The sequence below is a fragment of the Lepidochelys kempii genome, chromosome 3, assembly GCF_965140285.1.
Source record: "Lepidochelys kempii isolate rLepKem1 chromosome 3, rLepKem1.hap1, whole genome shotgun sequence".
In the NCBI taxonomy this organism is placed as follows: Eukaryota; Metazoa; Chordata; order Testudines; family Cheloniidae; genus Lepidochelys; species Lepidochelys kempii.
Window position 1 is genome coordinate 85,751,344 of NC_136382.1, and position 72,089 is coordinate 85,823,432.

General features: G+C 44.4%; 2 protein-coding genes and 1 long non-coding RNA gene across 8 annotated transcripts in view; all 3 read right to left on the reverse strand.

The window, feature by feature from the left end:
- Positions 1-1,237: 1,237 nt before the first annotated feature.
- On the reverse strand, positions 1,238-32,838 carry DDO (D-aspartate oxidase). Of its 4 annotated transcripts, none has more exons than XM_073337038.2 (5): positions 32,768-32,838; positions 13,034-13,208; positions 10,642-10,750; positions 6,865-7,041; positions 1,238-2,643 (listed from the first exon to the last, which is right to left on the reverse strand). In XM_073337038.2, the coding sequence occupies exons 2-5, from the start codon at positions 13,203-13,205 to the stop codon at positions 2,076-2,078; spliced, it is 1,026 nt and encodes a 341-aa protein (XP_073193139.1). In that variant the 5' UTR covers positions 13,206-13,208; positions 32,768-32,838; the 3' UTR covers positions 1,238-2,075. The 4 variants fall into 4 exon arrangements, with proteins under 4 accessions (XP_073193139.1, XP_073193138.1, XP_073193141.1 ...); XM_073337037.2 differs by lacking the exon at positions 32,768-32,838 and adding an exon at positions 32,370-32,497; XM_073337040.2 differs by lacking the exons at positions 10,642-10,750; positions 13,034-13,208 and having other exon boundaries at positions 32,768-32,824.
- A 6,630-nt stretch (positions 32,839-39,468) lies between these two features.
- LOC140908927 (uncharacterized) lies at positions 39,469-59,101 on the reverse strand. The gene is made up of 5 exons (XR_012158019.2): positions 52,662-59,101; positions 51,998-52,071; positions 48,103-48,259; positions 40,722-40,867; positions 39,469-40,051 (listed from the first exon to the last, which is right to left on the reverse strand). It is a non-coding gene; the product is annotated as an uncharacterized LOC140908927 (long non-coding RNA).
- A 110-nt stretch (positions 59,102-59,211) lies between these two features.
- The window catches only part of SLC22A16 (solute carrier family 22 member 16), a 67,921-nt gene continuing 55,043 nt past the window's right edge, over positions 59,212-72,089 (reverse strand). For all 3 annotated transcript variants that reach the window (XM_073337041.2, XM_073337044.2, XM_073337042.2), the window contains exon 8: positions 59,212-67,566. In XM_073337041.2, coding sequence (XP_073193142.1) covers positions 67,384-67,566 — 183 coding nt within the window. In that variant the 3' untranslated portion in view covers positions 59,212-67,383. The remainder of the gene's footprint in view (positions 67,567-72,089) is intronic.

Consider the following 72,089-nt stretch of genomic DNA (forward strand, 5'->3'; position numbering starts at 1 on the left):
TGACAGACTGGTGACTCCCCACCCCTTATATACCTGTGTGGGCATGGCTGACAACATTCTAGGAGGTTCAAGGAAAATGTAATCCTCAGAAAATCTGGAAAGTTCCACGTGATTCTATAAAGGGACCACCACAGCCATCTAGCCTGAATCCCTGTACACACAGGCTGTGGAATTTCTCCCACAAACTGGATTCAAGCATATCATAATTAGAAAGTTATCTAATCTTACTTCACAGATTTAAAGCGATGCTGAGTCCACTGTACTGCTTGCTGCCCGTGCTGAAGTGTTCTATAAAGGTAAAGAGAGGACTTTACTATCTAGGCTTAGGCTTGTCAATCTGGCACTTTTCATGAGAACATTTTTGTGCATGCAGGTTTCAGCCCCAAAGAGGAAACAGATTTCAGAGTAGCAGCTGTGTTAGTCTGTATCCATAAAAAGAAAAGGAGTACTTGTGGCACCTTAGAGACTAACAAATGTATTAGATCATAAGCTTTCGTGAGCTACAGCTCACTTCATCGGATGCATGGAAATGGAGACAGCCATTTGCAAATGTAATTCAAACCCACTGAACATTGTTTTATTTCCAATATCAAAATCTAGAGCCTGCTGATGTACAGTGTCCTTCTGCTGTTTACAGTACAGAAACCCTGTCAATTAACATAGTGCCAGCTACCCAGTGATGGGCATAATATTAACCCTAGGTATATTACATAGAAGTAATCACAGCTGTAGGATTTTCTGTAAAATATTTCTCCCTTAGGGATTTTCTGTGCTGCTCATGCTGGGTACCTGCATGTCTGAATCCAACTGCAGTGACTATCACAGACTGCAGTAATATGCTGGTAAAAGGAAGGATGTTTTGCAATAAAAGAAAGTGAATAGAGAAGACAGTGAAAAGGAAGAGAGTTTGGAACAGCAAATTTATCAGTAGGTGTTTTGTCATCATGTACATGGCGTAGTGAAGGGTCGTTGTGCTTTGGCCAACCTCTGGATATGATCTATGAGAGAGAAGGTACCTTTCAGCTGACCATATGAAATCACCCATTGTTGTTTTCCAGTGTTGTTATAGCCCTGTTGGTCCCAGGATATGAGAGAGACAAGGTGTGTGAGAAGATTGTTGCGGTTCAGTGATGAGACAGAACACAGCTTTATGCAAGCAAACAGGCTGGTCAGCGGAGATGGGCTGTTCTGCCCCCCCTGCCTTCCACCTTCTCCTTTTATTATATTTCTCCCCCTAAGCATTACACACTGCTACACAAAGGAATGTATGACGTTGATTCATATGCTTAGTTACCATCCTCTATCTACTACAATCCTGGTTCTCAGGCCTTGAGCCCAGGCTAAAGAAACCTCCCACAGTTGCTGTCCAAACAATCAAGTTCTCAGGGTTCATATCTAGCCCTTGTCCTTGGATAGAGCAATGTGTGCATTGCTTCTAGGAAACAGTCAGGGTGTGCCCCGCCTGCTTCCAGGTGGAATAGCTAGACATTAACCCTTCAGAAGATAATCTTTTATTGGACCACCTTCTGTTGGTGGAAGACACAGAGACAAGCTTTCAAGCTACATAGAGGTTTTCTTCAGGTCTGTAAAAGGTAATCAGAGTGTCACAAGGTGGAACAGATTGTTAAGCACAGCAGTTCATGCATGTTGCAAGGGACCATTCAAAATGAAATGGCCCATTAACACCTCTACAGTCATAGGACAAAGGAGGATTTTTGGGGTTACAGATGGTTGTAAACAGACATAAAACTAGTGTCTCTATCGAATCTATACCTCCCACAGCACACCTTTCAAGATCCTTGGTTCTTATATGTGTTGTACATCAACCAGTGCATCAAATGCCCCAACAACGGCTATGTGGGTGAAACCAGACAATCATTATGCTCTCCAGTGAACTGACACAGAAAAATGGTGAAAGACAAAAACACCCTATCACCTGTGGGCAAACACTTTTCACAAAACAAGCACTTGGCTGCAGTTCAGAATGTGGCATGCAGCTTATAGAATAACATTCCAAAGGTATTACTAGTAGATTTATTATAGCCTACCAATAACTGAAAAGGAGGCCCCAGTGATTATAACTTTGCCTTTGAAGAGGCGCCTTCCAGAGCAGCAATGCATTCTCCCACCAGTCGAGCAGCCTCTTTGGCAGTGCCCCTGTGCACTGAAAAGCCACCCGAACCATGTCCATAGTTGTGGACCACGGGCAGTTTTTTCCCATCATGGACTAGTATCTCTTTCTGCAGTCTCACAGCTAACCTGGTTGGCCTCACACCCACCCTCTCCTTTATGTCCTGGGCTCTTTGAAGTGAGGGTTCAAGAGCACAACATCTGTCAAATATGTCTTTGCTACTTCTAGGATCTGGGGACAAGCTCCAGTTATCCTTCTGCCTTGTCCCACCTAATGTTACATTGTGTATTCCTGGATAGATATAGGTTAAACCATCCCCATCCCGGATGAAGTGATTCACCCAAGGAGCATTGACCTTGAGTACTTGACCTCTGACAGGGTATATCTCCAAGTCACCCATGAGTTCTCTGGATCCAATGCCTGAACAGTTGACAACGATGTCATATTTGCTATGTAGTTCCCACAGATCTTTGATTCGTCTTGCATACACCTGGCTGCCATTTCCTTTCAACCTAAAAAGAAACACAGGAGGTAAAGCAAGACAATTAACTATTAATAAATTACCTTGATAATTTTTATGCAAGTCAAGTAAATAAGAGACTCTTTAAGACACAGAAGAATAGAAAATTGAAGAAAAATCAGAGATAGATAGCACAGGGCTTTTGTTTATGACTTGTCTGATTTGGCTGTTGGAATTAAGACATTGCGAACAAAAGGCTCTTCGTTTGTTTATAAGATTGGACAGGGCAAAATATATCAGGTGTACAAATATTACAGAGATGCTGTGGCAAAAAAGATGTGATAGAGATCTCATGAATTCATTCTCATGACAGCTCCAAAACTGAGCAGTTCATGCAGCCTAAGGATGGGCAAAATATGACTTTTACATCATACAAGTATTTATTATATTATTAGTAGTATTTTACTACATACATTTCTAAGGTACCTGTTACTTGAGCCAAATTCATCACTTATGTCACTCTGTCTTCAGGGTTGCTATCAAATATGACACTATTTATAACTGCATAAGGAAGAAAGGAATCAGGCCTCATTTATAGAGAGTGAGATACAGCAGGTATTAACTTCAATTTACTCTGGGTGTTTTAAAGTGGCGATCTCATGTAGGATGGGATGACTTGGTTTAATATCTGTAAAGAGATCTGTTTGACTGCACGTTAGGCATGCATGCCATTCTTTCATCAAAAACTCATCCTCTTCCTAGGGTTTACATTTATTGTTATTTAAATCTCAACCTAAGCTTCATTTTGAGCATGGCTTAAATGTAGGGTTCTCCCTGCAGGACCAGCTCCTAATCTGTCTAATAGGTAGAGATTAACTCTCTCCAGTGGGATCTCACCCATAGCATTTGAGATTCTGTCATCTTTTTTGCAAAAATATGTTTGTACAAAAACTACTAAACATTCTGCAGAATTCAGACAAGGTAGAGGGACAAAGTTCCTGAACTGTGACATTAAAGCTAACCTAGAAAGAGGGTATAGTAAATGCTTTTGTGCTGCCAAGGCAAGGTACCATAAATATTGTTCAGATCACTTAGGTTTGCAAAATAGTACATATTTACTATGCTCTCTTTCCTGGTACTCACCGGGTGGCGGGAGGGGGATGAGGGGGGGGACTTGATCATCTTATTAGACTACATCCTTTGGGAAATGAGAAGAGTCTGAAACAGGAATAAGGAAACAGCAGAAGCCTTTGTGGTGAAGCAGCCTGACAGATACTAAATGGAGTCAGTGATTTAGTTGTGCCTTAGTACAATTTTCAGTATCAGTTAAGCAATGAAACATGACAAGGCGTGTGTTCCTGTGAGACACTACAGAAGTCGGCTAGAGTACTCCCACTCATGCTTGCTGCTAAAAAACAAGAAATGTTATTTTATGTGGTTCAGTGGCATGGAACATAATCAAACAAGCCTATTATCTAGCAATTTGTTCCAAGATGTAGACACACATTTTACTACCTAACATCAAATCACCTCGTATCCAGTCACTATGCCTATGAAATGTCAAACATTATTTGCTCTTTTTAAGCGTATTTAAATGGATTATACGTACACATTATAGGATCGGTTTTCTGACTCTGCTAAAATTCTTTGAAATTGATGTGGTTTGAGGAGAATTGGTCTTCAGAAGGAAAAATATGAACTGTAAGACTTTTTTCTCACAGGCATACATTTTAAAGCCTTCATTTGTGCCAAGCATTTTGCACATGCAAATATTTCTGTAAGGTTTTCTACAAGATGATAATACAGAAAGATAGTACCTGGATTTTTTTTACTCCTTTCTGCTCCTGATTCCAGAATAGTTTGTGAGGTGAGTTGGGCAGAAGAGAGGTTTTTGACCAAATCAGAGATGAATTGGCCCAGCCAATTCCAGAGGTTGGAACAAGAGGCATTTTCCAAGATTTTCAAATTCTCCTGACAGGTTTTGTCATTTCATAGCTCAAAACCAGTGAGGCTAGAGGCTTCAAAACATCACCTTTGGTTTGTGGCAAAGGCTTGCAAAGCATTAGCATCTTTTACCATTTTCAAGAGCTGGTGGGATGTATTTTGGAAGTTACACACTGGCAAATGAGGAACATCTGAATGCTCATTTGACTTATGGCAGAGAAAAGACAGAAGATAACACTTTTTCTACTCCACTAGTATCTCTGGAGGATCTTAAACAGAAGCTACTAAAGTTAGACATTTTTAACTTTCATTTCAGCAGGTCCTGATGGCTTGCATCCAAGAATTTTAAAAGAACTGGCTAAGGAGCTTGATGGGCCATTAATGCTGATTTTCAATAAGTGTTGGAGCACTAGGGAAGTTCCAAAAGACTGGAAAAAAGCTAACTTTGTGCAGTTTTTAAAAAGGGCAAGTGGGATGATTTGGGTACTTATAGGCTGTAAGCCTGACTGTGATCCTGGACAAGATAATGGAGTGGCTGATACCAGACCTAATTATAATGAACTAAAGGAGGTTAATGTAATTAATGAAAATCAACATGGGTTCATAGAAAACATCCTGTAAAACTAACCTGATATCTTTTTTTGATGAGATTACAAATTTGATGAGATTACAAGATTACATAGATGCCTCTAAGGTGTTTGTCCTGGTGTCACATAACATTTTGATTAAAACACTAGAATTAACCTGGCACACATTAAATGGATTAAAAGCTGGCTAAGTGATAGGTGTCAAAATGTAATTGTAAATGGGGAATTATCATTGAACAGGTCTGTTCACAGTGGGGTCCTGCAAGAATTGATTCTTGGCCCTACACTATTTAACATCTTTATCAATACTGGAAGAAAACATAAAATAATCATTAATAAAGTTTGCAGATGACACAAACATTGTGGGAGTGCTAAATAATGAAGAGAACAGGTCATTGATTCAAAGCAATTGAGATTGTTTGGTAAACTGAGCGCAAACAAACAATATGCATTTTAATATGGCTAAATGTACACACCTATGAACAAAGAATGTAGGTTATACTTCCAGGATGGGGGACTGTATTCTGGGAAGCAGTGACTCTGAAAAAGATTTGGGGGTCGTTGTGGATAATCAGCTGAATATGAGCTCCCAATGTGATGCTGTAGCCACAAGAGCTAATGCAATCCTAGGATGCATAAACAGGGGAATCTTCAGTACAAGTAGAGAGATTATTTTGCCTCTATATTAGGCTCTGGTGCAACCACTGCTGGAATACTTTGTCCAGTTTTGGTGCCCACAATTCAAGAAGGGTGTTGATAAATTGGAGAGGGTTCAGAGAAGAGCTATGAGAAATTATTAAAGAATTAGAAAACATGCTTTAAAGTGATAGACTCAAGGAACTCAATCTATTTAGCTTAACAAAGAAAAAACTAAAGGGTGACTTGATTACAGTCTGTAAGTACCTATATGACAAACAAATATTGAATAATGGGCTCTTGAATCTTGGAGAGAAAGGTTTAACATGATCCAATGGCTGGAAGTTGAAGCTAGACAAATTCAGACTGGAAATAGGGCACAAAAATTTAACAGTGAAAGTAATTAACCATTAGAACAATTTACCAAGGCTTGTAGTGGATTCTTCATTGCTGACAATGTTTAAATCAAGAGCGGATGTATTTCCAAAAGATCTGCTGTAGGCATTATCTGGGGGCAGTTCTATGGCCTGTACTACTTAGGAGATCAGAGAGGAGATGATCACAACGGTCCTGTCTGGCCTTAGAATCTATGAATCTATGAAAGGACAGGACCAGGAATATGGCTGCTCTCAAGAAATCCGCTTTCCACATCCAAATCCTGCACGATTCCCCATGTAAATGTATGTGGATCAGGTCATGCATAAGATAGTTCCCACAATGCTCAGTGAATGTCTCCCTTGAAGAAATTGATTGAGCCATTAAGACACAGTCCTTCATTGAGGATGGTGCTGAATTGCCCCAGCAAGAGCTCCAGAATGTATCATCATCTACCTGTGTGCATTATCTGCAGGGGGACTGCAGCTGCAGTACCTGAGTCAGCCTGGTACAAGGTATATAGGCTCCCTGGTGTACTTAGCCAGCTCTGTTTCACTGACTAAGAGAAGGATCATGGTTCCTTGCCTACTTGGCAACACAGGGGTAACTCACAGAAGATCAGTCTCCATTTGTCCCAGAAAGGAAGGAAAGATTTTAAAATCCATTAAATCAAAGGAATATTCCCAAGCCTTTCCTTTCAGGAAATATCAGCTATACCCATCAAAACCAACCTTTTCTCCAACCATAGCAGATAGGATGGGCAGTCACATTTCAGTGTAGTAAAAGCCTGACCAAATCTGTGCTGTGGAAATTTCTTCAGCTCCTCTTCAGTCATTGAACGAAATCCCAGGACAACATCAGACCAGAATGGTAACACTTCATCAGGAATGGTTTTAAAGATCTGCCAGCTAAAGGACATGGAAGAGAACAGGGTAGACTTAGACACGCTTGGGTTCATGTGACACAATTCATTTTGATCTTAATTTAAAAATATTAGCAATCTTCTTCCATTGGTCAGCAGGATCTCTAGAGTTTAAACAGATAGAAAGTAACAAAGTAAAAGACCTCGTGAGTCACAGATGATAATTATTTAATTGGCCATAAGATTTAGGGGAGTCTTAGTAGGACTTGGACGTAGGGGTGAGGGCAGAGTGAGGCTTGAGGTAATGGAGCCAAGCTAAAAATCACTAAATGGGGTGGGGAGAGAGGGGGCACCAGGGAGAATAACAGGTTAACACAGGGTTAAATACATTAAATGCAGTGAGTGGAGGGATGGAGGAAATAGCAGTCCAGTGTGTCCTGTGTCTTCTTATTTTCATGGTTCTCATTTAAAACTAAAACTGTACTGGAGAATGACAACATGGGCCATTAAAACCACATCCTTTCTGTGCTCCATTTACTCTCCAGTCTGGAATCTTGTTGCAGAGATTCTAGGTTAATCTGCATGAATTCACTAACTAAATTCCACACCAAGTTAAATTTAGAGATGGGCTCAAATCCAGATCTGCATCACAATGCCACTGCTTGGGCTCATCTCCAGGTAAGGTACAAAGTTTGCTCCCCTTCAGAGTTTAAACTCTGGAATTCCTGCCTGTAGGGAGGAGGTGCAGCCTTCCTCAGATGCAGACATGGAGGGAACACCGCACACCGCCTGGTGGGAGGAGCCAGAAGTGCCACGCCCACACACTGGAAGCAGAGGGACGGGACAGGAAGGGGAGCTATAAAAGGTTGGCCCAGCTGCTCAGTTGGGAGGAAGCTGCTGGAGGAGATAGATGCTTCTTCCCTGATGCCAGAGGCGAGCACCAAAAACTGCTTTTGCCCAAGGGACTAGCATGAGCCTCCACAGAGCCCTGACGCTCCTGGTGCAGAGATGCTGCTACCGCTACCCTTGGCAGAGTACCCAGAGGAGATTGAGGCTGACCCCTGGATCCAGGTACGCCCGAGGGGGAGAGACGGAAGCAGCCCAGGGAAACCAGGCAGTAGTCTGGTGGAGGGTGAGCCTGAAACCAGATCAGCATGTTCCAGGCGGATCCCTGCTGACCCAGTGGTGGACTACTCCACCACTGTTAGGGCCCTGGTTTGGGACACAGTGGAGCTGGGTGGACCCATGTCACCCCACCCCTGGGGTGGCAATACTCCCCCTCTGTAGGCCAGGAGACCTATGGTCCTCTGCTCACTTCAAACAGAGCCCCCTTGACTGAGTGTGGTGCTCACCCCAAACTGGAGCCCCATAGCCTGGACTGGAGCTACAGCTCTGCCTGGCTGCAGGCCAGAGCCCTGACTGTTTGTTGACTCAGCCTGTTCAAAGGCAGGGTGCATAGAGTCATAGGTGCTGACTCCGTGGGTGCTCTGGGGCTGGAGCACCCATGGGGAAAATTGGTGGGTGCTCTGCACCCACAGGCAGGCAAGCTCCCCTCCCCCCCCCCCGCCTCGCCTCGCCTCCCCTCCCCTCCCCTCCGCCTCCTCCCCTGAGCGTGCCGTGTCCTCACTTCTCCCCCTAGCTCCCAGCACTTGCTGCTCTGAACAAGCTGTTTCGCAGCGTCACAAGCTCCAGGAGAGAGGGGGGAGGAGCGGAAATGTGGCTTGCTCAGGGGAGAAGTCGGTGAAGAGGCAGGGCTGGGCTGGGGATTTGGGGAAGGAGTCCAATAGGGTCAGGGAGGGGGTGGAGTTGGGGTGGGGACTTTGGGGAAGGGGTTGGAATGGGGGCGGGGCAGGAGAGTTGTGGTGGGGCTGGGGGCAGAGGCGGGTTGAGCATCCACCAGCAGAAGTTGGCACTTATGCATAGATGCTGTAGTTCTGCTTGATTGCTGGCCAGAGCCCTGGCTGGTTGCTGCCCCAGCCTGCTTAAAGGCTGAGCAAGTGAGCTACAACAGCTCTACCTGATTGTAGGTCAGAGCCTTGGCTGTTTTCTGCCCCACCTTGCCTAGCGACAGGGTGAATAAACTGCTGCTGCTCTGGCCCTTTGCAGACCACACCCTTGACAATTGACTACCCTGCCCTGTTTAACAACTAGGCGGATAGACTGCTGCAGCTCTCCCTGGTAACAGGCCAGAGCCCAGCCTGTGTGGCCCACCCCTGCTTGAAGGACGGGCCCCTTGAGAATGGCTGATTCCCTCCTTTTTCCTCTTTGGAGAAGGCTTTAGCAGACCCAAACTGCGAGGAGGTGAGGCCTCCCTCAGACGCGGAGGGGTGGCTCCGCTAGTTTACACTACCCCATTTAACATCGATAGCTAACACCTTTTCTCCCCCCCACCTTTAAAATCCAAACTTTTCCCCAGCTTTCTACACAACACTCCTAGGAAAGTGCTAATTCTACTTCCACTGAGTAGCTACTAAGGGCATGTCTATATTACAAACTTAAGTTGACCTATTTTAGGTCAACTTAGAACCACCATGGTAATTACTCAGGGTCCACACTACCCTCCTTCTGTTGGTCGCACATGTCCATACCAGGAGCACTTCCACCCTCTTAAGGGGGTGGGGAGCTGAGAGTCTGGGCTCTCGGCTCCATGCACAACTCCACACCAGGAGCCCAGCTACCCCACTCCTCCCAGGCTCTCAGCTTCCTGTTCTCCCATGGGAGCCTGGCTGCCCCTAGGGCGCTCAGCTCCCTGCTGGGAGCTGGAGCAGCTGCTGGGCTCCTGGGGACAATGGGGAGCCTGGGCGGCAGCCTGGCTCAAAGCGGGAAGCCCAGAGGCAGCTGGGGTGACAGCCCAAGCTATGAGCCATGTTTTCTTCTCAAGTTCACGGCTCTAGCACAGAGTTGTGAAATTGACATGAATGACAGCCAATGTATGTAACCTGCAGTGTCTACACAGACACTGCGTTGCTCTAACTACACTGACGTAAGCCCTACGTCTCTTGTGGAGTGGAGTTATTCTGTCAATGTAGTAGGGCACTTACATCGGCAGGAGCAAAGCTGTAGTGTAGACACTGATATAATTTGGTCGATGTAAGCTGCCTTACGTCAATCAAACTCTGGCCTGTCGTGTAGACCAGGCTTGACTCAGGCTCTCTTTCTAAAGGCTACAAGCTTCTTGGCTTCATCTTCATGCAGTGCCTGATCATACTTTCTTCCAGGTGCCAGCAAAGTCACAAACTGAGTAGACAAATCTTTGTAGGTATGGTGGGCAGCAAACCTACTGTGTTTTATATTTAGTTACCATAACTGAAAGATCCTACAATGTTCCATCTTCCATTACTAGGATGACCACGTACATTTCAAGCAACTAAAGGAGGAGGAATGTAGGGAAGATATGGGCTACAACTTATATTTAAGAGACACCAGCTCAGAGTGTTTTGTTTGTATGAGCCTTTGAATGATTTTTTGCTTGAAAACTCGCTTCATGTAATCAAATGCATCTTAACACTGTAGCTCCTTTTAAATATGGGTCACAAGAGAGACTCCAGAGAAAGAATGTCCCTTAAGTATTGGATGGAGTGTCACCCTGCCTATTACAGTATATAGCATAAAAATACTAAAAACCTATTTTGAGTTCCTTTCTTACCCAGACACCAGATGAATGCCAGCATCTGAAGCCTCCGATGAATTATTGATTTCAAAAAGATAGTCAAAGGTCTCCCTAATCCACTGCTTCTGCTGATGAATTGGTATGCCTGTGCATATGAAATAAAGCAAAAAACTAAAATGGAGGGAGACGGTAGATCAGGAAAAGACTCCCAAACCCACATCAGCTGAGAAAGGTAGGCATCAGAGAAACCAGGAATAGTAAAGTTTCTACATTAGTAAAACTTTGTATATGACCAGGTAAAAGTATACACTGTCCTGAACACACAAAATACATGGGAACTAAACCTCTATTTTAGTATTTATAAAGTCCAGCGCTATAAGGTAATGCATGCCTCCTATAAGGTGCTAATTGCCCTCAACTCTCCAGGACTGCATTGGTCTTCAAAGAGAGATGACAGTGCTTAGCAGCTTGCAGTGTTGCGGCCTTCATATTTACCCACTTAATGTTGTCGTTACACATTACAAGACTGAACTATATCCCAAAAAATCAATGCATACCCTGCTGATTGAACTATATATTAGTGGAAAATATATCCTACTGCAACATCAAGGCCCCAATCCTGCACTGGGATCCACTAGCACATAATCCTACCCTACTGAAGTCATCAGGGCCTGAGGATGGACACTAAGATTAAATTTTAAAAGTAAGAAAATGAAAGTTATATTTCCTAGAACAACATAAACTCAGCCTCTTTCCCATAGGCAGTACTTCTGCCTATGGGACATTGGTTACATGCGTAGGTCAATATATTGTTCATGTCATAAAATGCATATGGTAAAACATACAAGGTGTGCCAGTCAGGTTAAAGTTGCTGGAGGAGCCTTTAATTTAGTGATTCCTGCCTTTTTTCTTTTTCTTCCCTTTCTTCCCTCCCATCCCTGAGACACAATCTCTCCTAAGTTTCCTTGTAAACCCTTTCCCAGTGCAGGCCAGGGTATTCTATGTAATTATATCTAACCTCTCAGCAAACATCAGACTACAGTAATTACTGAAACAGGAGTACTTTCATTAACACGAACGTCTGCACACTGACCCGCTTCCTGGGGGTGCCCAGAGTTGAAAGTCACCTTGCTATCATCTGCCCTTAGCATGAGGAAGCCTTGTCTGTGCCTGCCGGGGATCAGCTCCCTGCTACAGGCAACACAAGCATTTCTTTCTAGGCCTCGCAGGCCCTGCTGTTTCTCTACAGGTTAACGACAGGCACACTCCAAACCTCAGCTCTCTGAGCATCCGCCTGGAGGGTCCAGCTCTTGCTGCCCTAAAGAATCAGTGCACCTTGGCTTATCAGTTCCACCTCAGATCACTAATCCATTTAACTCACAGCACTTAACACACAGCACAGACATGTGTATAGTGAAATCAAGTATACAGTTATTTAACAAAGCACAAAGATTCAAGTAGCAGCAAGAAGTAGTACTGGAAACAAATGGTTATATATAAAACAAAAGCATAACATGCATTCTAGAGCCTAGACTTAATTAACAAGATACACTCATGTCTTGTAGAATATTGCTCATCCAAAATCCCTGTAGCATTTTACAGCCAGGTTTGGCCTTAACCTTCCTCTCATGAGACAGACAAGCTGTCTACTTGTCTGTTTCCTTGTACTCGCAGATATACACTAATAATCCTTTGTCTTTAATCTGAAGCAGACACCTCTGCTGTTTATTCCATCCTATGAATTTTGTCTCTTGTAGATTTCACAATCTCTTCCTTTGCGCATGGCTCAACATGCAAATAGGGCTACATGGTGAGGCATACACTACACAAATAACCAGACAGCGAGATCGGTGTCTGCTGCCTCCTTCCTGAAAGGAACATTTCCGGTATGAAACTTCCTGGTGACCTGCCTTAACTCCAAGACCTTGAGAATATAACTTTTTTAGTATATATACATCTTAAATTTTATCCATACATACATTTCAAAATGACTTTGACAACCAGTGGGCTACAGATTCTTGGTATACACCTCACATGTCACTCTTCGGTGAACTATTATGCATATATCCATATGTGCTCTCTGCTGATTGGCATGAAGAGATCCCTGGGTCGGTGTCACACACACACACACACACACACACACACTATGTAGAGCATTAAAGAGCTGAAAATATCTCCAAACACCTTAGGACTGAAAATGGAACAAGAACAGGTGATTAAGCATCAAAACACTGGGGGTTTCCTTGGCATAATTTATGATTGGTCATAAAATAAAGACTGCAGACATATTCTAAACTAATCAGATTCGAATACTATCAAGTGGAATAATTTCTTTTTGGTATCATCTGAAGAAAGTTTAAACTTAAAAAACCTTTAATCCATATCGTTCTGAAGTTTGAGCTATGAGCTGAGCAGAGGTTTCACTCACCTAGATAAGTGTGTGGAATAAGCATTCCGGCTGCTACATCGCTCGTTGTGTTGGGAGTAAATTTGTCCGAAATTACAGTCACAGAGCACTTGGAGATAGATTCTGAAATGTACACTGCTGTTGAGAGGCCAATCAACCCAGCACCAACAACTGCGATCTTTCGCTTAGCCATATGCTAGGAGGAGAAGGAGGGAAGAAAAGAATTCCAACAGGTTATTTAAGGTGTCACATCCAATGCAATTTTTTAAAAGTCCTTTCGTCTTAGTTCTGCAATCTATTGTAAACAAGAGTCAGAAAATACAATAGGGTTGGATCCCACAAACCTTTACGTGTGTGAGTAGTCCTACTAAAGACCACAGGACTTTTTGGGCACATAAGGTCTATTCCTGGGCATGGGTCTTTCCAGGCTTAGGGAAAATGGAATTAAAATATTTACAATTCTCAGTATTGAGAGAGAGCAGGCAAGTTAAGGACTAAACAATGAAGCAAAACACAATATAGATAAACAAATACTGAGAGTGGGGGTTCAGATATAAGATGGAAAATGTCTTTGTCTAGCATACGTTCTAGTTGATTCTTTGTCTTAGAGAATAGTTTACTTGCTGATTTTTGTCCCAGAAAATAGACTTTACATTTTCAGGGTATAGAATAACTGCTTCTATACTTCCATCCAAAAATTGTTTGCAGGGAGATGTTGGTCCCTGTTGTCTTGATTATGCCTTGGGAGGGGGCGTGGGGAGGGAGAGGAGGACATAAAATCCTTCTGTGCTCTGACATTGTTAAGAATACATTTCCAGCCCTAGGGTTAGAGTGACAACAATGGCTCTAGTCCAGTGCCTCCCTCCAAATAGGGTATGCATAAATATTCTGTTAGCTAGGTCACAGATTAATGGGTCCTCCTCTGTACATGAGGGTACAATCCTGAGCACCCACTGCTCCCATTGACCTCAGTAAGAATTGCAGGTGTTCAGGACTCTGCATAAACCAGGAAACGGTAAGTCCATCAAGCCAAGAAGACCTGATGCCCCTTGGGCAGTCTAAGCATATGCCCATTCCTTGCTCTGACTGTATTTTTACGCTGTTTAGTGTCTTCGAAGCACTTACATTTACTTAATATTTAATCACTCCAACCCTAAATTTGGAACAATTCTGAGATGGACAGAAGCTTTGCAACTCAGGACCATCTGCACATAGAAACTGCCAGGTTACCGGACCTGTATGAACCAGAGACGTTTGCAAAAGAGGAAAACGATTTAGTGAAAAATTGAACTTACATTTCACTCTTGCCATTTTTCAGGGTTTGAAATGGGTCCATTTTATGTAACAATTTTTACTGAAATATTATCTAACCTTTTCTGAAAGTTTTCATTGACCAAAATCCCAGTTTTCAGTAAGAACACGGGTTTGAGTAAATAAAGCATTTTGATAACTACTTCAAAAAGGATTTCAGTAACAAAGTTACTGAATGTTAACAATTTTTTTTGCGCAAAGCAAGTGGTTTTGGAAAAAAAAGTCATTTTTTAAATTAAATTTTTAATGCAAAAGGAGAAATCCCAGCTCTAGTGGAAACATTGTTCTGCTCTCAGCAGGTTCAAAGAGCATCTTGGGTCTCTGCAAAACATTTGGCCTTACAGGATCCTGCTCCTCCATTGTATGTACACATCATCCACCAGCCAGAGAACTAACCCAGATTCCTCCTCCATTGTCCTGTCTGACACTCACTGATTCTAATGAGCCATAGCAGAGGTTGAATTTCTGAACTGACCTCCTCGTAGCCAGGACAGAAAGATGAGAGAACCAGGCCAGGAAAGGCTCAGATTTGACCATAATTTATCCTCTCCAGACAGGGTTTTATCACAAAGGAGCTGGTCTTACCTAAATTGACACCAGCTTGCAGCCCCCTGCTGGGCAGTCTCTGCTAACTGGGCTCCAGTGGACTGCTTTAAAGCTGCCCTCCACTGATGGAAACAGCAGGGAGGGCAACAGGGCAAAAACTATCTGCCCTGCCTGGGAGGGAATGCCCCTTAGGCCACAGCTGTCCCTGCTGGTGAGGATTGATATATGCATCTTCCACACATCTACTGTCCTCCACCAGTGCAGATGAATCAAGCTGAAACGTGTTCATTAACAAACATTTCTGTCGCACTTGCCACTACAGTTCATGAAAGCCGAGAGTCAGTCCTCCAACACACACAAAACTAAGGGCACATCTTCACGAGCAATGTTAAAGTGCTATAAAAAACCCACCTCCCTGAGGGGAATAGCTCCCAGCGCTGGTGCACTGTCTACACTGATACTTTACAGCACTGAAATTTGCACCGCTCTGGGGGGTGTGGGGGTTTCACACCCCCTCAGGGAGAAAGTTGCTGTGCAGTAAAGTGCCAGTGTAGACAAGCCCTAACTTGGTGCAAAGTTACGGCTAAAGCCCACACAACTTAATTACTTCAGTGAGAATGGCTCATGCGCCTCAAAAATAAAATATGCGATCAGAGCAAGAATGAAACACACACACTTTAACATGCAGGAGAATTCTGAGTTCTGCAGCAGATTTGCATAGATTGACATATGGAGGGATTTGCAGAAACTGACAATGGCAAGGGCACCATTGGGGGGGGTGCTCCTGCCCCCCCTGAATTTCATACAGGAAGTGTGCTCCCAGGTGGAGCTCTTAACTGCACAGGATTAGTGTGGAATGTGAGTTCTCCAGAAGAAAGATGGGGCTCCCAGATTGTGCAGACTGAGGCTGGGAGTCAGTATGTGGTTTAAAAATAGAGGCAGGGTGATTAAGATAAGAAAGGGCTGGTAATTAAATTAAGGAACTGGAAGTCCTTATATGAGTTTGTAAAACAGGAATCCCTCTGGGGCGGGAGCGGTGGGGTGCTGGAGAACACAGGGAACTCAGAAGAAATACAGCCACGCCCTCAGAGCCAAGTTTACATTCAGAAAAGAGAGAGATTTGAGGGGTGTAGATGAAAAGAAGGGGCCAAAATCCAGCAAAGGGATAGCAGTGGTACAGAGAAGTTCCACTCTACCCATGGTGTTTATGTGGCCTCATCACCACAGCATCTGAGCGCCTCACAGTGTCTAACCTATTTCTCCTCGCAGCCCCTCTGTGATGCAGAACTTTGTTGTTATTCCCATTGTACAGATTCAGCACTCAGGCAGAAAAAGACTAAAGGCCAGATTTTCAAAGGTATTTAGGCCCCTAGCGGGATTTTCAAAAGTGCCTAGAAGGTTAGGTGGGTTGTAAACCCCACTAGATGCCTAGCTGCATCTTTGGATGCCTAAAACCCTTTGAAACTCTGTCCCTAAAGCACTGGCCTGAGGTCATACAGTAAGTCCATGGGGTACTCTTTCAGGGCTAGCTCCCTATTCACTGGACCATCCTCTCTCTCTCTGCTGTGAGCTGCAAAAAAAAGAGGACTCTGATAGATGGGAGAAAACTGATTGGCCAGTTCTCTGAGACTCCAGCAATTGGTCCCAGCCAATGGGGAAGGATGTCATGTTTGACAGCATGAAAAACATCACAGAGATCAGGAAAGATGAAGAGAGGAAGAATGAGAGTCAGATGAGAGAAGATCACTTAACTCCCAAGGGGTGGCAGGTTCTGCCCCAGGCTGAGTTGGAGAGCAATGGCTGCTCTGCAATTTTAGATTTTTAACTGAAAATCGTTTGTCATTTTTTGTCATTTGTCATTTTTTTGTTGAGAGTTCAAGAAAACGAAGGATTGAGAAAGTGTTATATGAGTACCAGATGTGCTTATGCCTCAAATTCTTAGGGTTTCAGCTCTATCCAGGCCAATTCCAGAAAAAAGAATAGAAATGGCATCCAAAAGTCCATAAAGTCATGATTTGTATTATTCACTAGGCACCATGTGTGTGCTCAGCACCGTCAGAATATGCCAGAAAATGTAGTCCCTGGGCCAATGCATATAAGATAGCTCAGATATTCAACAATGAAGTGTATAGTTATTGAGCATGTTATCCCATGTTCACTGTGATGATAATATATAATGCGTGGAGGCACTGATGTCAATAGAAGTTTTACTTGATTAAGGACTAGAACAGAGGTGGGCAAACTACGGCCCGCGGGACCGTCCTGCCCAGCCTTTGAGCTCCTGGCCGGAGAGGCTAGCCCCCGGGCTCTCTGCCCTCCCCCGCAGCCATGCCACCATGCAGGCAGCACTGTGGCCCGCCACTCCTGTTGGGCAGCGTGGCGGCATGGCTGGCTCCAGCATGGTAAGGGGGCGGTGAGCAGGAGGGGTTGGATAAGGGGCAGGGGATCCCGAGGGGCAGTCAGGGGACAGAGAGCACTGGGCAGTTGGATGGGGCGGAGGTTCAGGGGGGTGGGGGCGGTCAGGGGATGGGGAGCAGGGGGAGTTGGATAGGGGGTGGGGTCCCAGGGGGGGCGGTTAGGGACAGACATTCTGGGGGGGCGTCAGGGAGCGGGGGAGTTGGATAGGGCGTGGGGTCCCGGTGGGCAGTTAGGGACAGGGGTGTGGATAGGTGTCGGGGCAGCAGGGGACAGGGAGCAGTGGGAGGTTGGATGGGGTGGAGGTTTCGGGGGTGATAGTCAGGGGATGGGGAATAGAGGAGGTTGGATAGGCATGGGAATCCTGGGGGGGCCTGTCAGGGGGCGGGGGTGTGGATAGGGGTCCTGGCAGTCAGGGGACAAGGAGGGGTTGGATAGTGGATTGGGTCCCGGGGGGCAGTTAGGGGTGGGGGGTCCTGAGAGGGGGCAGTCAGGGGTCAAGGAGCAGGGAGGGTTGGATGGGTCGGGGATTCTGAGGGGGGGGCGGGAATTGGGAGGGGGTGGATAGGGGGCAGGGGCCAGGCTGTTTGGGGAGGCACAGCCTCCCCTATCCGGCCCTCCATACAGTTGCGCAACCTCAATGTGGCCCTCGGGACAAAAAGTTTGCCCACCCCTGGACTAGAAGATTTGACACTTCAACTTTCTTTCAAGGGGAAAAGCTGCCCAGAGTTCCTGTGCCCATTTATTTTCCTATCCTGCCTGTAGAGGCTCTGATATACCTCAGAAATCTCATTTTTTTGTCTCAGCTTTAAAATGTGGACCTTTCTTGATGTTTGTTTTAAATATTCTCCTGTGAGAACTGCACCCCAGTCGCTGTAGTGTTGTGTTTAAGAGCCTTCTGGAAAGTAACTAACCTTTAAACAGAAGTGAAGCAGTGTTGCCAATTCTTATGATTTTGTCATGAGTTTCATGATAATTATTGTTTTCCTTAAAGCCCCAGCTCCTTGAGCCAAGTGGAGATGTGATGATTTAAGCCTTTATTCTTAAAGAAAAATGAAGTTGCAAGCCCTTGTGCTATGAAGAAAGCTTCGAAATTTGACTCCAGTGCACCCTAATGTCTCAAAAAGGAGAAGGCAAATAAAAAGAACCCTAAATCTACTATTTTACATAATCTCATGATTTTAAAGCCAATCTCATGATTTCTGGTGAGCCTGATTCCTGGTTTTTGAACATTTGGGGTTGGATATGCCATGAAAATGTCAGTTTCACTTCTGTTCAAAGTCAGTTTCTAGTCTAGTATTTGTAGTGGGGTAAGAGCCCTACAACCCCAGGCAGATGAAGTATAAACTCACAAGGCCTTGCCCTAGTGAGATGTTTCCAAAAGTTAAATGATCTATTCGAAGCCCGGTAAACTGGAAAAAAAAGTGATAGAAAATAATCTAGATTTTTCTACAATTGTTTCAGTTGTTTTATACAAGAGTTAGTAACAAAGTAAGAATATACATTAAATTTTACACCTCACCAATGTCCCTTAAGTGATTTGACACAAGATGTCAGAACATGTTAGTATTAGATCTGAGTGGGTCTAATATTTATTTAGTTTCCTTTCTTTGTATAGGAATTAGATACAATGCCTTTGTCAGCTAATTTCTTAGTTATCTGGAAAAAAACTAGAGTTTTCAGCAGCCTAAGTAACCCCTAGAATCACTGTTAAAGTTGCGCCTTCCCCCCGCCCAAATCTGAAATGGCGCCATTGGACAATGGATGTCTGAGCTGTAATAACTTGTTATTTCTGGATCATATCCTATTTAGCAGGTCTTTCCTTGTTGGCAAAGGAAAGAGGGTAGAACCCTGACATCAGGGACAAAGCACAGTTAATTACTTATACTTATGTAACTCTCGTCAAATGGGAAGAGTCTTTGTAAAGCTTGCTTCCTGGTCCCCACCCCAGGTTGGATGGAATGCATGAAGTGCCTAACAGCAGCCCAGTTTGGCAGATTAATAAGCAGTTTTCAGATGAGACATATGAAAGACCTAGTGTGACAACTCTTGCGTCATGTGATCTTTGCTGACTTTCTTATAGCCTCAGATGCCAGAATAAAGAGATTTCATGAGAATCTCAGCTTTCATTTTTATAAAGAGTAAGTTTCAGCCTTCACGGTTGGTGTGAAAAGCTTGTAAACAGGAAATGAGCGCCCCAAAAAGGCTCAGAAACCAGAAATAAATTTTAAAAAATACAAATGTATGTTTTAAAACTCTCATGTTTTTAGCCAATATCCTGATCTCTTGGGGCATGATTCATGATTTTTGGCTACGGAGGCTGACAATGTGGCAGGGGTCCTTATCCCTTGTGATCTGATAGGATCTCATGGCAGTCTTGGTCTTGGTAAAAGCGCTTTGTAGAATTCCATTTTGGCTAACTGAACACGGCTGACCTAAATTCCAGCCTTTAAACCGAATACATAATTTTTTGTTTCTAGCCTTAAACAGTTGTGTAGCATAGCTGTGTGCTGCTAAATGGCTGCTGAGTTCCAGGACAGAGGTGACTATCTCAGTAATAGGTGACATTATTAGTGTGTAGATGCACGTATACTGTATACATATATACAAGGACTGAATTGGGTTGGCTTGCTGTGGTTTGGCAATCTAGTGTGTTTTGGAGGCTGTTGTCTGGTGCTCAGCGTGAGATTAACAGTTCAAGACTAGCCATGAATGCTGTCTTTGGCCACAGATCCCCCCAGGAAATAGGTATCCCTAAGCTTTTCTTGAACTAGCTCTGATTCCTTTGTTTTGACAGACATGCTCCCAATGTCCTTTTTGCTGATGGTGCATTTCCTGGACATGCTTTCACTGACTGGGCTGACTTTGCCTGTGGTGTGTAATCCCTTGCCAAACTTGTCACACTTCTGCCCAGGGAACTCAGTGCTCTTCAGATGCCTCTTTATGGCACTTCCTTTTACTCCGTGGGAATTTTTTTCTTGTCTTTTGCTTCTACATCTCTCCTGCTGGGTAACTTGCATTTTCACTAGCTCAGATCCAGTTACCCTGCCTGTTTCAGAGGTAGCTTAGATATTAACTGTAACATTCTTTTACAACCCTTGTTAGACATGCCAATGACTATGTTCTCCTCTTCACCAATACACAGCACTGCCAGCTCCATAGGCACCAGCTTTGTGGGTGCTCCAGGGCTGGAGTACCCACACAAAAAAGGTGGGTGCTCAGCACCAACCTGCCAATCAGCTGTTCAGCAGCAGGTGCTTGAGGAGGGGGCAGAGTAGGGGCAGGAAGAGGCAGGGCAAGAGGCGGAATGGAGGTGGGATTTCAGGGCAGAGTGGGGGTGGAGCACCCACCTGGGAAAATGAAAGTCAGTGCCAGTGGCCAGCTCTCACACTATTACCATGAGCCTTGCAATAGTTGGTATTTTTCTTAAAGCTCCAGCTGCTGGAGGTTATTTGTTCTTAAAATAAGATTCCAGTCCTTGTAATTTCAGAGAAGAGTATGAAAAATGTGACCGGATCATAACCAAAAGGCTCAGAGACCAGAAGACAAATAAAAAGAACACCACTCTGACATGCTTTTTCTCTCTCATTATTTTTAAAGCAACTCTCATATTTGGGGGCTTGACTCATGCTTTGTGAATGCTTGGCATTGGTGTGACACTTCCCAGCGGTACCCAGGGTTGTGAGGTAACTTCCTACCAGTTGCCCTTAGTGCGAGGAAGTCTAGTCTGTGCTTGCTGTGTGTCAACTCCCCAACCCCACTGGCCACAGACAATGCAAGCACTCCTCTCTGAGCTGTGCAATCATTCCACAGGTTAGCAACAGGCACACTCCAACCCTCAAGTCCTCCGAGCGTCTCCCTGGTGTTAGATGTTTTCAGATCACCAGGGCTTGATGAAATACATCCTGGAATACTGAAGGAGCTGACTGAGAAGATGTCTCAGCCATTAGCGATTATCTTCAAAAAGTCATGGAAGATGGGAGAGATTTCAGAAGACAGGAAAAGGGAAAATATAGTGCCAAACTAGAAAAAAGGGAATAAAGGCAACATGAAGAATTACAGACCAGTCAGCTTAATTTCAATACCCAGAAAGATAATGGAGCAAAGAATTAAGTAATCAATTTGCAGATACCTAGAAGAGAATAAGGTGGTAAGTAACAGCCAGCATGGATTTGTCCAGAGCAAGTCATAAAACCAAACTAGTAGCTTTTTTTGAAAGGGTAACAAGCCTTGGGCTTAGAGCTTAGGATAGTGACTTTGGTAAGGCTTTTGACACTGTCTCACATGGGCTTCCCATAAACAAACTAGGGAAATACAACCTAGATGGAGTTACTATAAGGTGGGTGCATAACTGGTTGGAAAATCGTTCCCAGAGAGTAGTTATCAGTGGTTCACAGTCAGGCTGGAAAGGCATAATGAGTGGGGTCCCGCAGGAATCAGTTCTGGGTCCGGTTCTATTCAATATCTTCATCAATGATTTAGATAATGGCATAGAGAGTACACTTATAAAGTTTGCAGACGATACCAAGCAGGGAGGTGTTGCAAGTGCTTTGGAGGATAGGATTAAAATTCAAAATGATCTGGACAAACTGGAGAAATGGTCTGAAGTCAATAGGATGAAATTCAATAAGGACAAATGCAAAGTACTCCACTTAGGAAGGAACAATCGATTGCATACATACAAAATGGGAAATGACTACCTAGGAAGGAGCACTTCGGAAAGGGATCCGGGGGTCATAGTGATCACAAGCTAAATATGAGTTAACAGTGTAACACTGTTGCAAAAAAAGCAAACCTCATTCTGGGATGTATTACCAGGAATGTTGTAAGTAAGACATAAGAAGTAATCCTTCTACTCTACTCTGAGTTCATTAGGCCTCGACTGGAGTATTGTGTCCAGTTCTGGGTGCCACATTTCAGGAAAGATGTGGACAAATTGGAGAAAGTCCAGAGAAGAGCAACAACAATTAATTATTAAAGTTCTAGAAAACATGACCTATGAGGGAAGATTGAAAAAAATTGGTTTGTTAAGTCTGTAGAAGACGGAGGGGAGACATGATAACAGTTTTCAGGTACATAAAAGGTTGTTACAAGGAGGAGGGAAAAAATTATTCTCTTTAACCTCTAAGGGTATGTCTACACTACGAAATTAGGTCAATTTTATAGAAGTCGATTTAGAAATTGATTTTATACAGTCAATTGTGTATGTCCCCACTAAGCGCATTAAGTCGGCGGAGCGTGTCCTTAATACCGTGGCTAGCAGCAACTTACGGAATGGTGCACTGTTGGTAGCCATCCCACAGTTCCCGCAGTCTCCGCTGTCCAGTGGAATTCTGGGTTAAGCTCCCAATGCCTAATGGGGCAAAAACATTGTCGAAGGTGGTTTTGGGTACATGTCGTCAGTCGCCCCTCCCTCCCTCTGTGAAAGCAATGGCAGACAATTGTTTTGCACCTTTTTTCCTGGGTTACCTGTGCAGAAGCCATACCATGGCAAGCATGGAGCCCACTCAGCTCACTGCTGCTGTTGTGAACATTGTAAACACCTCGCGCATTACCGTGGAGTATGTGCAGAACCGGGCTAAGAGACGCCAGCATGAGGACGATTGTGATGAGGACATGGACACAGATGTTCCTGAAAGCACGGGCTGTGGCAATTGGGACATCTTGGCAGCAGTGGGGCTGGTTGATACAGTGGAACACTGATTCTGCACCTGGCAAACAAACACAGACTGGTGGGACCGCATAGTGTTGCAGGTATGGGATTATTCACAGTGGCTGCAAAACTTTCGCATGTGTAAGGACACTTTCCTTGAACTTTGTGAGTTGCTTTCCCCTGCCCTGAAGCACAGGAATACCAAGATGAGCGCTGCCCTGACAGTTGAGAAGCGAGTGGCAATAGCCCTGTGGAAGCTTGCAATGCCTGACTGCTACCGGTCAGTCGGGAATCAATTTGGAGTGGGCAAGTCTACTGTGGGGACTGCTGTGATCCAAGTAGCCAATGCAATCACTGACATTCTGCTCTCAAGGGTAGTGATTCTGGGAAACGTGCAGGTCATAGTGGATGGCTTTGCTGCAATGGGGTTCCCTAGCTATGGTGGGGCGATAGACAGAACACATATCCCTATCTTGGCACTGGACCACTTTGCCAACCAGTATGTAAACCGCAAGGGATACTTCTCAATGGTGCTGCAAGCACTGGTGGATCACAAGGGACGTTTCACCAACATCAACGTGGGATGACCGAGAAAGGTGCATGGTGCTCGCATCTTTAGGAACTCCGGGCTGTTTGAGCAGTTGCAAGAAGGGACTTATTTCCCAGACCAGAACATTACTGTTGGGATGTTGAATTGCCAATAGTTATCCTTGGGGACCCAGTCTATCCCTTGCTCCCATGGCTCATGAAGCCATACACAGGCAGCCTGGACAGCAGTAAGGAGCAGTTCAACTATAGGCTGAACAAGTGCAGAATGGTGGTAGAATGTGCCTTTGGACGTTTAAAAGTTCACTGGTGCTGTTTGCTGACTAGGTTAGACCTCAGCGCAACCAACATTCCCATTGTTATTGCTGCTTGCTGTGTGCTCCATAATATCTGTGAGAGTAAGGGGGAGACATTTATGGCAGGGTAGGAGGTTGAGACAAATCGCCTTGTGGCTGATCTTGAGCAGCCAGACACCAGGGCGATTAGAAGAGCACAGCTAGGCGCACTGTGCATCAGAGAGGCTTTGAAAACCAGTTTCATGACTGGCCAGGCTAGGGTGTGACAGTTGTGTGTGTTTCTCCTTGCTGCAAACCCGCCCCCTTTGTTAATTTTAATTCCCTGTAAGCCAACCACCTTCCCCTCTTCAATCACAGCTGGCAAAGGAAATAAAGTAACTATCGTTTTGAAACCATGCATTCTTTCTTTATTAATTAAAAAAAAAGTGAGATAACTGACATCGTAGCCCAGGTGGGGTGGGGTGTGGGAGGAGGGAAGGACAAGGCCACATTGCTTATTGTAGCCACACTACCAATCAAAACTGTTTGAATGACAGCCTTCTGTTGCTTGGGCCATCCTCTGGAGTGGAGTGGCTGGGTGCCCAGAGCCTCCCCCCTCCGCGTTCTTGGGCGTCTGGCTGAGAAGGATATTGAACTTGGGGAGAAGGGTAGGCGGTTATACAATGGATGCAGTGGGGGTCTGTGCTCTTGTTGGCTTTCCCGCAGTTCCAACAGATGCTGCATCCTGTCTGTTTGCTCCCCCATTAGTCTCAGCATCACCTCTGCCTTTAGTCTTCACGCTCATTTAATGCTTTCCTGACCTCTGCCACTGAATGCCTCCATGCAATAAGCTGTGCCCTATCAGTGCGGGAGGACTGCATAGGTTGGAAAATATGTCATTTCGGGTGCATTTTTTTTGCCTTCTAATCTGCGATAACCTCAGGGACGGAGATGATAGGGGGAGCATAGAAATATTTGCACCTGGGGAGAGATAAAAAGGGAGAGTCAAATTTAAGATGATACATTTCTGAGAACAAAAGGGAGACTTTCACAGTGAATCAAGCAGTTCACAGCAGACAGCACATGTGCTTTAGGTACAAGGTCGCATTTTGTCTTTTATATTGAGTGCCTGCTGGTATGGTGACACATCACAAATGGCTGGGCAACAGAATTTGGTTTCCAGACAGCCATGGTAAGCCTTTTGGTATGTGGGGTTGGCTTCTTACGCCTTCATAACATGTGGGAATGGTTTCAAACTGCAGCACCATCCTTTCCCAATGCCTGTTGGGTTTCACATTTAAAAGGAGGGGCTGCAGTTTTCGGGGGGATGTGCAGCACACACCTCCCCCCACTCCACCGCGTGGCTATTCTCTGGGATGAGCCCTTCATCCCGCCCCCGCTGAGTGGCTATTCTCCGGGATGATTCCTTTTAGCCGAGCGCATACAGCCCAGCATGAACAGGGTCCTTTTACTGTTCCCTTACAAAAATTCCTCTATTTCAACCAGGTGACCATGAATGATATCACTCTCCTGAGGCTAACACAGAAAGATAAAGACCAAATGTTGCTTGAATGTGACCAAAACCCAGGAACATTCGCTGCCATGCTTTGTGCTGCAATGATTCCAGACTACTTGCTACTGGCTTGGGGTGGTAAAGTGTCCTACCGTGGAGGATGAAATAAGGCAGCCCTCCCCAGAAACCTTCTGCAAAGGCTTTCAGAGTACCTCCAGGAGAGCTTCATGGAGATGTCCCTGGAGGATTCCTGCTCCATCCCCAGACACGTTAACAGACTTTTCCAGTAGCTGTACTGGCCGCGAATGCATCCCAATTCTTCAGGGCAAATCAAACATTAAACACTATTGCTTTTAAACCTTGTACTGTAGTTACAAATATGCACTAACCAGAGCTGCCTTCTCTGGCTTCAGGGTTGGGGATCCCGCCTTCGGATGGTATTGGCTCCAGGGTGATGAAAAGGTCCTGGCTGTCGGGGAGAACAGATTCACTGCTTGCCTGCTGCGCATTCTCCTCCTTCTCTTCTACCTCTTCCTCAGCCACAAAGTCCTCCTCCCTGTTGCGTGAGACTCCCCCCCCCGCAGGTGTCCACGGACAGTGGTGGAGTAGTGGTAGGGTCCCCACCTAGAATGCCATGCAGCTGATCATCGAAGCTGTTTGTCTGGGGCTCTGACCCAGAGCGACCATTTTCCTCCTTTGTCTTTTGGTAGACTTGCCTGAGCTCCTTAACTTTCACGCGGCACTGCTGTGTGTCCCTGTTGTAGCCTCTTTCCACCATGCCCTGTGCAATTTTGGCATATATATTATTAGCATTTCTTCTTTTAGATCGGAGTTCAGCCTGCACAGATTCTTCTCCCCATACAGCAATCAGATCCAGTGTCTCCCTTTCAGTCCATGCTGGAGCTCGTTTGTGATTCTGGGGGGACCGTATGGTCACCTGTGCTGCTGAGTTCACCACGCTGACCAAACAGGAAATGAAATTCAAAATTTCCCGGGGCTTTTCTGGTGTATCTGGCTAGTGCATCGGAGTTCAAAGTGCTGTCCAGAGCGGTCACATTGGAGCATTCTGGGATAGCTCCTGGAGGCCAATACTGTTGAATTGCATCTGCACTACCCCAAATTCAACCCAGCAAGGTCAATTTTAGTGCTACTCCCCTCACCGGGGAGGAGTACAGAAGTCAATTTTAAGAGCCCTTTAGGTGGACGGAATGGGGTTGGTTGTGTAGACGCATTCATTTTAAAATCAACCTAACGCAGCTAAATTCAACCTAACCCCGTAGTGTAGACCAGGGCTAAGGATAGGACAGGAAACAGTAGGCTTAAATTGCAGCAAGGGCGATTTAGGTTGGACAGTAGGAAAAACTTCCTGTCATGGTGGTTAAGCACTGGAATAAATTGCCTAGGGAGGTTGTGGAATTTCTGTCACTGGAAATTTTTAAAAGCAGGTTAGACAAATATCTGTCAGGTATGGTCTAAATAATACTTAGTCCTGCCTTGAGTGCAGGGGACTGGACTAGATGACCTCTCGAGGTCCCTTTCAGCCCTACAATTCTATGATTCAAGTGATAGCAAGTAGAAGTATTAAAAGCAAATGGTGATGTATAAAATAAAATCATAACATACATTCTAGAGCCTAGACTAATTTAATAAGATGATGTCATGTCTCACAGAATGTTGCTCACCCAAAATCCCTGCAACAATTTACAACCAGGTAGACTGTGACCCTTCTTTCATGAGACATTCACACCATCAGCTGGCCTCTTAGGAAAGGATTCTGTGTGTCTTTGTAGTCCAACATATACTCTAACAATCCTTCATCTTTAGACGTAAATGTGACACCCACCTGCTATTTGTTTCTTCCTGTAGATTTCCTTTTGTGTAGCTTTTTCAATCTCCCAGTTTGCACCTAGTTCAGTATGCAAATAGGCATACAATATACAATAAATAAATGGCCAAACAGGGAAATAAGTGTCAGTTACCTTGAAGATGTCATTCCTTTCAGGAGGGAGGTTTGTCACCTCCTGGAGACCTGCCTTAACTCCTACACCTTAAGAACATAATTTTCAGTATAGATAAACATTATCCATACATATATCTCTCAATGATTATGATGACTAGTGGGCTACCGACTCTTGACATAGACCTCACATGACTTTGATGAACCATTATGCAGATACCTGAGCATGGGGATCTCTGGACCACCCTATGCACCGTCTGTTGATCTCAAGGGGTCCCTGATTCACAGTTGGTAATACTGACTATCAAAGTCATAATGCTCTTCTTCATTCTTATAGGGCCCTTATGAAGGCTTCAACTTTTTCCTGCTTTCGGTTGGACTCTGCACCCTATGGTATAAGCACACACCCTCTGAGTGCCAAATTTCCTTTTTGGAATTATCTGCTCCTCAAACTTTTTCAGGTCATTGCCTTCCTTAATGAAGGCACGTTATCCATAAACACTTCCCACGTGCTGACCTGCACTTTGCCACTTTGTGCAGTAAACTTTGTTGCAGTGCAGAATCTGGTAAAGCTCAAGCCATTTTGTGAGCTAATCCAACAAAGTCTTCCGGCAAGTTTAGCTTTGACATTTTCCTTTCTTCTTATTTATACCGTTTTGAAATGAGTTGATTTTTGACCTGTCATGTGACAATGGCCAAGAAGCACTGAAAGAGTCAATTTCTTCTAAGACTGAATAAGGCACGTTATTAAAATAAGCATAGATGATCCCTAAAGCTAGTCTGTCTCTCCGTCTGCTTTACTTTATATCTACCTTAGGTATTTATATGGCTCCCATTACTGTAGTCTCTGAGCACCTCACAATCTGTAGTATATTTATCCTCAACACCCCAGGAGGTAGGGCAGTGCTATGATCCCCATTTTACAGATGAGGAACTAAGGCACAAAGAGACATGATGCAGATTTTTAAAAGTATTTAGGCACCTAATGGGAGTTTCCAAAAGCATCCGTCTACATCTTTAGGTGCCTAAATACCTTGAAAAATCTGGCCCTAAATGCCTTGACCAAGGTCACACAGGAAGTCTGGACAGAGCAGGGAATTCAAGCAAGGTCCCAGGCTAGCACCCTAATCACCAGATGATCCTGTTCCTCTACTCTGGAGTTTCTGCCTAAGACCTCCTCCTGCCCTACTTTACTGATATGGTTTTAAAGGAAACAGTACACATATACTCACAAACCACAACCCCAGTTAGGATGTGCCTTTGACATGTTTTTATATTAGATTATTGCTTTAACAGACAAACAGAGCCAGGTTTAAGCCAAAGTCAAGGAATTATGATGTGATTGGAATAACAGAGACTTGGTGGGATAACTCACATGACTGGAGTACTGTCATGGATGGATATAAGCTGTTCAGGAAGGACAGGCAGGGCAGAAAAAGTGGGGGAGTTGCACTGTATGTAAGAGAGCAGTATGACTGCTCAGAGCTCGAGTATGAAACTGCAGAAAAACCTGAGAGTCTCTGGATTAAGTTTAGAAGTGTGAGCAACAAGGGTGATGTCGTGGTGGGAGTCTACTATAGACCACCGGACCAGGGGGATGAGGTGGACGAGGCTTTCTTCCAGCAACTCGCAGAAGTTACTAGATCGCACACCCTGGTTCTCATGGGAGACTTCAATCACCCTGATATCTTCCGGGAAAGCAATACAGCGGTGCACAGACAATCCAGGAAGTTTTTGGAAAATGTAGAGGACCATTTCCTGGTGCAAGTGCTGGAGGAACCAACTAGGGGCAGAGCTCTTCTTGACCTGCTGCTCACAAACTGGGAAGAATTAGTAGGGGAGCAAAAGTGGATGGGAACCTGGGAGGCAGTGACCATGAGATGGTCGAGTTCAGGATCCTGACACAAGAAAGAAAGGAAAGCAGCAGAATACGGGCCCTGGACTTCAGAAAAGCAGACTTTGGCTCCCTCAGGGAACTGATGGGCAAGATCCCCTGGGAGAATAACATGAGGGGGAAAGCAGTCCAGGAGAGCTGGCTGTATTTTAAAGAAGCCTAATTGAGGTTACAGGGACAAACCATCCCGATGTGTAGAAAGAATAGTAAATATGGCAGGTGACCAGCTTGGCTTAACAGTGAAATCCTTGCTGATCTTAAATACAAAAAAGAAGCTTACAAGAAGTGGAAGATTGGACAAATGACTAGGGATGAGTATAAGAATATTGCTCGGGCATGCAGGAGTGAAATCAGGAAGGCCAAATCATACCTGGAGTTGCAGCTAGCAAGAGATGTTAAGAGTAACAAGAAAGGTTTCTTCAGGTATGTTAGCAACAAGAAGAAAGTCAAGGAAAGTGTGGGCCCCTTACTGAATGAAGGAGGTAACCTAGTGACAGAGAATGTGGAAAAAGCTAATGTACTCAATGCTTTTTTTGCCTCTGTTTTCACGAACAAGGTCATCTCCCAGACTACTGCACTGGGCAGCACAGCATGGGGAGGAGGTGACCAGCCCTCTGTGGAGAAAGAAGTGGTTCGGGACTATTTAGAAAAGCTGGACGTGCACAAGTCCATGGGGCCGGATGCGTTGCTTCCAAGAGTGCTAAAGGAGTTGGTGGATGTGATTGCAGAGCCATTGGCCATTATCTTTGAAAACTCCTGGCGATCGGGGGAAGTCCCGGACGACTGGAAAAAGGCTAATGTAGTGCCCATCTTTAAAAAAGGGAAGAAGGAGGATCCTGGGAACTACAGGCCAGTCAGCCTCACCTCAGTCCCTGGAAAAATCATGGAGCCAGCTCCTCAAGGAATCAATTCTGAAGCACTTAGAGGAGAGGAAAGTGATCAGGAACAGTCAGCATGGATTCACCAAGGGCAAGTCATGCCTGACTAATCTAATTGCCTTCTATGAGGAGATAACTGGTTCTGTGGATGAAGGGAAAGCAGTGGACGTGTTGTTCCTTGACTTTAGCAAAGCTTTTAACACGGTCTCCCACAGTATTCTTGCCAGCAAGTTAAAGAAGTACGGGCTGGATGAATGGACTATAAGGTGGATAGAAAGCTGGCTAGATTGTCAGGCTCAACAGATAGTGATCAATGGCTCCATGTCTAGTTGGCAGCCGGTATCAAGTGGAGTGCCCCAAGGGTCAGTCCTGGGTCCGGTTTTGTTCAATATCTTCATAAATGATCTGGAGGATGGTGTGGATTGCACCCTCAGCAAGTTTACAGATGACACTAAACTGGGAGGAGTGATAGATAAACTGGAGGGTAGGGATAGGATACAGAGGGACCTAGACAAATTGGATGATTGAGCCAAAAGAAATCTGATGAGGTTCAACAAGGACAAGTGCAGAGTGCTGCACTTAGGACGGAAGAATCCCATGCACCGCTACAGACTAGGGACCGAATGGCTTGGCAGCAGTTCTGCAGAAAAGGACGTAGGGGTTACAATGGACAAGAAGCTGGATATGAGTCAACAGTGTGCCCTTGTTGCCAAGAAGGCCAATGGCATTTTGGGATGCATAAGTAGGGGCATTGCCAGCAGATCGAGGGACGTGATCGTTCCCCTCTATTCGATACTGGTGAGGCCTCATCTGGAGTACTGTGTCCAGTTTTGGGCCCCACACTACAAGAAGGATGAGGAAAAATTGGAAAGAGTCCAGCGAAGGGCAACAAAAATGATTAGGGGACTGGAACACATGACTTATGAGGAGAGGCTGGGGGAACTGGGGATGTTTAGTCTACGGAAGAGAAGAATGAGGGGGGATTTGATAGCTGCTTTCAACTACCTGAAAGGGGGTACCAAAGAGGATGGCTCTAGACTGTTGTCAGTGGTAGCAGATGACAGAACAAGGAGTAATGGTCTCAAGTTGCAGTGGGGGAGATTTAGGTTGGATATTAGGAAAAACTTTTTCACTAGGAGGGTGATGAAACACTGGAATGCGTTACCTAGGGAGGTGGTGGAATCTCCTTCCTTAGAAGTTTTTAAGGTCAGGCTTGACAAAGCCCTGGCTGGGATGATTTAATTGGGGATCGGTCCTGCTTTGAGCAGGGGGGTGGACTAGATGACCTCCTGAGGTCCCTTCCAACCCTGATATTCTATGATTCTATGACTCTATGATTTAAGCCGCTCTTATTCAAGTATAACGAGGAGTTCGGTGCCCCCTTAAAGACTACCAGATTGATTTATTTGTTAGTCGTTAAGGTGCACCGGACTCCTCTGTTGTTTTTGTGGATACAGACTAACACAGCTACCCCTCTGATATTTATTCAAGTATCTGACCCTACGTGAACTCTCCTCTCTCCAGAATACCTATTGATAGGCTGTAGCTAAAGTCAACGCTGCTGCTCCTAGCTAGCTGCACTAAACATTTGCAATAATACTAGCAAGTCAATGTCCTCCTCCCTCTCCAAAAAGCAAAGGTCAAAACTTCCCATTGACCAAGACTTAGACATTGCCAAGCATATTGGCTCTTCGTATGGTTGAGATAAACACGATAAAGAGTTTAAGTTTCCCAGACCTCTGAGCACTCGTTCACAAGTTCAAGGGTTTTACGTATTGCAGTAAGCACTGTGGCTAATGGCACTGGCTGTAAACAGATATGACAGCTCATCTCAGCTTACAGCAGGGCAGCCTCCACCTTAGATCTAAACATAGCTCCCACAGGAATCAGTGTAGCTGTTGTTTTAAGCCAGGGGCGGGCAAACTTTTTGGCCCGAGGGCCACATCGGCGTTAAGAAACTGTATGGAGGGCCAGGTAGGGAAAGCTGTGCCTCCCCAAAGAGCCTGGCCCCCACCCTCTATCTGCCTCCTCTCACTTTCTGCCCCCAACTGCCCCCCTCAGAACTCCCAACCCATCCAACACCCCCCCCCCCCGCTTCTTGTCCCCTGACTGCCCCCTCCCGGGACCCCCGCCCCAACCGTCCCCCAGGACCCCACTCCCTATCCAACCCCCTCGCTCCCTGTCCCCTGACTGCCCCGACCCCTATCCAGCCCCCTGCCCCGTGGCAGCCCCCCCTCCCCAGGGATTCCCATGCCTATCCAAAGCCCCCTGTTCCCCATCCCCTGACTGCCTCCCCCTCTAAAACCTCTGCCCCATCCAACCGCCCCCTGCTCCCTGCCCCTTATCCACCCGGCCACCCGCCCCCTTACCATGCTGTTCAGAGCAGCAGGAGCTCGCCGCCTGGCCAGAGCCAGCCACTCTGCCCATGCTACCTGGCTGGAGAGGCGGGCCAGAGCGCTGGCAGCGCATTGAAGCTGCAGGAGCTAGCCTCCCCAGCCGGGAGCTCAAAGGCCAAGCAAGACAGTCCAAAGGGCCAGATGTGGCCCACAGGCCATAGTTTGCCCACCTCTGTTTTAAGCAAATTTTATGCAACTTGTGGAATGAAATCTAGTGTAGTTCCATTTAATATCTGATACCTTGCCTACAAGGGACTACATCCTGCTCTTCCAAGGGAATGGTCTCTGGGAGCTAACATGTTTTTTATCTAATTAAATATATCTATGATCCTTTTTAAAAAAAGTTGGGGAAGGGAAAGAGGGGAAAATACCTGATGAATAAAGAATCCAGATTCTGTCTGGTAAGAGTTGCTCTCCCCGGGATTGCTTAGAAGTGCACAAAAGCATTAATAAGACAGAAAGAAAAACATTAGCTCAATGGGAGGAGCAGTTATGATACCACATCAAACTCCACCCTTATTGGCCATTGCTCCTGTTTGGTTGCTGCTTCACGTCACAGGTAAAACAGTTGCTTGTGCTTTCTCAAAAGGGGCTGTCCCCAGAGCTGACACGTAGCAAGAGAAGAGTCCTACAGCCCACTCATTAGCACTGAGGGAGCTTTGTCATTTTTTGTTCTATGTTTATTTTCCCTGCAGATAAATTCCTCGATGCATTAACGAGGAGACGATACTCTGGGAGCCTAGAGTATCTCGCCTAGAATTAACTTGCCTTCTCCCTAGATGTGAGCAACTATTACAGCTATAGTGAATCTCATCATGGCTGCCAGGATACTTGGGCAACAATGCAAATCATTAACCGAGTACGACAAGCTGTCAGCCCTTTATATTCAGTTCCACAGTACAGCTCAGGAAGAGGTCCTCATTAAATCCCAGTTTACCCATTATTAAATCAACAAGTTCTTTTGGCAACGAGTAGGATTTGCTAAAACCTGCTAGCACGATATAAAATAGAGATATTAGCAAGACAATTAAAATCATTTCAAACTATTTAACAATATCTTGAGGTTCCAACTTGGAAAGCTGTTCTTTGCTACTAATTTAGTAAATGTCATATACAGTGCACTGGTTTTATTATCAGAGATAAATAGGAAATGATAGTAAGTAGAAGCAGAAGGGACAAAATTGAGAGCCTTACACTGTCATAAACACCCCCACAAATGAAAAACAAAGCCATCTAAAATCCTAAATTGCTTTCTGCCCTCTTATGGTGGAAACTGGAATGATCTCTTCTTGTTTGAAAGGAAAGAGCTATATGCCATCTTTTATTGTAGGAGACGTCATAGCTGGTTGTGTTCAAGGGCATACACAGTACTACAAAATTTTAGTCTTGCTGTACTCATTTATTTATTTGTAAATGGAAAATCTTACCCCTTTATTTGCTCTTGCATATGGACTGGAAAAAGAAAGTTTGAGAGAGAGAAGATAGGTTAGGTAATTTCTTTTACTGGACTAACTTCTATGGGATATCAATTTTCAAGCTACACAGAGCTCTTCTCAGATCAGGGGAAGCAAGCAGAGTGTCTGAGCTAAACACAAGTTGGGACAGATTGCTAAGCAGAAGGGGTGAAGCAATCATTATGCATAAAAGGTTCGAAGTGGGCAATTAAGGGTACAGGCAGTGTGGTGTGTTGCAAATTATTGTAATAAGCCATAAAACAAGTGTCCCTGTTTAAGTTCATGGCTTTTGATATCTAGCAGAGTTATGAAATCCTCACATGCTTTTCGCCCCTCACACTGGAACAAGACACTCAGGAAATCTACATAGAAATCATGCAGGAAACCAAACACTATAAAAAAAAGGAGCCACCGGACTCCCTGCTGCTGTTTTTTTAAAAAAAAAAGCTACTGACAGCCATCCAACTTAAAAAGTGGAACCAGTTACAATAACTCCACAACCCATACATAGCTGCCTGTCTCAGATACATACTAAGTAATGCACAATGCTCAGAATCCACCCAAAATACATCACCAAACATAAATTTATAACTCTGCTAGACACCAAAAGCCATGGATTTAACAGGGGCACTGATTTTGTAGCTCATTACAACAATTTGCAACACACCACATTACCTGCTACCTTTAATTGTTCATTTCAATGCCTTTCTGCCGAACAATCTAATCCCCAACTGTCCATCTCATTTCAAGTGACTGCCTCCAACAATTACCCTATTTGCTTAGCAATCTGTCCCAATTTGTATTTAGCTCAGACCTTCTGCTTTCTTCCCCAGATCTGAAGAGGGGAGCTGTGTAGTCCAAAAGCTTGTACCTTTCACCAACATAAGCTGGTCCAGTAAAAGATGATTACCTCAGGGACCTTGTCTCACTCATATCCTGGGACCAATACGGCTACCACAAGACTACAAAGTATAAAGCAGATCATTTAAAAATGAGCCCTCCAGTATTGGTAACCACACAAACAAATTAGGAGCCAGGCACCCCAAAATTATGGAATTTACTTAAAAATAATAATTTTTAAATCTTGATATTGGACATATCTGTTTTTTGAGTCTTTAGCATTCATGTTTTCTAGCTTTTCTCTGCAACCATGAGGGCTAGAAACTTAATTTTTAAAAATTAAAGCTGAAATGTTCACACAGTAACATGCCTCCAGAAGCCAGGACTTTAAGAAAAACACCGAATATCTCAAGATTCATGTTAAAATCACTAAAACTGGCAACACTGACATGGAGCATGTTTCTCCCAGAAAATAGAGGGATGATCTGTTTGTTGAAATGGCCCTGTCACCATACCATCTGACATTAAGTTTAATGACACTCTCAGAGATCTTTTCCTTTCCCCCACCATTTTGGATCTCACCCTTGCAGCCTCACTTAGCAACACTATCCTTCCTGCTGAATAGAAATGAATTGCATGACTGGCTGCACAGTTGCACCCTTGAAGGAAACAAGGCACTATCTTTTCCACAGAGGCTGAGTGTGTTACTTCTGCAGCTCACTGCCCCTTGTTGATGAAAACATCTATTTGCCTAATACTGAATGTCTTGAATGCACCCTGTATTAGCTATATAAGAAGATTCCAGGAACGCCACTCTGAAGCCTAAAATGTCTGAGTTGAGTCCGTGTGTAGTGAAGTTATAAGCATGATTGAGAGCTCTTTTTGTTCAGAATATCACCAGGTTGAATCATCAATAGGTTTTGCAATCTGTTACCATCCAATTTTTAAGTTCTTAGCCATTTTGACTTTATGCATTATATCTGTACAGTGTGCAGTGACAATAAAGCATGTCTCTATGTCATGCCAAGAGTTCTTGATATCATTGTGATATCAGAGGTAATTCAGCTAATCACCATCCTTACTCTACAACTAATTTGCATGTGACAATTTCATTGGTTGCATAAGGGAGACTGCGCAGATGGTGGATTGCTTGACCCAGCTGCCTCCGCATGTGTCCCTGTGCCACCCGCTCAAATCCACACAACTATCCCAGCACAACCAGCACAAATCAACACAACCATCAACATAACACAATAACCCCAACACACACATCCTCTCCCTGCAGCACACGCCCTTTATTCGCCACCCACACAAATCTCCCAGCACAATCCCCTCTAGACACAAATTAACACAACCACCCAAACAACAACATAACAAACTGTGATGCTGTATGATTTAAGATGACCATTGATATCACCACTGTTATACAATTGCTACAAATCTTATGCAAAATATGTCATGTTAGGTATTATATGTATGTATCATCTTTGTGTCTAAAGTTACGAATATTTGCTATGTAGTTGTATCTCAAACATGTGTTTTGTTCTTGGGTTACGCTCACAAGGTAGTTTTACATCCCATCTAGCCAGCCCAGTGTTGGTGAACCATTCAATTGTAGATGGACCATTCAGGTGGTGATGGGCCATTATGGGAGATCAGCTCTTCAGTGAGTCTTCCTGCGGGTGCCTCAGACAGCCAAGGGACAGTGGCCAGCCCTGTGATTCAGCAAAACACGTAAGGTCATGTGATAAGGACATGTGACTTCAGACTCCATCTTTGTCAGTAACTTTCCATACACGGGGGCTGTGGGCTTTGTTTGGGACAGTAAATTTCCATGCACGTGGCAGAGGATATAAAAGACCATTGAGCCATCTCTTTTTGCCTCATTCCTGCTCCAATTCTCTGGACTGTGGATTTACAACTAAAAGAAATATTTTGAACTATGGACTGAGGACCTTCCAATCTTTTGGAAGTTACCAGAGAGACTTTTGCAAGTCAGCAGTCTATTCCATCACTGCTATGATCCAGATCTATGCACATGGAAAATAATTTATATGTATATGATTATTTAACCATTCAATAACTCTCTTCTTTTCTTTTATTCATAAAATCTTTGGATAGTTTACCGAGGATTGGCTGACAGCATGATATTTGGGTAAGATCTGAGATACAAAGTGATCTGGGGTAAATGCCTGATCCTTTGGGATTGGTAGAACCTCATGTATGGGGAAATGGGTATTCAGTAACCTTTCATTATATTAGACTTGTTTGTCTGGATGGGAGCCAAGGGCTGGAAGGCCGAAAGGGGACTGTGTTTGGTTTCTTGTAACCAGCATGGTGCTACGGAAGCTCTTTTGATACTGGTTTGGTGAATCTAATTATAAAATAAACCACCAGTTAGTTTTTGGGGGATTGTCTGCCCTGTTTCATGCAGTCTGCCCTCAATGTGGTCCCTCCCAGGCATCCAGTCACTCCAGCATATACTTGGGATCCATGGTCTGTTACCATCCAGTTTTGAAGGTCTCAGCCATTTTTGGCTTTTTCACACATATGTGAATTTGTGACTTACACCCATGTGCTAGCATGGGCTTTCAACTACTAGAAAATTTTATAAAGGAAGCTAAAGAAGTGACAAATAATATTAAGGTTATTCTTATTAATGTAAGCCCTATGGCCAGATGCTCCAGAGGTGAAAGAGATTTGGACTCTCACTTTTGGGGAGAAGGGAAAAGTCCTGCCATAAAGCACTTCAGTTGCAAAGGCTACCTACCCACCATTCCTCTAGTGACACTTGAGCAGTCACCATAACTATACAGGAAGTTGGATTTAGGGGGCTATGTGCTCTCAGAAAGGCTCAAAGCGAGGAAAGAGTTTTTATCACATGGTGAAAAGCTAATTTCTAAGCCCCCAGGTCTCTGCTCAAGTGCCCTAACTGCTCCTGGCTCCCCTCCCATGAGGACTTCAATGCGAGAGATGACAAAGAGGACATCAGCAGAACTGAGTGGACGCCACTGAGGCCCTGCCTACTCAACATCTTAATAAAACTGAATCATTAAGTTGAGATAAATGGTGGCACCTCCAGGCTGGACCAGACTCCCCTGAGACTGGAGTCAGACTTGCTGAGAAACTCTTGGACTACTGCTTCTCATTGATCTAAACTGTACAGGGGTTTAGTGAGGTAGTGCAGTCAAGGGACTACTATCAGTGGGTGGAAAGGGAGTTAGACAAACTACTACCAATGTTATTGAAAATGGAGTTTCATATACTGTGTATGGGGCAATAACAAGAGGACTCCTTGCTTGTAAAAAGAAACTGGCCCTTTCTTAAAAGAACTATTTATAGAGGTGCTACAACTGCAGCTAGCATTGAAGCCATGTGACTAACTTCCTGGTGCATCCCCCAAACTCTCTCTCTCCCGCAGCCTGGGCTCCTTCATCCAACTTCCATGCAGGTTGCCAAATCTTTCCTTGCAACATGTTGTTGGTGGTGGTGTTGCTAAAGAGTGGATATTTTACTCTTTCTTTGCATATAATTCTCGTGCTGTGTTTTCCCAAGTTGATGACTGTCAAGCACAGACTGGTGGGACCGCATAGTGTTGCAGGTCTGGGACGATTCCCAGTGACTGCGAAACTTTCGCATGCATAAGGGCACTTTCATGAAACTTTGTGACTTGCTTTCCCCTGCCCTGAAGCGCATGAATACCAAGATGAGAGCAGCCCTCACAGTTGAGAAGCGAGTGGCGATAGCCCTGTGGAAGCTTGCAACGCCAGACAGCTACCGGTCAGTTGGGAATCAATTTGGAGTGGGCAAATCTACTGTTGGGGCTGCTGTGATGCAAGTAGCCCACACAATCAAAGATCTGCTGATATCAAGGGTAGTGACCCTGGGAAATGTGCAGGTCATAGTGGATGGCTTTGCTGCAATGGGATTCCCTAACTTTGGTGGGGCCATAGACAGAACCCATATCTCTATCTTGGCACCAGAGCACCAAGCCGACGAGTACATAAACCACAAGGGATACTTTTCAATAGTGCTGCAAGCTCTGGTGGATCACAAGGGACGTTTCACCAACATCAACGTGGGATGGCCAGGAAAGGTACATGACGCTCGCATCTTCAGGAACTCTGGTTTGTTTCAAAAGCTGCAGGAAGGGACTTTATTCCCAGACCAGAAAATAATTGTTGGGGATGTTGAAATGCCAATAGTTGTCCTTGGGGACCCAGCCAACCCCTTAATGCCATGGCTCATGAAGCCGTACACAGGCAGCCTGGACAGTAGTCCAGAGCTGTTCAACTACAGGCTGAGCAAGTGCAGAATGGTGGTAGAATGTGCATTTGGACGTTTAAAGGCACGCTGGCGCAGTTTACTGACTTGCTTAGACCTCAGCAAAACCAATATTCCCACTGTTATTACTGCTTGCTGTGTGCTCCACAATATCTGTGAGAGTAAGAGGGAGACGTTTATGGCGGGGTGGGAGGTTGAGGCAAATCGCCTGGCTGCTGGTTACGCGCAGCCAGACACCAGGGTGGTTAGAAGAGCACAGGAGGGCACGGTCCGCATCAGAGAAGCTTGAAAACAAGTTTCATGACTGGCCAGGCTACGGTGTGAAAGTTCTGTTTGTTTCTCCTTGATGAAACCCCCCGCCCCTTGGTTCACTCTACTTCCCTGTAAGCTAACCACCCTCCCCTCCTCCCTTCGATCACCACTTGCAGAGGCAATAAAGTCATTGTTGCTTCACATTCATGCATTCTTTATTCATTCATCACACAAATAGGGGGATGACTACCAAGGTAGCCCAGGACGGGTGGTGGAGGAGGGAAGGAAAATGCCACAGAGCACTTTAAAAGTTTAAAATTTATTGAATGCCAGCCTTCTTTTTTTTGGGCAATCCTCTAGTGGCTGGTTGGCCGGTGGACCCCCACCGCGTTCTTGGGCGTCTGGGTGTGGAGGCTATGGAACTTGGGGAGGAGGGCGGTTGGTTACACAGGGGCTGTAGTGGCAGTCTGTGCTCCAGCTGCCTTTGCTGCAGCTCAACCATACACTGGAGCATACTGGTTTGGTCCTCCAGCAGCCTCAGCATTGAATCCTGCCTCCCCTCATCACACTGCCGCCACATTTGAGCTTCAGCCCTGTCTTCAGCCCGCCACTTACTCTCTTCAGCCCGCCACCTCTCCTCCCGGTGATTTTGTGCTTTCCTGCACTCTGACATTATTTGCCTCCACGCATTCGTCTGTGCTCTGTCAGTGCGGGAGGACAGCATGAGCTCGGAGAACATTTCATCTCGAGTGCGTTTTTTTTTCTTTCTAATCTTCACTAGCCTCTGGGAAGGAGAAGATCCTGTGATCATTGAAACAGATGCAGCTGGTGGAGAAAAAAAAAGGGACAGCGGTATTTAAAAAAGACACATTTTATAAAACAGTGGCTACACTCTTTCAGGGTAAACCTTGCTGTTAACAAAAAGAAAAGGAGTACTTGTGGCACCTTAGAGACTAACCAATTTATTTGAGCATAAGCTTTCGTGAGCTACAGTTCACTTCACTGGATGCATACTGTGGAAACTGCAGAAGACATTATATACACAGAGACCATGAAACAATACCTCCTCCCACCCCACTCTCCTGCTGGTAATACCTTATCTAAAGTGATCACTCTCTTTACAATGTGTATGATAATCAAGGTGGGCCATTTCCAGCACAAATACAGGTTTTCTCACCCCCCCCCCTTTTTTCAAAAACCACACACACAAACTCACTCTTTGTGTGTGTGGTTTTTGGAAAAAAAAAGGGGGGGGGGTGAGAAAACCTGGATTTGTGCTGGAAATGGCCACCTTGATTATCATACACATTGTAATGAGAGTGATCACTTTAGATAAGCTATTACCAGCAGGAGAGTGGGGTGGGAGGAGGTATTGTTTCATGAAAGAAGTTCCAGAGATAGTGATGGATAATTCAGGAGGCTGGACATCAGTTTTCGCTGTTTTTTTTTTCTAGCACAAAAGGGGAAAATAGTATGTGAATGATAATAAACATACTGGCTCAGAATTACGCATATGAATAATTTCTCCATCAGCAACAAAACTGTTATTTCAAAACAGCCTGGAGGATAACGTATCTGTTCAATGGTTAGCAGCGTAGAACTCAGGCTCCAGCATGTCCTTCAACATAGGGAACAGTCAACCTGGGAGTCAAGGAAGGAGAAGGGAAAAAGATAGCAGTTGATTTATAATGTTTTTTTATAGGTCACTATGAGACTCTTGGGTCAGCATTGTGTCTGTGTGTGGCAGAGAGATGTATACCTTTTACTAAAGATTTTATCACAAGACACAGGGCTTGTCTACACAAACACTTAGTTTAAGGCAAGCTGGGGTGTAAATCTACCCCACACTAGTCTGTCGTGCAATAAGTGTGCATGTGGTCCCTTCTAAAGTGCACCAAAATTTCCCAAGTGTGCCTTGATCTACTCCCATTTCAAAGCAGTGTTGATCAAAGTGCACTGTGGAACTTTTTTTTAAGTGCATGACAGCAGGGCCCACAGAGACACTTAGTGCACGGCAGGCTAGTGCCAGGTAGATTTACACCCCAGCTTGCTGCAAACTAAGTGTTTGTTTAGACTAGCCCATAATAGGCTAAATCTAGAGCTCAGAGCCTCTGAAAGGGGGGAGGGAAAGGTGGTTCTAAGACACAGATCTTGAGACTGGCTCCTGGTGCAAATTAGAGCAGCCACTGGTCTGTTCTAACTTGCATTGACTTATAATGGCTGCTGGGGCCTTTACACTGCTGAGGAATCTGGAGTGCAGTGCACTCAGGCCTTGTCCCCTCCCTTCCCTCAAATGTCACTGTCAAGCTATCCTTCAGTGGCTCAAGAGTGTGGTTACCAACCTCAGGGCAGACTGTTAGGAGGCCGGGCACAAACCCCAAATAGGATGTGAATTCTATACTTAGATGTCACCAGATATCATATGTAAACTCCTGAGGCACTATAAACATCCTAACTGTGGAGTCACTAACAGTCCCTTTGTGTACTCCAGTTTATCTTGTCACCTAGGCAAGCTTGCCTTTATGATAGATTGCCCCTTATATAGAAAAAAAAGTCACAATATTCAGGTTACTCCCAGTCCCAAAGGACCAGTCACTTATCTCAGGTCAATTGCACCTTAGATCTCACATCAAGACAATGTTTGTAGCCATTTCTATAACAAACTATTTAAAGATTTATAAACTACAAAAAGAGAACAAGAGTTATTTACAAGGGTTAAAACAGGTAAACATACACATACAAATGAGTTATAGTCTTAAATTGCAAATGGTAATAGAAGCTTTTATAATAAGCAAGCTATATACGTCCCTTAGGGCTAACCAGCTAAATACTGGGGATCTCTTGCCGATGCCTAGAAAATCTTGCCCTTGAGAGTCCAAGCAACATAGAGATACACTTTCTCCTTTGTCAGAGATTTTTATTCCTCTACCCCCTTGGCTGAGCTGCCAGTTCAGCTGATAGGAGGAATTCACTTGTATGTTCCCCCTTCATGGAGCAATCCACAGTCTTTTGTCCTCTGATATTCCACAATAGTTTATCTGGTGTTAATAGGTCCTGCCCAACAGCAAAAAGCCCAACACTTTGTTTGAAGCCAGTATTTCACACTGATGCCTGATTTACACTGGAAAATTAAGTCAGCTTTATTATATCATTTAGGGTTGTGAAAAATCTACATCCCTGACCAGCATAGTTTAGCTGACCTAACCCGCAACATAGACAGTGCTATGTCCATGGAAGAATTCTTCCATCAACATAGCTATTGCCTATTGGGAGGTGGATTACCTCAACATACAGGAGAACCCTTCCATTGGCAGAGGTAGTGTCTACACTGACTTGCAGCATTTCAAGTGTAGACAAGTCCTAATTCAGGTCTCTTTCCTGTCTGGTGATTTACACAGTTACAGAGACTTACAGCAGTATCCTTACAATGTGCGATACAGATGTTAAGTGAGATTAATGCATGTAGCAATTTACAAGCATTAAGTAAGGTCTAAACCCTAAGCACAATTTTATAACTCAAATACCTATTTTACCAATACTAACCCACAGGGGAACCAGCCTGGTTCCAGCTATGAATTTGTCAATGCTCAGTTGAGACCTAGGGACTTCAGCATGAGCTGGATTTACCCTGCCTTTATGGCAGCTGAGCATTTCCCAATCCTCAAGTGCCCATTGAAGGCAGCTTTAAATCTTTTAGCACTGTTCTGACAGCACAAATTGACATTAGTGTGGGCTAAGATTGGGTTGTGACACTCTGTACCTCGGGGGAACACCCTACACCCGCATATTCATCTTTATAAAATAATTGTGTGGTATCCAATGCAAAGTTTCTCATGTTGGGTGTCCTCGGAAGGCTCATAATGCACTGAGCATGGTTGTTATAGTGATGTTATAGTAATTGTTACAGTAATGTTATAGTAAGGTTATAATTTCATGTATATAGTTATGAGGCTGAAAATGTATCCTCATGGCTTAAAGCAAGCCCATGCAAAAACTCTCCAAGAACAGGGGGCAGTTCACATCTCATCAGAGCATGGATGGGACAAACCTAGCCCAGCCTCACAGGAACAATGGACACTGGTTTAGGCAGCAAAAAAATAATCTGTTGGACTCTTGAGGGAGTCACCCCCTTCCTTTGACAGTTTGGGACTGCGATGAGGTAATGCTCACCTGACTCTGAATGGGGGCGGGGGGGAGGGGGAAGCCAGGAGACAAAAAAGGACATGATAAAAGCAAGAGACATTTTGCCATGCTCTCTCTCTTCCACCTACATCTATAGATACCACCACCACCAAGCAACTGAAGCACTGATCAAAGGGGAGAGCCTCGCTGAAGAGCCAGCCTGTGGTGAGAAGCATCTAAGTTTGTAAGGACACTGAAAGTGTTAAGATCATCTTAGAATGCATTTTGCTTTTATTTCATTTGACCAACTCTTCTATTATCTCCCTGTGTGAGCTACAGCAAGTCACTCCTGTCTCAGTTTCTCCATCTGTAAAATGGGGATAATACCTATTTCGCAGGATGGCTGTGAGGAATAATTAGCTAATGTTTGCAAACATGAAAATTTTAAAGCAGAAGTGTTTCAAAGCCTTCCAGCTCCAGATTAAAGAAAAGGATGCAAAGCAAATGCAGTCTCCTCTTTAGATTAAATACTAAACTCTACTAGTGCACACACAGAGAACATAGGTCATTTAGATGGAATGTGTGCCTATCTGCATACTGAATGAACCAACTCAATGCAGATAGGCATAATCAGCTCCTTGCTAGGTGCTGTGATATTGAATCTCCATGATTTACTAATTCATAAGTGAGATTATGTTTTTCATGTTTGTGACACAGCATGTTAGCAAGTATGGTGGGTGGACTGGCCACTTTCAGACTTTATCATTCCTTTCTGACATGGCATTTTGTCTGACAATTGAGCACCAGATCATGTATCATTCAACACTCAGGTGAGTGCAGTGACATGAAATGGTTCAAATAAAGCCAGTCAGGCAGCATTTGGCCGGAAGCTTCCATTCTGAGGTCCACATTTTCATAATTGGGTAAACAAAGAAACAAGCATCTAATGGGATGATTGTATGTGCGTTTTACAACTGGTCACAAGAACTCAGTTTTTGTGAACACAATACTGCATAAACAGTGTTGTGTGCTGCACAGTTGCACACATGTAATTACAAAATATCGGGCCTGACTTTGAGTGGGAAGGAGATGAGTGAAAAAACATACAGCCGTGGCTGGGAATCTTTCACTGTGAAAAATCAATCCTGCAAAATCTACAAAGCCACAATCTCTTATGATATCCATATTTGAATAGCCAATGGCCATTAATATACCTAGCAAGAAACATGACTCTTTTACATTGGATTTTCTGTTTAGATTAGTCTGTTCTTAAAAAATTCTATTGATCTAGATTAGTTTGTAGAGATTTGAAATTCAAAGCATGTTCCAAAAATCCCAAGGGCAAAAAGTTAATGTTAACTTACAAAAAAAGTTAATTCCACCCTTTATCCACCCCTCCACCTCTTCCCCCTCAAAAAATAAGTTACACTAGCGAAAGAGAGGACAGAATTTGTCTCAGTATTTGACCTTTTAACATAAATAGGTCCTGATATTTTCCTCTCATACTGAAGTAAGTTAGGAATAACTCCACTGAAATCAATGAAGTTACAGCAGTTGTAGCTCAATTTTTCCAAGCCATTTCCAGAGGGTGGGAGTACAGAAGGAGGTGGGAGCTGAATTAAGATGGCACAGGCAGCCTGAATTTTGGCATTTCCTAACTTCTGAGTACTTGACTTTGTTACCTTCTTTTAACATTGTTTTTTAATTTGTACTATGATAATATCTAGGCCAGCGTTTTTCAAAGTTCAGGTTGTGACCCAGCACTGGGTTGCGGCATGTCAGGCACTGGGTCACTCTGATCAACACCGCCGATCGCGACATTGAAGTCCCGTTGGCGGTGCTGCCCAACTAAGGCAGGCTAGTGCCCACCTATTCTGACACCATGCTGCACCCCGGAAGTGGCCAGCAGCGGGTCCGGCTTCTAGGCAGGAGGGCCACAGGGCTCTGTGTGCTGCCCCCACCCCGAGCACTGACTCTGCATTCCCATTGGCCGGAAACCAGTCAAAGGGAGCTGGGGGGGGGGTGATGCCTGGGGATGAGAGCTGCACGGAGCTGCTTGCGTGCCTCCACCTAGGAGCCGGACCTGCTGCTGGCTGCTTCTGGGGAGCAGCACAGTCTGCGGTGCCAGGACAGGCAGGAAGCCTGCCTTAGTACCCCCGCTGTCCCGCTGACTGGGAACTACTTGAAGTATGTCTGTGCCCCAATCCTGTGCCCCAATCCCCTAACCCTTAGCCCCCCCAAACCCGGAACCCCTCCCTCACCCCAAACCCCTCATCCCAGCCCCACCCTAGAGCCTGCACCGCCAACCCAGAGCCCTGACCCCCTGCCACACCCCAACCCCCTGCCCCAGCCCAAAGCCCCCTACCCCACCCTGAATTCTTCATTCCTGGCCCCACCCCACAGCCCTCACCCCCATACCCCAACCCTCTCCCATGAGCCTCTCCCATGCCCCAAACCCCTCATCCCCAGCTCTGTTGGGTCATGGGCACCAACAATTTTCTTCAACTGGGTCCCCAGAAAAAAGTTTGAAAACCAGTGATCTAGGAGGTGGTCTTGGATTTTGGATTCATAGGAGGCTGAAGAAATACACACACTACTCTTGTTGAGGTGCTGGTACTTAATACACAACCATAGTTTAGCATGAAGAAACATTTGTCCTCTGTGTATACTTGAGCCAGGTTTATAACATTTCATTACAATGTTGCTCATTCATGCCTGACAATTACCAGAAAGTGCCCTTCCAACTCTTAATGCTACTGTTATTTTTCTTATGTCCATCCTTTACTGTAATCAACTGCACAACACAGTACTTCCTTGGTCTAGCTCTGGAGGATCAACAAGCTGTTTAACAGAAAACTGTTGGTTCTGTACTGATGCCTTCAGAAGATTAGACAAAAGTACTGTAAATGCCAGTCAGTACTTTCCAAAAAATACTGGGGAAGGGTGATATAGCAAGAGAGAGCTGCCATTTCACTCTTCAGGATAACTGCACAAACATTAAAATTTCAGGAACATGAATGTTTTTATTGTGGGATGTTCTGTGCATACTAAGTAGTTTTGTCTTAACTAATGATATCCTAGGTGGTATCCTGCATCAGCTATGACAACCTAAATTAGAAGAGAAGTAAAGGCAGCCACAAAACTAATATATATAAATAAAATAAAACAAATAAATAAAATGGAAGAAAGGGGAAGTTTATTGTAATTAATATAAATCAGAAGTTAGCAATTATAGAAATTGATAAGGGAAAGGAAAGGGAATCAAGGAGAAATCTTTGGTCAGCAGAGTTAAGGACAACAACTAATATGAATATTAGGACCAAAAAGATCCTAACAATGATATTGGTCCATTACTAGATGAGAATGATAGAATTGTCAGTAATATGTCAGAAAAGGAAGAAAAGTTCAATAACTATTTCTGTTCTACATTTAGGAAGAAAACAGATGATATAGTCATATCAGATGATGACATTCTTTCTAATCCACGAGTATCTCAAGAGGATACTAAACAGAAGCTACTACAGGTAGACATTTTCAAATCAGCAGGTCTGGATAACTGGCATCCAAGAGTTTTAAAAGAGCTGGATGAGGTGTTTGCTGGACCATTAATGTTGATTTTCAATAAGTCTTAGAATACCACAGAAGGTCCAGAAAATTGGAATAAAGCTCATATTGTGCCAATTTTTAAACAGAGTAAACAGGACGACTTGGGTAATTACAGGTCTGTCAGTCTGACGTTGATCCCAAGCAAGGCAATGGAGTATCTGATACAGGACTTGATTAATAAATAATTAAAGGAGGGTAATATAATTAAGTGCCAATCAACATAGGTTCATGGAAAATAGATCCTGTCAAACTAACTTGATATATTTATTTGATGAAATTGCAAGTTTGGTTAATAAAGGTAATAGTGTCAAATATAATATATTTAGACTTCTGTAAGGCATTTGACTTGGTACTGCATAACATTTTGATTAAAAAACAAGAATAATATAAAATTAACATGGCATGGCTTAAAAGCTGGCTAACTGACAGGTCAAAATATCACTGTAAAAGGGGAATCATTATTGAATGTGTGTGTTTTGAGTGGGGTCCCAAAGGGAATGGTTTTTGGCCCTATGCTAATTAACATTTTTGTTAATGCCCTGGTAAAAATATATATATAAAATTATCACCGATACAGTTTGAAGAGGACACAAAAATTGCGGGATTGGTAAATAATGAAGAGGACTGGTCATTGATAGAGAGTGATCTGGATAGCTTTGTAAGCTGGGCTCAAGCAAATAATAAACATTTTAAAATGGCTAAATGTATTTGTGACACTGCACCCTATAGTCTTCATAGTGATATAATTATATGGTTATAGCATAATTATGATGCATTTTGTACAAGACGGGTCATGTGAGGTGTCGTTGAAAAAGTTATGACTTGCTGAATGTAATTATCCCATTTATATGCATGTATCATTTTTGTACCTAAAGTTAAGAATATTGACTGTGTATCTATTTCAATCATGCTTACTCTGAGTGACACCCACAACTAGACTTTCTGGTACAAAAAATGAAGAAGCCAGACAGTACTGATGGCTCATCAGCAAAGACAATGGACCCTGGAAGAAGTTAACCTTCCTGTGAACATTTTGGCCAGCCTATAAGCAATGGCTGTCCATCATGGTGGCCGCCCATGTCCATGTCATATCATCAGTCATTGTGAGCAGTCTCCAAAAGGCAATGCCCCAACTCATCCCTACTTACCTGAGATTGAGGGATCCTGGTTCAGCAGCTGATTTGATCTGTGTTCCTCCTGTGCATGCCACCATCACCAGGCACAGAAGAAGGTCCGGGTTGTTCGTCACACCAGAGCTGAGGCAATCGGTCAGACATGACCCTCCCTCCGTGACTGATCTCTCATCTATAAAGAATAGATTTTTTGACTGTTCGTCCATAACATCTGTAAGGGCTAGAGGGCCTGGACTTCACGCCCTTGATTCCAAACCACTGAGTGTTCTTTACTTACTTGTACCTAATAAACTGTCTTCTCATTCACTTTTGATTTTGTCTCTTTTCTGTTTCACTGAGACGATAGGTGACAGACCCTAAATCAGGGATTACCCAAACTTCCATCATTAGCAGGGGTCCTTTAATATCCCTTTTAGTTCCCTTTTCCCCTAACAGACTCAGCGGTACCCCAGTTCCAGGTGGCACCCCAGGGGGAACTCATCACAGTACCTATCTAGGAACAAAGAATGCAGGCCACCCTTACACAATGGGGAACTGAATCCTGGAAGCAGTGACTCTGAAAAAAGATTTGGGGATTATGATGGATAATCAGCTGAACATGAGCTCCACAATGTGACCCTGTGGCCAAAAGAGCTAATGCGATCCGGGGATGCATAAATTTGGGAATTTCACTTAGGAGTAGAGAGGTTATTTTATCTCTGTATTTGGCACTGGTGCAACCACTGCTGGGGTACGGTGTCCAGTTCTGGAGACCGCAATTCAAGAATGATTTAACAATTAGCTCCCTCCAATTTGTTCACATCCTTTCTGTAGTGGGGAGCCCAAAACTGGACGGAGTATTCCAGATGTGGCCTCACCAGTGCTGAATAGAGGGCAATAATCACTTCCCTCGATCTGCTAGCAATGCTTCTACTAATGTAGCCCAATATGCCATTAGCCTTCTTGGCAACAAGAGCACACTGTTGACTCATATCCAGCTTCGCGTCCACTATAATTCCCAGTCCTTTTCTGCAAATCTGCCGCTTAGCCAGTCGGTCCCCAGCCTGTAGCAGTGCCTGGGATTCTTCTGTCCTAAGTGCAGGACTCTGCACATGTTCTTGTTGATCATCATCAGATTTCTTTTGGCCCAATCCTCCAATTTGTCTAGGTCACTCAGGACCCTATCCCTACCCTCCAGCATATCTACCTCTTCCCACATCTTAGTGTCATCTGTAAACTTGTTGAGGTGCAATCCATCCCATCATCCAGATCATTAATGAAGATGTTGAACAAAACCGGCCTCAAGACAGACCCCTTGGGCACTACACTTGATACCGGCTGCCAACTAGACATTGAGCCATTGATCACTACCCGTTGAGCCCAACGATCTAGCCAGCTTTCTATCCACCTAATAGTCCATTCATCAAATCCATACTTTTTTAACTTGCTGGCAAGAATACTTTGGGATACCATATCAAAAGCTTTGCTAAACTCAAGATATATCACGTCCACCACTTTTCCCATATCCATAGAGCCAGTTATCTCATCATAGAAGGCAATCAGGTTAGTCAGGCATGACTTGCCCTTGGTGAATCCATATTGACTGTTCCTGATCACCTTCCTGTCCTTCAAGTGCTTCAAAATGGATTCCTTGAGGACCTGCTCTATGATTTTTCCAGGGACTGAGGTGTGGCTGACCGGTCTGTAGTTCCCCAGATTCTCCTTCTTCCCTTTTTTAAAGATGGGTACTATATTTGCCTTTTTCCAATTGTCAAGGACCTCCCCCAGTCACCACGGGTTTTCAAAAATAATGGCCAATGGCTCTGCAATCACATCCGCCAACTCCCTCAGCACACTCGGATGCATTAGATCCAGCCCCATGGACTTGTGTATGTCCAGCTTTCCTAAATAGTCCTTAACCTGTTCTTTCACCACTGAGGGCTGTTCACCTCTTCCCCATATTGTGCTGCCCAGTGCAGCAGTCTGGGACATGACCTTGTCTGTGAAAGCTGAGGCAAAAAAAGCATTGAGTACTTCAGCTTTTTCCACATCATCTGTCACTAAGTTGCCTCCCCCATTCAATAAGGGTCCCACACTTTCCCTGACCTCCTTCTTGTTGCTAATATACCAGTAGAAACCCTTCTTGTTACCCTTCACAACCCTTGCTAGCTGCAACTCCAGTTGTGCTTTGGCCTTCCTGATTACACCCCTGCATGCTCCAGCAACATTTTTATTCTCCTCCCTAGTCATCTGTCCAAGTTTCCATTTCTTGTAAGCTTCCTTTTTGTGTTTAAGATCACAGAAGATTTCTCTGTTAAGCCAAGCTGGTCACCTGCCATATTTGCTATTCTTTCTGCACATTGGGATGGTTTGTTCCTGCACCCTCAATAAGTCTTCCTTAAAATACAGTCAGCTCTCCTGGACTCCTTTCCCCCTCATATTAGCCTCCCAGGTGGTCCTGCCCATCAGTTCCCTGAGGGAGTCAAAGTGCTTTTCTGAAGTCCAGGGTCCATATCCTGCTGCTCTCCTTTCTTCTTTTTGTCAGGATCCTTGAACTCGACCATTTCATGGTCACCACTGCACAGTTTGCCACCCATTTCTACTTCCTCTACCAATTCCTCCTTGTTTGTGAGCAGTAGGTCAAGAGGATCACAGCCCCTACTATACAAGAACTCAGACTAGATTATCACAATTGTCCCTTCTGGCCTTGGAATCTATGGATGTACCTACACTTAAACTTCATGCCAAGATCAATAATAGTGGCTCTTCCTTCATTGACTAAATGCAAGTCATTTTTGGATCATTCAGGGTAGATAGCCAGGTATTAGGTGGGCATATGCCTCAATGGTAGGACTGATAGCATGTGGGGCTGAGATTCTGTTTCTGAACAATATTTGAGTGTTGAAATGTTTGAGCACCACAGTGACTATTAACTCAGCTGGGACAGTGCTTCAGACGGGTGCAGTTCAACTTTCTGATCCTCTTCTTCCTTGTGTTCTTTAGTCACCAGTACATATATGAGAGTCTGTGAACCTGTTTCTAACCCCCAGGAAGAGAATGGAGTCCTTCTGTGCCATTTCTTCTTTGAGCAGCTCCAAGATCATGAAAGTCAACATGAGTGGCTAGTTATTTTTAGAAGAGTAGCTCCCACTAAGATTCCAACGCTGTTCATTTTACTGTTCACTTGCAGATGGCATTTATTCAAGACTGGGTGAGAGAATAGGAATACTGCCTTACATAATAAGATGACTTATGATTGTATTTAACACAAAGATCTGGTGATTCTTAGCTTCTTAGGCATCATGGTCAGTATAACTGAAGATACTTTTCTTTCTAATCAAGAAGAAGATACTTTTCTTTCTAATCAAGTGGTGATAGGATGTTATAAAATTTCCCTTAAAGCTGTGAGAGTCTGTTCTGTCCTCTGGTAGTCAGAGACACAAGGTGGGTGAGGGAATATCTTTTATTGGACCAACTTCTAAATAAAAGAGATTACCTCACCTACCTTGTCGCTCTGATATCCTGGGACCAATATGGCTACAACAACACTACAAACAACAGTGACAGTCAGTTCATCTGCCACAAGACATATTAGAGGGGAGCACTAACAACCAGACTCCTCTGGGTGGATCCTATTTATCTGCAACAAACATCTGAGTATTATACAAGATTCTATAGGAGAAAGTAATGCAGCTAAACAATATGTTGCTTTAGATGAGCCCTACTATATTATTTCTGACAGTCACACAATCTATATGACTTTTTAAACTATCTGTAGAATTTCTTTGAAAGGGTCATTTGTATTCAGAAACCTTTGTGATTAAACTATATTAATGAATGAAAGTGTAACGTTTTCTTGAGCATAAAGATTCTTCTAACAGTCATTCATAAAAGATTTCTGCACTATTTGTCAAGAATTAGCTATACATACCAGTTCCACAGATCCTATGTCTTCCATTGCTGCTCATGTCTTTTCTATGATGCAGTATGCATGCATAAAGTGGCCTGAAAAAAGCACATAGGGACTATCATTACCCTCATGTCTGCCCATCTAGTTCAGCAATTAATTCTGCTCCCAATGCCCAAATCAATTCTGTCCCCACAGTTCTAGCCCAACATTAGTTCTGTTTCCACATCTATTCTGTTCCCCTCCAATCTCTCATAAGTTCTGCCGGTGCCCCAGCATCAACTCTGCTCCTCAAGCAACTTCTGATGTGAAGTGATGAGTCATCCCTGAACTACAATCTGGTTAATCCACATGCAAAAAAGTGATTTGTCATTCCTGTGCTAGGCTCCAGCCAATCCACAAACTAAGAGCTGGTCTGCTGATTCTCAGGGCAAGTATATAAGCCTCACAGGAGCAACAGCCCCTCAGTCTGCCCAATGTCACTACAGGGCTTGGAACTCTCCCCTGCCTGATAGTGGTGACAGACTTCATAGACCTTGGCCTGCTCGAGCCCTGCTCCAGCGTAGCTCCCAGACCCACTCTTGCTTCGCTCTGAACCTACTCCTAACTCTGGCTCCAACCTCTGGTTCCAGTTCTTCATCCAACTGCCACCACACTGACCACCATACCCAACTACCACTGTACTTACCACTATGTCTTATCTTTTATGTCTCATTATTTCACATCTGGAGTTCTTCATCCCCTGTGCCCAGCAAGGTGGAGCTGTAGCAGGCACCCCTCTTGCCAGGCTGGATGTTGCAGGGAGTGGGGAGGAGCAGCGAGCCATTCTGCCTCCATTGCTCACAGGAGGGGCAGAGAGAAGAGGGAGTGGAGTCACTCTGAGTTGGTGGGCTCTTTCTGCTCACTCCTCCAATATACCCTCCCGTGAGAATGTTGTTGGCTCCTGAGTTGGGAGGGGGAGAGAGCTCTGTCTGCCTTCTGCAGCAGCCCTTATTGGCTGCTTTTCCCCAGGAGGTAGCAAATGGGGAAAGCAGTCAATCCAAGGGAGTTTTCCCCTAGGCAGTACTGAACATGTGTGCCCCTCAGACACCTGGCTAGCTTTTTCAAAAATGTATTACCCAGGTCTGCAACCGGGCATGCTTTAAGCACTGGCAGTCCAGGCTAAATTCTGTTACTCTGCAGTTGCTGTCTTCGGTGTATTTCAATGAGAACTTTTCTAATTGAGGTACATTCCTTGGGCTTGAGTCTCCTCTTATTTACACTGATGTAAATCAGCAGTTATATCACTGACCTCAATGGAATTGTGTGTGTTAAACCGGTGTGAGAGGAGAATCAAGGCCCTAATCCTTAACAAACAGGTCTCTGAACAGGCTTGAGATATTTGCTCCACTTAATACTTTTTGTCTTCTACATACATTTTTCCTACAAGTAGCTTTCAGTTTACTTCAGGAGTTGAACCTAATCACCACTAACTGGCATCTGGCAAGTACAGATAAAGTACAGATAAAACAGTAAGGACAAAATTGGGTGATGACACAAACACTTGGAAGTATATGTCAGTGGAAAGTACTATAACATACACCAATTTGGCATTCAGTGGGAAATAAATGTAACTTATGCACTGCTGGATTAAAGAGGGATAGCAGGAAAGGTAGATCTACAGGTTGCTTTATCTTACACTCTCGTTTTCCTGCTACCATATATCCCGGCATCACAGTGTGTATCATTCACCATGCTGGATTGTCACCTCCTGCTGGCAGTCTTGGGGATTAGCTTGAGGCCGATGCCCCCATCCATGGTCTGCACACCATCACCCAATCTCTGCCCTCTGCCTACAGCCCCTCTCGCAACCTCAGGAACCACAGTGTCTTCTTTGTGGCTTGGCCTCCCAGCTGTGTCACTGACCATGTTTCCCCCCCTTCTGGGGTAGTATAGCTCCTAGTCCAGATGCTTCCCCAGTGGCAACTGGAGTCAATTGTCCTGCCATTTCCCCACTGGCGAGTGTGGGGAACCTGGGCCTGCCCACTACTTCTGGTCCCAGCCCAGGGACCCTCCAGACCGCAGTCACTTACTGCATTCCTTTGCTTCTACTATCGCTGCATTTCCCCAGACCACCTCCCCATGGCCACAGCACCCTCCTCAGTTTCAGCAGCCCATCTGGAGCTCCTTCTCTTCTCCTGCCTGCACTGCTCTGTCCAAAGTGCTCCAGAGTTGCAGCCTACTCCAGACAGTCCTCCCTCCCCAATCTCCAGGTAGCTATTGACATTGCTCTGCCTTGCACTCTTTTTATATGGGTCTGCTGGGCCCTGATTGGCCACTCCTCATAGCTCCCTTCCTATTGGCTGCTTTTTGCGCAGCCTCCCTAGGGCTCTATTAACCCCTTGTCCGCCAGTGTGGGGCAGATGTGCCATCACACTCCCTCTTGCCCCTCTGTGTTTAAGTAATACATCTTCCACACCCACTGAATGCTAGATTGATGCTTTCTGGCCAACTCAAACCCATCATACAACAATACAGCCATTTTTGTCACTACTGAATTTGGCTGAGAGACTTCTACCATGGCAAGTTTATATCAAGTCTTGGCAGAAGAGGATCACATTCTACTAGTAGCTGAAAGCCCACACAATCACATGGGTGTAAATAATAAAGTTGTGTGTAAAAAAAGCTAAAAATAACTGAAAAACTTAAAAAATTGACAATAAGAGTGTGAATCCCATTTGTATGCTGGTTATCTTGGATGGGTGGTTGTTTTGATCTTTGTCTAGGAGGCCTTGTGCTGGGAGATGTGTGTTGATTTGTGCAGCTGGTGAATGAGGGGCTGTGTGTTCTGGGGGTTATTTTGTGTGCTGGTTGTGGTATGTGTATTGGTTGTGATGTATGGATGATTGTGTTGATTTGTGTGTAAGGAGAGTTGTGCTAGAAGAGTTGTGTGGATTTGTGTGGGTGACAGTTGGGCACATGGGTGTGGCAGTTGGACCAACCAATCGACCATCTGTGCAGTGTCCCTCATAAAACTGAAGAAACAGTCACATGCAGATTAGCTGAAGAGAAAGGGTGGGAATTGGTTGAGTTACCTCTGACATCACAATGGTCGAGGACTCTACAGACATAATAGGCTTCAGAGTGACACAAAGTGACAATCCTGAATCTTATTATATTGTATAGCTCCCAGCTGACACTGCCTTTTAACAGCTAACACAAATGACAAAGAGACACACAAGTGGTAACGGTCAACCCAAAACATGCAAAAACCTTAATACAGTACAGTGTCCCTAAAGGAAATCATTCAAAAGATCTTCCAGGTGTTAATATAGCTCCTCAGAACGAGTTTATAACACCAGTGCATACGAATGACTATATAAAGGGAAAAATAAAAGTGCACGACTGCCTCTGAAGCCATGGTGATAAAGATTAAATGCATATTCCACTTTATTGTTCTACATACTTTGAGATAGTAAATACATACATGGAAAAACAAAATTCCATTGACTGAATAATGCATATAGTATTAAAATCATGTATGCTGCATTTAACACAGGTCAGTTAGAACAGTATATATGCCCCGCATCTATTATCAAAATGGGTAAATTGCCTGGTGTATAGAATCTGGTATCACAAACCAACTGTAAGAATAACTACCATATATGGATTTCCCTTAACCTTTTTTCATGAGTGATTCAACAATATGGGTGTTGTTTTATTGCATACAACAGGAATTTCTTTTGATATCACAGATAACCTTGTTATTGTTTAAATTCATAACTAGTCTTTTAATCTTTTCTATCCTTTATACTTGTTATGAGATCTAGGCAAGTATCTTAGAAGTACCTTTGACACACATATATAGGACAAATCCAGTATCCACAGAGGCCTCCAGCAGCATAAATCTGCTGTACAAGGTGAGGCTGGATTTTGGAAGGCCATAAAAATGGGTGAATAGCCCTGAGACAGTGCAGAGCCAAACCCTGCAGAGGGTCCCTGCATGGCAGAATACACGGGATGGGTTGGCATAAGCTGAGGGAGCAGCAGGGCAAGGCCAAAGAATCCTTTGGTCCTACCCGCCCCAGAGCTGGGAATATGGGCCTTCTTCAGGCTCTGTGAACCAGCTACACAACAATGTTTAGGGGGGAGATTCCATCTGCTTTTGACATGTTCAGTGCACAGCCCACTGGACTTGGCCCATAGCATACATAGTTTGCATGGCTACTTTTCCCATAGTTGATTTAAACTACCAAAATGTATAAAAAGACATTAAAGTCAGACATTAAATTAGAAAATGCATCTTAAAGCTTAGTTTAAAAAATGCATTTGATTTAAAATATCAAGCATATCACCTTATTATTGTTCTTCAGTTAGAAGTCAACAAATGTTAATCATTGTACTCATTCACCCAGGAAGTATTAGTCTGATAACCCTCACTGTTGTATGATACAATGTGATATCAATTTTAGGATATAAACATTTTATAGCCAAAATGACTGGCAATTATGATGAACCACAATTAAAAGGAGATAGCTTATAAATCATCAGGAACAATCAGAACCATTAATTAGTAAGATATAATTGACCCACTATCAAGGTTAAGGAGAAAATAAGAGACACGGTTAATGGGATTTTTTTCATGAGCATTAAGAGCATTAAACCCCCAGTTGATTACTTTGTTAAAGTGTATTGGACCATGTCCATAATATAAATATGAAACAGTGAAGCAGGAAGCAACCACACTGTCAGTCTGTCAAGATAGGAAGATGAGAGTTGCAGCCAAAGACACAGGGAACAACAGGAGATTCCTACAGCTCTTTTAAGACAAGTTCTGAGGTCCCATCATCCATGGGAGATGTCCATGCACAATTCCCATTGAAATCAATGGAAGTTGCTCATGCTCATCTCCTAGGATGATTGAGTCCCTGCATTTTTCTGAAGTTGTTTTGGTGTATTTACATCCACAAAATGCTTAAATTTCTTAGCTAAAAATAGATCTAGAATGATCATTCTGTTGTCTGTGCTCCTTACTGAAGTTCTGACTTTCCCATCTTGATACCAGTACTTTGACACCAGGCTGCATTTTCTGTTGCAAGTAGCATTAAAATTGTAGCCCCTAATGATTTACCCAGATTTCCAGTTAACAGCAATGGAAATGTGTAAACATGTTTGGGTATTTAAGTACTGCATTGAATTTCCTTCTTTATTTTACACATTTTGAACAAGGGTCTGGTCCTGAATCACCCATGTCAACAGAATTTATGCCATGCACTGACTTTGATTGGAGCAGACCTAAATTGATTTTTCATATAGTCACCTTAGTCCTGGAATTAACTTTAGTTTTATTCTAATAGCTTGTTAGAAGTACATTGTAATGCTCCATATACGGTCAGGATTAAGGAGTAGCTTTAGTACTCTTAGTCCTCAAGATATCATTATACAGTGGATCATGTATTCCAAGACAGCATTTGGCAATGTGTAACAACCTGAAACTTTTAATTAACAGTGGCACTGGCAGCTGTAATATCAGAAAATATCAGTTTATTTCCCTGTCACAATTATATTATGCTGTTTCCCTCCTGCACTATAAAACACCCTGTAAAGAGGAAAGAGCTGCTGGTAAGTACAGCTACTGAGGAAGCTGTATGGCCAGGGAACAGTGCAAAAGCACTGGAGCCTCAATTCAGCAAAACACATTGCCCCAAGCATGTGAATAATGCCATTCCTGTTCAGGAAAGCAGGTAAGTGCGTGCTTTGCTGAGTAGAGATGGGATTACTCACGTGGTAAAAATGTGTAAGAGTTGAGTTAGTGCCTAGGTCTCCAAACAAAAGCCCCACTCCTAGTTGCATATCTTGAATTCTGTGGGATTTCCCTGTATATATCAGGACATCTATGTGATGGGAAGAGCACTAAGTCCCCTTTCTACTTCATACATGATTATCCCATAGAAACTCCCTAAATTTTGACTTGCTGATTTTTCCAGGCTTCTAGGCATGTTTTTTCCTCACACAGGACATGATTTGTTCCTAAGTTTGAACCCAGAATACTATGGTACTACGGGGGATGGTGATCTATGCCCAGAGGTAAGTGCAGAAGGGATATTGGGAGGAAACACAAGGAGGAGGATGCAACAAGGGGAGCCTCCTGATTCATACTGAGAAAGGAGGGCAATCAGCTAGTTATCTTAGGTGCATGTACACGAACGCAAGAAGCCTGGGAAACAAGCAAGAAGAATTGGAAGTCTTGGCACAGTCAAGTAACTATGATGTGACCTGAATAACAGACTTGGTGGGGTAGTTCACATGTCTGGAGCACTGTCATGGATGGGTATAAACTATTCAGGAAGGACAGGCAGGGGAGGAAAGATGGAGGAGTTTCACTGTATGTAAGAGAGCAGTATGATTGTTCAGAGCTCCAGGATGAAACTACAGAAAACTCTTTTGAGAGTCTTTGGGTTAAGTTTAGAGGCGAGAGCAACAAGGGTGATGTCGTGGTGGGCATCTTCTATAGACCACCAGACCAGGAGGAGGCGGTAGACAAGGCTTTCTTCGGACAACTAACAGAAGTTTCCAGGACACAGGCCCTAGTTCTAATGTGGGACTTCAATCACTCTGACATCTCCTGGGAGAGCAATACAGCAGTGCACAGACAATCCAGGAAATTTTTGAAGAATGTTGGGGATAAGTTCCTGGTACAACTACTGGAGGAACCAACCAGAGGCCGTTCTCCTCTTGACCTGCTGCTTACAAACAGGGAAGAATTGGTAGGGGAAGTAGAAGTGCGAAGCAACCTAGGCAGCAGTGACCATGAGATGGTTGAGCAGGCAACCAGTTTGGCTCAACAGTGAAATCTTCAGTGAGCTTAAACACAAAAAGGAAGCTTACAAGAAGTGGAAACTTGGACAGATGAGTAGGGAGGAGCATAAAAATATTGCTCGAGCATGCAGGGGTGTAATCAGGAAGGCCAAAACTCAACTGGAGTTGCAGCTAGCAAGGGATATGAAGGGTAACAAGAAAGGTTTCTACAGGTATGTTAGCAACAAGAAAAAGTTCAGGGAAACTGTGGGACTCTTAATGAATGGGGGAGGCAACATAGTGACAAGAGGAAAAGGAGTACTTGTGGCACCTTAGAGACTAACCAATTTATTTGAGCATAAGCTTTCATGAGCTGAGCTGTAGCTCACGAAAGCTTATGCTCAAATAAATTGGTTAGTCTCTAAGGTGCCACAAGTACTCCTTTTCTTTTTGCGAATACAGACTAACACGGCTGTTACTCTGAAACCTAGTGACAGATGATGTGGAAAAAGCTAAAGTACTCAATGCTTTTTTTGCCTTGGTCTTCACAGACAAGGTCAGGTTCCACACTGCTATCCTGGGCAACACAGTATAGGGAGGAGGTGAGCAGCCCTCAGTGGTGAAAGAATAGGTTAAGAACCATTTAGAAAAGCTGGACATGCACAAGTCCATGGTGTGACATTGCACTCCATAATGTTTTATGGAAATATGCTTATGAGTGTGAATATGATGTAACTGAAATATGCTTTATGCAAAAGGTCTCTTGTAAGGTATAATTACAAATCTTATAATCTACTGAATGTATCATTCTTGTATCTGAAACTAGGATTATGAAGTATAATTCTGAGGTCCTATTCAGTGATGAGCTGCCAAAATCTTAACAACCTGTTCCCTCCTCACCACACGAGGGGGTCGTGGCCCACCCCCGCTCCCCGGGACACCTGCCCCATCCAAACCCCGTGTTCTTTGACGCCCTTGCCCCCCCGGATCCCTGCCCCATCCACCCCACTCCCCTGACTGCCCTTAGAACCGGGCAGGAGGGTCTTGTGAGCCACTGTAGTGGGTGTCCACCCCGCCCCGCCCCTAAGAGCCAGAGGGACCTGCCGGGGGTGAGGTGGGGAGTCCCGGCGGTGCTTACCTGGGGTGGCTCCGGGGAAGTATCCAGCATGTCCCTCTGGCTACTAAGGGCAGGGTAGCATAGCTGAGGGGGAGCACCTGCTCCCCCCACTGATCACATCAAAAGTGGCGCCTTAGGCGCCGACTCCGTGGGTGCTCCGGGGCTGGAGCACCCACAGGGAAAATTTGGTGGGTGCCTCGCCCCAAGCCCGGCCCCAACTTGCCTCTGTTGCCTCCCCTGAATGCGCCGTCCTGCTCTGTTTCTTCACCACCCCCCGGCCGGCTTCCAGTGGATCAGCTGTTTGCGCGGGAAGCCTGGGAGGGCTTAGAAGCAGGCGGTGGCTTCATGCTCAGGCCCAGGGAGGCAGAGGTGAGCTGGGGCGGGGAGCAGTTCCCCTGCCCCCCACCCCGGGTTACCTGCTGCGGCGTGGGAGGCCCTCCTCATGCTCCCCCGCCCCAGCTCACCTCCGCTCCGCCTCCTTGGGCCTGAGCACGAAGACGCTGCTTGCTTCTCAGCCCGCCCAGGCTTCCCGTGCAAACAGCTGATTCACGGGAAGCTGGGGCGGGGCAGAGAAGCAGAGCGGGGCGGAGTGTAACCAGGGGTGGAGGTGGAGTGGAGGTGAGCTGGGGCTGGGGAGGGGAGGGGAGCTGCCAGTGGGTGCTCTGCACCCACCAAATTTTCCCCTGGGTGCTCCAGCTCCGGAGCGCCCACGGAGTCGGCGCCTAAGGCGCCACTTTTGGCCGGTTGTTAAATTTAGAAGCCCTTTTTGTCCCTCATGGGACAACCGATTCTAAAAGTGCTTCTAAATTTAACAACTGGTTCCAGCGAACCAGTTCAAACCGGCTCCAGCTCACCACTGGTCCTATTGTAATTATGCGACGTGTGGGCCATTAATGCTTTAGAATCTTGATAGTTCCCATTGACTAGGACAATCAGCTGTAAATGGCTCTGTTTACTTGCAAACCTTCCTGTGTATGTGTAGGCCAGCCCAGGAAGAATGGAAGCTGGGGGTCTCTCAGGACATGTGACCATGCCACATGATACCGGAATCCATCCTAAATCTGGTACTTTTCTATTTAGAAGGAGAGGGAGAGAAAGGATTCCCACCTTGTGGCAAAGCTATAAAAGATGTGGAGCAGAATAAGGGGGGTCCAAGTCATGAGAAACCCCCTGCTTTTCACCTAAGATGCCTGCTGGAACTAACAAGTGGAGAGGATTGGGCCCAGACTAGAAAGGAGTCTATTCTGTGAAAAAAGCTTACTGAAACATCTCTGAGGGTGAGATTTTTACTTGTAATCAGTTTCTTAATGTATTAGGCTTAGACTTGCGTGTTTTGTTTTATTTTGCTTGGTAACTTACTTTGTTCTGACTGTTATTACTTGGAACCACTTAAATCCTACTTTTTATACTTAATAAAATCACTTTTGTTTATTGACAAACCCAGAGTAAGTGATTAATACCTGGGGGAGCAAACAGCTGTGCATATCTCTCTATCAGTGTTATAGAGAGTTTACTCTGTATAAGCTTTATACAGAGTAGAACGGATTTATTGGGGGTTTGGATCCCATTGGGAGCTGGGTGTCTGGGTGCTGGAGATAGGTGACCCGCTGAGCAGTTTTTGGTTAAAGTCTGCAGCTTTAAGGGTGTGGACCAGACCTGGGTCTGTGCTGCAGCAGACTAGCGTGTCTGGCTCAACAAGGCAGGGTTCTAGAATCCCAAGCTGGCAGAGTTAACTAGGCTCAGAGTTAACTTCAGCACGTTAGGTGACAGTCCCAAGGTGGTCTCTGTGACCGAACCTGTCACACATGCATCCGAGGGTGCTGAGGGAATTGGCTGATGTAATTACAGAGCCATTGGCCACCATCTTTGAAAACTCGTGGCGATTGGGGGAGGTCCCAGATGATAATGGGAGACTTCAATCACCCTGATATCTGCTGGGAGAGCAATACAGCGGTGCACAGACAATCCAGGAAGTTTTTGGAAAATGTAGGGGACAATTTCCTGGTGCAAGTGCTGGAGGAACCAACTAGGGGCAGAGCTCTTCTTGACCTGCTGCTCACAAACCGGGAAGAATTAGTAGGGGAGCAAAAGTGGATGGGAACCTGGGAGGCAGTGACCATGAGATGGTCGAGTTCAGGATCCTGACACAAGGAAGAAGGGAAAGCAGCAGAATACGGACCCTGGACTTCAGAAAAAGCAGACTTTGACTCCCTCAGGGAACAGATGGGCAAGATCCCCTGGGAGAATAACATGAAGGGGAAAGGAGTCCAGGAGAGCTGGCTGTATTTTAAAGAAGCCTTATTGAGGTTACAGGGACAAACCATCCCGATGTGTAGAAAGAATAGTAAATATGGCAGGCGACCAGCTTGGCTGAACAGTGAAATCCTTGCTGATCTTAAATACAAAAAAGAAGCTTACAAGAAGTGGAAGATTGGACAAATGACTAGGGATGAGTATAAGAATATTGCTCGGGCATGCAGGAGTGAAATCAGGAAGGCCAAATCACACCTGGAGTTGCAGCTAGCAAGAGATGTTAAGAGTAACAAGAAGGGTTTCTTCAAGTATGTTAGTAACAAGAAGAAAGTCAAGGAAAGTGTGGGCCCCTTACTGAATGAGGGAGGCAACCTAGTGACAGAGAATGTGGAAAAAGCTAATGTACTCAATGCTTTTTTTGCCTCTGTCTTCACGAACAAGGTCATCTCCCAGACTACTGCACTGGGCAGCACAGCATGGGGAGGAGGTGACCAGCCCTCTGTGGAGAAAGAAGTGGTTCGGGACTATTTAGAAAAGCTGGACGTGCACAAGTCCATGGGGCCGGATGCGTTGCATCCGAGAGTGCTAAAGGAGTTGGTGGATGTGATTGCAGAGCCATTGGCCATTATATTTGAAAACTCATGGCGATTGGGGGAAGTCCCGGACGACTGGAAAAAGGCTAATGTACTGCCCATCTTTAAAAAAGGGAAGGAGGAGGATCCTGGGAACTACAGGCCAGTCAGCCTCACCTCAGTCCCTGGAAAAATCATGGAACAAGTCCTCAAGGAATCAATTCTGAAGCACTTAGAGGAGAGGAAAGTGATCAGGAACAGTCAGCATGGATTCATCAAGGGCAAGTTATGCCTGACTAATCTAATTGCTTTCTCTGAGGAGATAACTGGTTCTGTGGATGAAGGGAAAGCAGTGGACGTGTTGTTCCTTGACTTTAGCAAAGCTTTTGACACCGTCTCCCACAGTATGCTTGCCAGCAAGTTAAAGAAGTATGGGCTGGATGAATGGACTATAAGGTGGATAGAAAGCTGGCTAGATTGTCGGGCTCAACGGGTAGTGATCAATGGCTCCATGTCTAGTTGGCAGCCGGTATCAAGTGGAGTGCCCCAAGGGTCGGTCCTGGGGCCGGTTTTGTTCAATATCTTCATAAATGATCTGGAGGATGGTGTGGATTGCACCCTCAGCAAGTTTGCAGATGACACTAAACTGGGAGGAGTGATAGATAAACTGGAGGGTAGGGATAGGATACACAGGGACCTAGACAAATTGGAGGATTGGGCCAAAAGAAATCTGATGAGGTTCAACAAGGACAAGTGCAGAGTCCTGCACTTAGGACGGAAGAATCCAATGTACCGCTACAGACTAGGGACCGAATGGCTCAGCAGCAGTTCTGAAGAAAAGGACCTAGGGGTTACAGTGGATGAGAAGCTGGATATGAGTCAACAGTGTGCCCTTGTTACCAAGAAGGACAATGGCATTTCGGGATGCATAAGTAGGGGCATTGCCAGCAGATTGAGGGACGTGATCGTTCCCCTCTATTCGACACTGGTGAGGCCTCATCTGGAGTACTGTGTCCAGTTTTGGGCCCCACACTACAAGAAGGATGAGGAAAAATTGGAAAGCGTCCAGCGGAGGGCAACAAAAATTATTAGGGGACTGGAACTCATGACTTATGAGGAGAGAATGAGGGAACTGGGATTGTTTAGTCTACGGAAGAGAAGAATGAGGGGGGATTTGATAGCTGCTTTCAACTACCTGAAAGGGGGTTCCAAAGAGGATGGCTCTAGACTGTTGTCAGTGGTAGCAGATGACAGAACAAGGAGTAATGGTCTCAAGTTGCAGTGGGGGAGATTTAGGTTGGATATTAGGAAAAGCTTTTTCACTAGGAGGGTGGTGAAACACTGGAATGCGTTACCTAGGGAGGTGGTGGAATCTCCTTCCTTAGAAGTTTTTAAGGTCAGGCGTGACAAAGCCCTGGCTGGGATGATTTAATTGGGGATTGGTCCTGCTTTGAGCAGGGGGTTGGACTAGATGACCTCCTGAGGTCCCTTCCAACCCTGATATTCTATGATTCTATGATTGGAAAAAGTCAAATATAGTGCCTATCTTTAAAAAAGGGAAGAAGGAGAACCCAGGGAACTACAGTCCAGTCAGCCTCTCCTCAGTCCCTGGAAAAATCATGGAGCAGGTCCTCAAGGAAACCATTTTGAAGGAACTGGAGGAGAGGAAGGTGACCAGGAACAGTCAATATGGATTCATTAAGGACAAGTCATGCTTGACCAACCTGATTGCCTTCTATGATGAGATAACTGACTCTGTGGATATGGGGAAAGCAGTGGACATGATATATCTTGAGTTTAGCAAAGCTTTTGATACGGTCTCCCACAGTATTCTTGCCAGCAAGTTAAAAAAGTATGGATTGGATGAATTGACTATAAGGTGGATAGAAAGCTGACTAGATTGTTGGGCTCAATGGGTAGTGATCAACAGCTCAGTGTCTAGTTGGCAGCCAGTATGAAGCGGAGTGCCCCAGGGGTCAGTCCTGGGGCTGGTTTTGTTCAACATCTTCTTTAATGATCTGGATGATGGGATGGATTGAACCCTCAGCAAGTTCACAGATGACACTAAGCTGGGGGGAGAGGTACATATGCTGGAGGGTAGAGATAGGGTCCAGTGTGACCTAGACAGATTGGGCCAAAAGAAATCTGATGAGGTTCAACAAAGACAAGTGCAGAGTCCTGCACTTAGGATGGAAGAATCCCATGCACCACTACAGGCTGGGGACCGACTGGCTAAGCAGCAGTTCTGAAGAAAAGGACCTAGGGGTTACAGTGGATGAGGAGCTGGATATGAGTCAGCAGAGTGCCCTCATTGCCAGGAAGGCTAATAGCATACTGGGCTGCATTAGTAGGAGTATTGCCAGCAGATCGAGGGAAGTGATGATTCCCCTCTATTCAGCACTGGTGAGGCCACATCTGGAGTACTCCGTCCAAGTTTGGGCCCCACACTACAGAAAGGATGTGGACAAATTGGAGAGAGTCCAGAGGAGGGCAACAGAAATGATCAGGGGGCTGGGGCACATGACTTACAAGGAGAGGCTGAGGGAACTGGGCTTGTTTAGCCTGCAGAAGAGTGGAGGGGGGTTTGATATCAGCCTTCAACTACCTCAAGGGGGGTTCCAAAGAGGATGGAGCTCAGCTGTTCTTAGTGGTGATAGATGACAGAACAAGCAGCAATGGTCTGAAATTGCAGTGGTGGAGGTCTAGGTTGGATACTAGGAAACACTATTTCACTAGGAGGGTGGTGAAGCACTGGAATGGGTTATCTAGGGAGGTGGTGGAATCTCCATCCTTAGAGGTTTTTAAGGCCCAGCTTGACAAAGCCCTGGCTGGGATGATTTAGTTGGAGTTGGTCTTGCTTTGAGCAGGGGGTTGGACTAGATGATCTCCTGAGGTCTCTTCCAACCCTGATATTCTATGATTCTATACTTTGAACTCCAGGACAGTGCTGTAACTGAAGAGAGATGCTTTGTTTCCTGTTAGAGAGGCATAGAGATATTGAATCATATTCTTCTTTCAGAACTCACTGAAGTCAGAGGAGCTGTACAGATGTAACTGAGAGCAGAGTCCAAACCATTACTTGCATAGAATGTAGAATCTTTATGCACAATACGGAAGGCTGCACAGGTATGGAAGAAATGGCTAGCTCTACAGTAGACTAAAAAGGGAGGGCTGGGATAGAAAATTATAAAAAATAGCAGCTAGAGTGAAATGATGTCCTCAATCTATCCCTGTTAGTGTTTTCTACAGTCTTCATCACTCATGTGTATCAGCACGAGTGATATAACAGGGGGATGTTTTCAAGCCGGCACTAGGCATAAGCAGACTAAGCAATTGCGTAGGGTCCCAAGCAGCTCAAGGGGGGCTCTCATTCACTTTTTATCATAAGAACTTGCCTGTTTTAGTGTTGGGGGGGGGGAGGACGGGAACAAAAATATTTCTGCTTAGGGCTAGCACCAGCTCTGGATGTTTCACAGGCATCTGCAGGAATCAGTGACTGTTGCATCCATTTCTAACGGTTGATAAGTTTCTTCCATCAAAAATAATTTTTTTTTAGTATTTGGTTCTGTACAGTGTTGAATAAATGGAGCTACAAATGGATGGTCCATGAAAAAAATAACATTTTGATGCTAGCAGTTATACATCACTTATTTACTAAGGCCCAACTCTTCAAATGTATTTAGGCACCTAACTCCTATTGGAATCAGGCACCTAAATACTTTTGAGGATCTGAGCCTAAGCGCCCAGCACTGCACAGGCCTATGCACTACTTAAGCTCTACTTAAATCCTATTTTGAGCACTAAAAAGATACATAAGCCTTGTGTGGTTGCTTTGCACAGGGGTTGGTTTTACCCTCGGATGATATAAAGAAACTGATGATAGGTCTGAACGGAAACTAATGGGAAAGGGTCATTTAACGTAACAGTTTGGAATGAATAAGGTTTTCAAAAATACCAGATTTTATCTGTATACATAGACTTTACTGATACTTCAACAGAGTCCCAAAGCAGTTTTTTCTCTAAATCAATAACAAAAAATACATTTGACATTAAACAAAATGAATAGTATTCATACTATTTGAACATTCTGCAAATTGAGAATGATTTTTTTTGTCAGAAGCTGTTGCATAGAATATTTTCATTTTTTAGCAATGGCAGTCTCTCCAGAAGAAAATTTGAAAAACAGAAATCTTTATTTCTGTTTAACCTTTCACAGTAATTAAGAACCTTTTCTGTTGAATTAGTACTGTGTGCTTGAGCTTACCATGTTAATAAGTCAAAAGTCTGTGTCTGTCAGTTGTAATATGGCAGTTATTGACAGGGGATTTCATGATGAGATTACAAGCAGAGCTGCAGAAAATCTACAGCAGTGAAAGGAAATACGTGAATCTGGGAAAACCTGGTATTTTCCAAATGAACAATAATCACTCTAACTAGTCAAAGCAAATGAAACAGATTTTTAAAAGTATGATTAAGTTTGCGAGTGGCTCTAAAATCCTTTTAAATTTTCTACCAGACATTTTTATATTTTCCCTCTAGAAAAGGCAAGATTGCATACAAATTAAAAGATGCGTGCATTAAAACCATGATCAGGTTGCTCTAATAAAATGGTCTTATAGAATTAATGAGGATTAAAACTGGTGACAGCAATCTTGATGTTGCTTTATTCTTCAGTGCTGTGTGACTTTTGGCTAAGCATCTATCTTTTCTAACACTACACCACTCTGGGCGGGGGGTGATTTTCCCAAACAGCTGTTCTTGTTTGTTCCCAGTTCTGCAGCTTCTGCCAAAGTATTAGTCAATGGTTTTCCAAGAGTTTCTGGGAGCATTAATGTTAGCATTCCACTCAGAAAGGCCATGATTCCAACAAGCAACTGGAAGAAATAAATAATTAATGTAAGGGTTACACATGTCTTTGGGTTCATGGAAAACATTGGTCTTGCTTGCGAAAATACTTTTAAAATTTGGGAGCACAGTGAACTTCAATGAAAACCAAAGATCAAAAGTCTTAAATGTTCCCTGTTGCAATTGCTAAAATAAAACAAAAATCAATACATAAATAAACTGACAGATTGTCCAGCAAAGTTAACACAGACCAAGTCAAATGTTTTACACAATGAGCTAAATACAGCCCCAGCGTAAGCAGGAACAACTTTGCAGAAGTGAATAGAATGCATGCAACTTCATTGAAAAATTATTCTCTTTAGCAGATAGTAATTTTAAAAGTAATTGTAAGATTGCTTAAATTCATTTTACATTTATTTTTATTGGACTACAACTTCCCTGCTGTCACACAGAGGGGGGAAAAGAAGCTGTAGACCTGGCTCTTCGTCTACCTACTCTACCTATCATCATAGTATTTGAGCACCTTTCTCCAATGCAAGCTGTAGGTCAGGATCTCTTAACTGGGATCATAGAGATCCTGATTAAAGAAAGCACTTCAGCACATGTTTAAGTCCATTCCTATGCAGGAAGATGCTTAAGTACATACTTGCATAATGTTCTGAATAGGTATGATGTCCTGAGTCAGAGAGAGAAAGCTGATGGGGGCCCAGCTTCTAACTGACCCGTGTGTTGTGTCTATGATCTGGATATGTACACTGTGATTTCAGTGTGTACTATTATTATTATCGTTTTATTTTATTGTGGTAGTAGCCAAAGCCACAGTCAGGATCGGGCTCCACTGTGCTAGGTGCACACACGCAGGAAGATGCTGTCCCAAAGAACAATAGAAGATTTCCCATCAATTTGTTGCTCTGGACCAGTGATTTTCAACCTTTTTTCATTTGCAGACCCCTAAAACATTCTGAATGGATGGTTAGACCCCTGTGAAAATTCAACCTGTGGCCTGCAGACCCCTACCATAGAAGTCTAAGACTGAAAACTGGCTGAACAGAATTCAACTATAAATATTGCAGGTGCTCAGCATGGCATTTGATGCAGTCTGAGAAAGGGCGCTGAACTGTGGGCTTCTATGGTAACAACACTTCCAGGTTTTGACCTATAGGTGGGGGAATTCACATACTGTACTTTTGATCCATCAGAAAAAACGGAATTCCTTTTCTTGGATCTGAAACTTTATTTTCATAGTCACCTTTCATGGTCCCCTTAGATACAATCTGTAGACCACAGGTTGAAAACCACTGCTCTGGACAATCGGCACTTTTAAAAATTCTTCCTTGTTTTCTCTTTTCTTTAATTTTTATTGCTTGATAAGGATGATAATACTTAGCAATTAACATGTTCAAAGCATTGTACAGATATTAACACACTAATCTTCAATCTTATCCCATTATGCTCCCTGTGCTCTTACTCTACTTCTCTGTAAATACATGTCTTTAATACACCATTTCTCGCAGGCTTCTTTTTCTATTTTATAACTGTTACTTTGTGCATTTTGATACTGTGATGTCCTCAACTTGCTCTGTACTGATCCCAACCTCTGATCCATTTTTTTTAATACTTTCCTTCTAAACATGAGAGAGAACATATGAAATGGCTGTGGTTATGACTTTCATAACACAGCACTTTCAGACAGATATGGGTACACTGGCAGGCAACCACCCCCTAATTCTAAATGAAAATAGCTCTTTGGAAGTCAGAAAAGAGATTTCAAATTTGAAGTCTCAGCTGTAACTTGGCAGAGTTATTTTCCGTTAAAAACACCAAGCTGTTTATGATCCCTCAGGGCCAGAGCCACCAATTGTCTTAAGCAGTCCTCTGTGAGAAGCAGAATTATATCTGTTTCAAAGGTTTCAAAGTAGCAGCCATGTTAGTCTGTATCTGTAAAAAGAAAAGGAGTACTTGTGGCACCTTAAGAGACTAACAAATTCTGTTACACTCATATTGAGTGCAGAAGCTAAAAGAGTAAAAAACTAAGCAAAATACTGTTGAATGCTACATACTACAATGAAAGTAAAACCGTTACATTCCTACAATGAAGAATTAGAAAAGAGGGCAATCATCACTACTACAGTAGGAATGAAGGCCAGACTGGTGGAGGTCTCTGCAGGCAGGTACAGAGTTATAGGAGAGAGTGTTTCAAGAGGAGGCTTAATTGTATACACTAACTACTGGAGCCCATCTTTAATATTTTTCAATATTTTCCTTGAAAAGAGCTGTCAGCTCCCTCACTTTTTCAGCCACCATAATGTTACTGTTATACCACAAATTTTGAGAAAAATAACACGATCTATAAAAGCATCCAAAGGATGCTTTTGCAGTTGGAAATTGTTCACTTATCTGTAGTCAACTCTCCATAGTTAACAGTCATTCTGACCTGTGCTGCCACATTGACTGTCTGGAAATCTCCGACACTGCCTCTTTTTAGATTTTGCCTTAAAACTGTTAGGTGGAATTTCCAAAAGCGCTCAGGTTTGGCCTTTTCCTGGTCAAACTGTCGTCAATGGTAAAATTTCTAGGGCCTGATTCTCATCTACACTAAGGCTTCTTTACACAGTGCAAAGGGCTGAAAGCGGGTGTAAATGAAATGTACTCCCACTTTAAAGCATCTTTATACGACCACTGTGGCGCAAAAGAGCCTTAGTATAAATGCGAATCAGGCTCCCATCACTTCAGTGGGAACAGGAGTAGGTCAGTGCTGAACGCTTTTGGAAATCCCACCAGTTAGACTAACCAGTTCCAGTTAGTCTCCAATTCATTCTGAATCATACTCACCCTTCCCCCCATTAAGCACATCTATCCAGAGGCAGATTAAGATTTATTGGGGCCCTGGGCACAAGGAACATTGCCCCCTCCCCCCACATCCCACCATGGGGCCCTGCCCTTGCTCCTCCCTTCCCCACATGGCCCTGCCTCTTGGCCAGGCTGGAAATCGAGCCATGGTAAAAGCTGCCCAGGGAGCCTGGGCTTCTGTGGGGAGCCCTGGACCCTCCACCTGTCCTGGATGGCATGCCCCGGGGGCAGGGACACGGGCCGTGCGCTGCTCTCGGGCACCCCAGCTCCTCGTTGTCATCTTGTCAATAAATTGCTTGGTTTTGAATTAATAACCCCGCTGATACTTGTAACAGTAGTTTTGGAACCTGAGTTTCAGGTGAGTGAGTGTGGATAGCATGGGGAGGAGGTGACCAGCCCTCTGTGGAGAAAGAAGTGGTTCGGGACTATTTAGAAAAGCTGGACGTGCACAAGTCCATGGGGCCGGATGCGTTGCATCCGAGAGTGCTAAAGGAGTTGGTGGATGTGATTGCAGAGCCATTGGCCATTATCTTTGAAAACTCATGGCGATTGGGGGAAGTCCCGGACGACTGGAAAAAGGCTAATGTAGTGCCCATCTTTAAAAAAGGGAAGAAGGAGGATCCTGGGAACTACAGACCAGTCAGCCTCACCTCAGTCCCTGGAAAAATCATGGAACAGGTCCTCAAGGAATCAATTCTGAAGCACTTAGAGGAGAGGAAAGTGATCAGGAACAGTCAGCATGGATTCACCAAGGGCAAGTTATGCCTGACTAATCTAATTGACTTCTGTGACGAGATAACTGGCTCTGTGGACAAGGGGAAAGCAGTGGACGTGTTGTTCCTTGACTTTAGCAAAGCTTTTGACACCGTCTCCCACAGTATTCTTGCCAGCAAGTTAAAGAAGTATGGGCTGGATGAATGGACTATAAGGTGGATAGAAAGCTGGCTAGATTGTCGGGCTCAACGGGTAGTGATCAATGGCTCCATGTCTAGTTGGCAGCCGGTATCAAGTGGAGTGCCCCAAGGGTCGGTCCTGGGGCCCGTTTTGTTCAATATCTTCATAAATGATCTGGAGGATGGTGTGGATTGCACCCTCAGCAAGTTTGCAGATGACACTAAACTGAGAGGAGAGGTAGATACACTGAAGGGTAGGGATAGGATACACAGGGACCTAGACAAATTGGAGGATTGGGCCAAAAGAAATCTGATGAGGTTCAACAAGGACAAGTGCAGAGTCCTGCACTTAGGACGGAAGAATCCCATGCACCGCTACAGACTAGGGACCGAATGGCTCGGCAGCAGTTCTGCAGAAAAGGATGTAGGGGTTACAATGGACGAGAAGCTGGATATGAGTCAACAGTGTGCCCTTATTGCCAAGAAGGCCAATGGCATTTTGGGATGTATATGTAGGGGCATTGCCAGCAAATCGAGGGACGTGATCGTTCCCCTCTATTTGACATTGGTGAGGCCTCATCTGGAGTACTGTGTCCAGTTTTGGGCCCCACACTACAAGAAGGATGAGGAAAAATTGGAAAGCGTCCAGCGGAGGGCAACAAAAATGATTAGGGGACTGGAACACATGACTTATGAGGAGAGGCTGAGGGAACTGGGATTGTTTAGTCTGCGGAAGAGAAGAATGAGGGGGGATTTGATAGCTGCTTTCAACTACCTGAAAGGGGGTTCCAAAGAGGATGGCTCTAGAC

Excerpts from the sequence above, each read along its gene's own strand:
- DDO (XM_073337037.2), bottom strand. Across the intron at positions 7,042-10,641 it reads GGCATTCATCTGGTGTCTGG|CTGGCAGATCTTTAAAACCA; the intron begins GTAAGAAAGGAA and ends CATGTCCTTTAG. Across the intron at positions 2,644-6,864 it reads CTGCTATGGTTGGAGAAAAG|GTTGAAAGGAAATGGCAGCC; the intron begins GTTGGTTTTGAT and ends GTTTCTTTTTAG.